The 72,089-nt window shown below is 48.3% G+C and overlaps 1 protein-coding gene and 1 pseudogene across 2 annotated transcripts; both read right to left on the reverse strand.

The window, feature by feature from the left end:
* Positions 1-8,692: 8,692 nt before the first annotated feature.
* Positions 8,693-17,924, reverse strand: LOC308152246 (annotated as a pseudogene). Its single transcript has 14 exons — positions 17,915-17,924; positions 17,762-17,861; positions 17,257-17,324; positions 17,064-17,134; positions 16,851-16,933; positions 16,644-16,755; positions 16,337-16,477; positions 16,082-16,182; positions 15,817-15,973; positions 14,788-15,456; positions 12,370-12,452; positions 11,638-12,097; positions 9,869-9,951; positions 8,693-9,596 (listed from the first exon to the last, which is right to left on the reverse strand). The product of its transcript is annotated as an uncharacterized misc_RNA (transcript).
* An 8,267-nt stretch (positions 17,925-26,191) lies between these two features.
* LOC308152256 (5'-3' exonuclease PLD3-like) lies at positions 26,192-37,462 on the reverse strand (the record flags this gene model as incomplete). The annotated part of the gene is made up of 7 exons (XM_080525184.1): positions 26,192-26,325; positions 26,886-26,985; positions 27,297-27,398; positions 29,924-29,975; positions 30,445-30,584; positions 36,984-37,187; positions 37,451-37,462. 7 exons carry the CDS (start codon positions 37,460-37,462, stop codon positions 26,192-26,194), a joined length of 744 nt encoding a protein of 247 aa, XP_080381310.1.
* Positions 37,463-72,089: the final 34,627 nt, after the last annotated feature.

Consider the following 72,089-nt stretch of genomic DNA (forward strand, 5'->3'; position numbering starts at 1 on the left):
GAACAGAGAAGCACTTGTTATTTTTAGACAGAGAGAAGCCTAAGAATGAAAAAAATTATTAAAAGTTTTAAGGGTAACGTAACGTATATATATATATTTTTTACCTTTATTTATACAGGTAAAAAACACATTGAGCCCCAAGGGCTCATTTTCAATTGTAACCTGTTCACAGGCATACAACATCCACCACAAACAAATACAATACAAAACCTGGCCTACATAGTCTAAAAACTAAACTAAAAACTACATAGTCTAAAACTAAAACTAGTCAAAAATAGTCTAAAATAATCTAAACTTTCCGTCAATATAGACTAAAACTAAACTAAAACTACATAGTCTAAAACTAAAACTAGTCTAAAACAGTCTAAGATCATCTAAAACTAAACTAAAACTACAAAAACCTAAAACTAGACAGCTAAAGATGAATGAATGAATGGTCTTTATTGTCATTGCTGTCAGGCCAAAACATGCCGCTTGCCAAAAGCTGCCGGGGTGCGGCCTAACACGTCACGACCAGCTGGCACGCGCACGCGTCACGACCTGGCGACTGTGACGTCATTCTAGTGCGCTGTGTTTAATCCTCCGCACTTTACTCGACGAAACACCTGCTACACGACACACCTGCTACTACAGAGAACTACTAGAGAACTACTACAGATAACCCTATCATTTCCTTTTATACGTTACTCTTATATACGCGCACACACACACACACACACACACACACACACACACACACACACACACACACACACACACACACACACACACACACACACACACACACAGGGCATTGATAGCTAGCTTTCCAACCATTTATTGATTGTTTTCTAGTGAAATTGTGTTTTATCTGTTTTAATAAATATATACACAATTAGTATACATATCAGATAATAGATATGGCATCCTATACTAGCCACAGTGACATTTTCTTATATCTGTCCAAAGCCCAGTTCCAGGAGGATATGTCTGCAGAGAAGAAGCGTGCTCTCCGGAGAGCAGCTGAGAAATACATGCTTCAGGGTAAGATTTGTTAAATTAACCCATAAAGCAAAAGTAGTGTACTACTGTAAAAAAACAACAACAACAAAAAAACATTATTTAACAAGTCCTGGTCTCTTTTCTCTAATCCTTTTGATGTTGTAGATGGTCGCATGTATTTGAGGCCCAAGAAGGGACAGCCACCAAGGAGGGTCATCATGTCAGACGAGGAAAGGGAGGCAGTGCTGACCGAGGTCCATGCCGGTCACTTCGGAGTGAAGCGCATGATTGGCAAGATTAATCAGCGCTTCTTCTGGTTTGGCATTGTGAAGGATTGTGAAGACTGGGCAAGCAAATCTATTATTTCTTTAGTTAGTTTTTATGTTTTACAAACAGTAGCAAGATTGTATTTTACACACAGATAATATTCATTCATTCATTCACATTTCATTTCAACTTGCACTTTACTGTTTGTTTCAAGGTCCGTACCTGCGTGGCTTGCCAGAGGTTTGAGAAGGTGAAGACTGAAGCCCCTGAGCTGAAGAGCATCAAGCCTGTTTCACCGTGGTACATGATTGGTGAGTTCTACACTTTTATATCCCAATTAATTTTTTGGGTTTTGACTTGTTTCCCACCATGCTTTCTTTCAGTATGCTCTTTTAGTGTGAATGTTTTACTTCCGCTTGTCCAATGTTAGAGTATGCCAACACATTTTTCTTGCTAGGTGTGGACCTCATCGGACCGTTCAAGGCCTCATCCAAGAATAGCAATCGCTACTGCCTCACAGCGACAGATTTTTCACCAAGTGGGTGGAGGCCATTCCTATCCAGGTGTGTTATATCTGTGTTTAGTGTTGTTTTCTCAAATATAATGATCATGACCATGCTTTTTAAAATACTTGAATGTATTGTACTTGAACAGTTCATCACCATGTATCCCAATTTTCATCTTAAAATTAACATTATAAGTATTAATATAATAGTACCATATCCTGTGTGTATACACTGCTAGGACAAGACGGCAGTGGCAACATCCCAGGCCCTGATAGACATCTTCCATACCCATGGTGCGCCGGAGGTCATCCTGACTGACCAGGGCAAAGAGTTCTGCAACAAGGTCATGTACTTGCTAAAACATATGATCTTGTAACAGTTATGGACATACTTGTATGGACAAAACTAATGACTTCTGTCTTACTTTCTTTTTTAGGTCAACCAGATTTTGTTTGAGAAGTGGGGGATGAAGCACCGGATTACCTCTGCCTACCATCCCCAGACCAACGGACTGGACGAGCGGACCAATCAAACACTCAAGAGGGCTATCGGGAAATCTCTGGATGGGCACCAGGAACGGTGGGAGGACAACCTTAAGTTAATCCTTTTCGCACATAACACCAGCGTCCAGGCCTCCACCAAGTACTCGCCCTACCACCTGATGTACGGTCGGGAGCCACGGCTGTCCTCTAAGGTATGTCAACTCTTGATATTATTGTTCTTATAATATATAATTTGTTTTGCAAATTGACTCTCAATATAAACAAAAAATAAAACACTAACTCTATGCAAATGTATGTATTGCGTATCTCTATTTGCCTCTCATTTCAGATCACAGGTGACCGTCCTTTTGTGGAGGTGGACGAGATTGATGAAGACACCGCTGCAGACTATCTCCACGCCAGGGCTGAGAAGGATGAGGAGGTCTTTGACGAGGTGAAAGATATTACACAACTATATACTGAACAACCACCTGAGTGATGCTAAGTAACTGCTAAAGCAATAACAATGCCTCAGCAATATACAGAGCTATACTGCACAACAGAGAATTACAATCTCTGCTGCTTCGCTTTTTCTTCAACGATCAAGGTGCGACTCAACGTGGAGAAGGCCCAGGAGAAACAGCGGGAAAGCTACCGGAAGAGGATCAAGAAGGGAACCAAGCGGTTTGAGATCCTCCCGGGCATGGAGGTCCTGAAGAAGAATGAGAGGAAACGTGGGAGACCTGGTGGCACAATGGACCCAGACTGGCCAACTACGTACCGATAAATATTAGACTTTTAAGAATATTCAGAATGAGAGGGTGATGTGTGATGTCCAATTTTGCCATTATTAATACATATTTTCTTCAGGGTGACTGAGGTTGGGGACAACAATTTGGTGCAGTTGGAGACCTTGGATGGCCAACAACTGGGAACCAAAACCCCCTATGCCTCAGTGAAGCCTCTGCGGACGAGTAAGTGTAACATACAGTTCACATTTGAAAGTTAATGTAATGTGAAACTGTATTTTTTTTACCACAAGATGTCATTCTAAAATTGTTTTGTTGATTGACTTAAGGATTCCGAGCCTGCCCGCCCACTCAGAAAGCTGTGTCCCATCCACCGGAGCCAGTGTGTTCTGATGACCCTGAACCGCTAAACTCTGAGCCGGAGTGGGACTCACTTCAGGTACACTTAAAAATCCTAGCTTCATTCATTTTAAATACTCAAAATTCCAATGGCTGAGTACTGTAACATGACAGTCCCTTTAACCCAACATCATTATGTTTTTTAGGCACCATCTCAGCTGCTAGATGTCATCATCACAAATGCTCAGCTGGGGCGGGCCTGTCCAGCTTTACGTAGCGGGTTGGAGGTGCTTAGGCCTTTCGTTCTGACTCCCAATTGTTGGCTGAATGATCTCTCCATTGACAATGCTCAGGCTCTTTTACAGGCTCAACATCCCCATGTAGGAGGCCTCTACGCCACAACGTCCCTCTCCCTCCTCTCCTCCGTGCCTGCATCAACCCAGGGGTTTGTTCAGATTTTAAATGTTTGTTCAAATCACTGGGTTACGGTAAGTAACATCAACTGCGAGGTAGGTACTGTTAACGTTTATGACTCCTCTGGTCACGGGTCGACCGAGGAGTTCATTTCTCAAATAACACGTCTCCTCTCTTTTTCAGGTCCCAAGGTCCTTCTGCAGTGGCCTGATGTCCAGCAGCAGAGAGGCAGCTCAGACTGTGGGCTGTTTGCTATTGCGAACAGTCTCACATGCTGCAGAGGTGAGGACCCAGCAAGCAAGGAATTTGATCAGTCTGATATGCGTAAGCACCTCTTTTCCTGCTTTCAGGATGGGCACCTGAGACCATTCCCCAGCTCCATACGGTGTCCACGCACGGCCCAGTCAGTGTACACTATGGACGTTAGTGTGCACTGCATCTGAAGGAGGACCATCCGACCAGAGCTTCAGGTATCCTGCAGGAGGTGTTCCAAGTTTTTCCATTCGTCAATTAATATTATGTTTCCTAATGAATTTGTTTCTACTGCTTGTAAAGTTGTTTTTTAAGTATTTTCCAGATTGTACACAGATAGCCCTGCTACGTCCTCCGTGAGGGCCCGTTCCCCTGTACATAAGTCCCTGTCCAGCCCTGCTACATCCTCCGTGAGGACCACCTCTACCACATCCTCCGTGAGGACCACCTCTACCACATCCTCAGAGAGGACCACCTCTACCTCAGGCTACTGCAAGTATGAGCCACAATTACATCATTGTTATTTTTAAATGTTCATATTGATTGTTTCATTACTAATACATTAAATGTATGCTCATTCATTCACACAGCACCAAGATGTTTTGGACAAAATTACATCTGGACAGTTACCTTTCATCCCCATCCACCCAGTACACTGGTAAGTCACATTGAATAGGGATTATTTAGAAATGTGTTTACTCACAAAATGTTATTTTGACTGTACATATCTGTGCTTGTTTGTGTGTTTACACTAACAAGATGGTTATTGCTTACCTCAACAGGAGAGCTGATTGGTGTGATGTTACCTAACCCCCCAGATGTTACCCACCAACCCTCCAGATGTTACCCCCAACCGTCCAGATGTTATCCCCTAACCTCCCAGATGTTACCCCAACCCTCCACCACCACCTCAGACACACCACCACCACCTCAGACACACCACCACCACCTCAGACACACCACCACCACCACCTCAGACACACCACCACCACCACCACCTCAGACACACCACCACCACCTCAGACACACCACCAGGATGTGGTAGAGGTGGTCCTCACGGAGGATGTAGCAGGGCTGGACAGGGACTTATGTACAGGGGAACGGGCCCTCACGGAGGACGTAGCAGGGCTATCTGTGTATTTATCTGTTCTATTATTGTTGAATTTGTGAATGATATGTTACTCCCTAACTATTATTATATACCTGATTGTAACCTGTACAGTTCTTTTGCAAACGTTATCCCCCTGAAGTGTTGTGTATTTATATATAAAGTTTATTCTGTTTTCTGAATCAGTGTGGACTCGTGGTGTGTTTGTTGCGTTTGCAACTTTATGAGAAAATGATCTGCTGATCAGACCTCCGTTTCTTTCTTTTGAAACCAGGAGCACTTAACCAATAGAGAACGGAATAAACTGGGCTTAGAAGAGATGTTGTTACCTATGTCAGTGTATAGAGCCTCTCTATGTGTTACCTATGTCAGTGTATAGAGCCTCTCTATGTGTTACCTATGTCAGTGTATAGAGCCTCTCTATGTGTTACCTATGTCAGTGTATAGAGCCTCTCTATGTGTTACCTATGTCAGTGTATAGAGCCTCTCTATGTGTTACCGTTGTCAGTGTATAGAGCCTCTCTATGTGTTACCTATGTCAGTGTATAGAGCCTCTCTATGTGTTACCTATGTCAGTGTATAGAGCCTCTCTATGTGTTACCTTTGTCAGTGTATAGAGCCTCTCTATGTGTTACCTATGTCAGTGTATAGAGCCTCTCTATGTGTTACCTATGTCAGTGTATAGAGCCTCTCTATGTGTTACCTATGTCAGTGTATAGAGCCTCTCTATGTGTTACCTATGTCAGTGTATAGAGCCTCTCTATGTGTTACCTATGTCCAGTGTACTAGAACCACTCTAACAGGAGTGTTTGTCCGTGAATAACACCGGCTATGCCCGGGGTAGAAACACAAGACTATAGCTGGATAAGGTCTACAGGTCTACACGGTCATTTTAAGCCGTCGACCAGCCCTCTACGACCAACGGGAAGTCATGTTAAAAGTGAAGATACTTCTGTTAAACTAAGCTAAGCTAAACATTGCTAATCGCTAACTCCCTCCTGGGCCTTAAAGTGACTAGTAATAACGTTGTGAAAAAACCGTCAGATCAGATAGATATAAGGGTTATTTTGATAAACCGGATACATTTTGTGAATATATATGGTTACTTTCTCGCCTGAAAACATATTAAAACTTCATAAAATGACATATTAACACTTGTAGAGCCAAATTAAAGCTTTTCGCTAATGGCGGCCAAAACGGAGGTTTCAAAAACACTCGCCAGCTGGTCATGACGCGTGCGCGTGCCAGCTGGTCGTGACGCGTTAAGCTTCGTGCACACCGCGAACCGTGACCCACCGTTCTGACGCAACCTGGTGGGATGGGCTTGACGCATGTCGCATGCGATGCAGACGCAACAACACAGCGGTAATATATGTCCGGAGGAGATAGCAAAGATGGCGCCGTTAGCATCACAAACACTATGCCATACAAGTTAGCATCAGAGGTAGACTAATATCCTCAACTTATGTCCTAATCACACTACTGTCATACAAGTCGTACCTTCACAACAATAGCATAGCATTCGCGGACACAGTCAGTATGTTAACATCAGATATATAAACGGGTTATTTTGATAAACTGGACACATTTTGTGAATATATATGGTTACTTTCTCGCCTGAAAACATATAATAACTTCATAAAATGACATATTAACACTTGTAGAGCCAAATTAAAGATTTTCGCCAATGGCGGATTTTACATCTGAGGGAAAGCTCTGGTCAAGAAACTACTTCCGGTTTACTTCCGGTTGTTTTGACGGATCCAACGCAACGCAAAAGCTGAAATATTTTGACTGATTACCGCACCCTGCCGGACAAGAAACGCAATGCAGAGCAACGCAACGGATCAACGCAACTGCCCCATTGAGATGAATGACTTCCGGTGCAACGCAATGACCTGGTGTGCACGCAGCTTTAGGCCGCACCCCCGGCAGCTTTTGGCAAGCGGCAGGTTTTGGCCTGACAGCTCCCCTGGTGCTAGGAAAGAAAAAAAAAACTAAAAAAACAAGAAGGGAAAGGAGCTGGTTTACATAAATAAAGGCTATGTACACTATCCACTATACTATACTGTACAGATAAAACGACTAGGGTTGTCATATTGCACATAGTGTTATTGCACATTCATTTAAAGTGTCGCAGTTTGCAGGCTTGAAATGTACACATTTGTGCCTCAGCACTACACCTGATTTTTTCAATCCAGCAGCAATAGATAAATGAGAACTTTGAATAAAATGTGATGTTCAACCTTCCTGTGTGTACCGTATAAAGACTGACTAGACAACTAAAGGCCTAACTGGCTCCAAACTAGTCTTTGGCTTTATAATTTCAATACTGTGTCACGTGAATAAGAAATGAGTATTTAGCTCCCATGTTAAACCCATCCTGTCATTGTATGACTAGAAAAACCTACAAAAACGACCATGCCATTGCACTGTATACGTATGATAAGCCCTGAATCCAAGAAGTGGTACAACAAACAACCATTCTCTGACCTCCCCAAAAAAGTCTGTGACACTCAGTTCAGTATATCAATCACTCATACGAAAATTATTTAACCAAAAGGGGTAGCTTCCATATAATAACTCCATCTGGTAGAAAGGCGGACATTTTACCCATTGTGGTGTACATGCCCCATCATAAGCATTCACTCCAACAAACAATGCTTGTAAACAAAGTGAGGGTTACAATTTCTGACATTAACAAATGTATTTAAGGCTTTTTATATACCTTGTACAATGTATACATTTTACATGCTATTGTTGAACTAAAAGGTATAACATAACTGTTGTCATATTTTTTTTTACGTAGAAAAAACAGCAAACCATACCCATTTCACTGACTTATGTCCATAGAACATGGTCTAAATTAAGTTGTGGGAATTGTCTAAAACAAACCAGAAACATGAAGAAAAAAAAAATCTCTATTGGTATTCCTGATACAGGACTGTTTATGTATAAAAAATAACTGATAGTACAGTTCAAAATTAAATTCACAGTATTCTTTCTTATGAACGCTAGAAAAAACAAACTGGATTTTTAAAAAGCAAACACAAAAGGTCCACAGCCAAAAGTGATAACATAATTATTTTTTTAATGTTTTTTTGTATACTTGAATAATGAGTTTAAAAGAAAGGATAGAAAGAAAGGGTGTCTCAGTGAGTGTGAAAAGAGGGATGCAGAGAAAAAAAGTTGTCTTCTCCAGTGAAAGGGTTGAGAGAAAGAGAGGGGGAAAAAAGCAAAAACATAAAAGAGCTGGAAATGTCCTCAAGTCTGTCCAGGGTAGGTGTGGTGGTGTAAGTGCACACACAGTCACAACAGCCAGTCCCAGGCCAGCTCCTTCTCTTCCAGACAAAACGCCTCCATATACATTTCCTCCAGTTTTTTTTTCTTTTCTTACAAAGAGAAAACCGTTTTGCTGAGTACCACATACAGATATGCGGATATGGTGACATCATAAACTCGCAGCCAACTGACATCAAACAGTTCATCTCGTAGGCCCAAAAAAAAGTTGACTTTTTTCCCCCCATTCTTCTTATTCAATTTTACCAGGTGGACAGATCCTCAAGACAAGAATAAGTCAAAATGTACCAAAGTTCAAAGTCCTGAGTCTTCGACTGAGCAGCGGTTGAGATGTTTATGCTCCAGGCATGGTGAGAGGGCCCGACGGTGGGGTGAGTGTTTGGCCTTGGTGGAGGTCAGAGCGGGCAAGGAGGTCTCCTCCTTAGCGGGGAGGTCTCTTTCCTTGCCGTCGCCCCTCTCCCGGCCCTCCTCTCTCCCCCTTGAGCGGCCGTGGGGCTCCTCCCTGTGGGGGTAGTTGTGGGAGCCGTAATCCTTCCTCTCCCTCTCGTCTCTGGATCGGTGGTGATGGTGGTGGTAGTGGTGGTGGCACCTGTCCCTGTCTCTGGGGTGGTGGAAGTTCCTCTCCCAGCGGCGCTCCGTCTCCCAGTCCCGGTGGTGCTGGTCCCGGCTGGGCGAGCGGTCTCTGTAGGACCGGTGGTGGTCCCACTGGTCCGTGTCGCGATCCCGTTCTCGGCTACAGTCCCGGTGGTACCGTTGGTCTCTGTCTCGGTCCCTGTCAGAAGAGTACCGTCGGTGCCTCCCCTTTTCCCTTTCCCTTTCGCGGTCACGTGGGGGTTCCCGCTTCCTCTCCACGGAGGAGCGTCCGTCTTTGGAGCTGGGCTTGTCCAGATGGGGCTCTCTGCCCTCTTCTCGTCGCTCCGGCCCTGTGGCCAGGCTGTCGGTCTCAGAGACAGTTCTCTGGATCTCCCTGGTGTCGTACTTGTGTGGGGCTACCAGGCCCACAGAGGCCCCCGGGGCTGGGCCAGGCGGGGGCTTGGAGAAGGCAGAGGTGACCGGGGTGTCGAGGGAGGGTGTCGGCTGGGTGGATAAGGCCGTCTGGTTGTTGGGGTGCGTAGTGGAACTACTTGCCCTCTGGGCATCGGTTAGCGAATTAGCTCCTACATCCGATGTGTTCATGGTGGCAGTGGGCATTGGCGAACTAGCAGCAGAGGATGGTGCGTGGTGAGGGAGCGGATTAGCTCCGTTGTCATGGGTGGAGGCGCATATCTCTGGTGTAAGGGAGAGTCGACCCTCACTAACTGCACCATGCAGACTCTCACTCTGAGAAGGGGTGGCCTGGGTATTATATACCTCTTTGCTAGAAAAAAAGAAGAAGAAAAGCATACAGGCTTAATACAATTACATTCTTAATATCATAATTTAAAATCATTGAAATCTGCACAGTGCCTGGAGGTGTGAGGGTTGTCTCACCTTGGCCGACTGTGATGAGACTCCCTGCCGTTAGCTATGCTTGGACCCACACCAGACGACAGCCCATGACCACTGCTAGAAACCTGCAACAGAACACAAACACAAACATCAATGGGCGCACTGATGAAAATATTTACAGGACATGATTACATACTGCAGGATAATGACATGATTACATACTGCAGGATAATGACATGATTACATACTGCAGGATAATGACATGATTACATACTGCAGGATAATGACATGATTACATACTGACATACAAACATGATTACATACTGCAGGATATAGACATGATTGGATTCTTAATAGGACTAGATGTTAAAATCCCTAAATAATTAGCACAACAATTGACTGAGTGGAGTTGGAGATGTCCTCTTGGGTGGAGTGGAATTTGGCAATGATCACGTGGTGCCACCAGTACGACACATCTTCAGTTGTGGTCCCCGACCTCATTGGGTGTTGTGAGAGAAAATTATTATATGTAAAAGACATTCTTCTACATTTAAGATTCAAACTTTGGATGTCTTGGGGCAAAGCTATGTAAGCTGATTTCCTGTTTGTTATCACACAATAGAACCGGTTTCTCTGCTTGAAGCTTGACATCGGCTGGACGGCGGACACATTTAAATGATTACAAAGACCTGATTGCCCTCTTTTGTCCCGGAGTGGACCAAACCATCTAGAGCAGTTTCGGACCTTTGTGTCGCCCCAGACCCAGTGCTCTAAGACCAGACTGAACCAGTTGTGGCCATTGTGTTCCGTTTTCACCTTTTGTCTGTCTGGGAGAAAGTGGGGGCCGCTTCCCCCCTAGCCTTCATCATAATCATCTTCATCAAATGTACAGGTCCACACCCATTGCTCATGATTGGTCTAAACCTCACTTGAGGGCGGACCCCTTACCTGAAGGTACCTGTTTGTATAAATACTCAGATGAAATGAATGATCTTTACTTTTACGAGGAACTTTCACTGTTAAGACCTGTCTGACGTGCTTGTAAACTTCCTCCTTCTGCAGAAGATTATTAAATATCTTTTCTTATACATCTTGAAACGAAACAGGCTGCCATTATTGAATAATTTACTCTAACAGTGTTTCGGCCATTTATCACAAGACACCCTCTGCCGAGGTTGGCCCACCACAGGCTGATCAGGCCTGGGTGTGTGTCGCACGGTGGCACCACGTGGTCATTTGGGAGCCCATGTTGGGTCCCTACGTTTCAGCCACAGCCAGTGACTGCTCCGTTCTGCTGCAGTGGACAGTTCTTTAATTGCCTTCCGTTGGGCCTGTCCTCTGATCCCTACTGCCCCCAGGAGCCTTGTGGTGGAGCTGGCTACAAAGCCTCTGCAGCCCACCTCCACTGGCCACACCTTCACGTTCCAGCCCCGCCCCTCTGCTTCGACTGCTAAGTTGGCATACCGCAGCCTCTTCCGTTCGAATGCCTCATCGATGGCCTCCTCCCATGGGACCGTCAGTTCTACGATGAAGACACGCCGGCAGGACTTGGACCAGAGGACTAGGTCTGGGCGCAGGTTGGTCGCTGCAATTTCGGGTGGGAAGGTGAGCCTCTGGCTGAGGTCTACCCGCATTTCCCAATCCCGGGCTGCGTTCAGTGGGCCTGAGTCTGGAGGTGATGGCTTGGTCCGCTGTTTCTCCCCTTCCCGGATGAAGATTGTTTTCCGTGGAAAGGTAGTCTGGGCATTTAGAGGCATGGCGTTGGTGGTTACCCTCTTGTGCTCAAGTTCGGCAGCCAAGCACTTTAGCACTTGGTTGTGGCGCCGTTGGTCTCTGTCTCGGTCCCTGTCAGAAGAGTACCGTCGGTGCCTCCCCTTTTCCCTTTCCCTTTCGCGGTCACGTGGGGGTTCCCGCTTCCTCTCCACGGAGGAGCGTCCGTCTTTGGAGCTGGGCTTGTCCAGATGGGGCTCTCTGCCCTCTTCTCGTCGCTCCGGCCCTGTGGCCAGGCTGTCGGTCTCAGAGACAGTTCTCTGGATCTCCCTGGTGTCGTACTTGTGTGGGGCTACCAGGCCCACAGAGGCCCCCGGGGCTGGGCCAGGCGGGGGCTTGGAGAAGGCAGAGGTGACCGGGGTGTCGAGGGAGGGTGTCGGCTGGGTGGATAAGGCCGTCTGGTTGTTGGGGTGCGTAGTGGAACTACTTGCCCTCTGGGCATCGGTTAGCGAATTAGCTCCTACATCCGATGTGTTCATGGTGGCAGTGGGCATTGGCGAACTAGCAGCAGAGGATGGTGCGTGGTGAGGGAGCGGATTAGCTCCGTTGTCATGGGTGGAGGCGCATATCTCTGGTGTAAGGGAGAGTCGACCCTCACTAACTGCACCATGCAGACTCTCACTCTGAGAAGGGGTGGCCTGGGTATTATATACCTCTTTGCTAGAAAAAAAGAAGAAGAAAAGCATACAGGCTTAATACAATTACATTCTTAATATCATAATTTAAAATCATTGAAATCTGCACAGTGCCTGGAGGTGTGAGGGTTGTCTCACCTTGGCCGACTGTGATGAGACTCCCTGCCGTTAGCTATGCTTGGACCCACACCAGACGACAGCCCATGACCACTGCTAGAAACCTGCAACAGAACACAAACACAAACATCAATGGGCGCACTGATGAAAATATTTACAGGACATGATTACATACTGCAGGATAATGACATGATTACATACTGCAGGATAATGACATGATTACATACTGCAGGATAATGACATGATTACATACTGCAGGATAATGACATGATTACATACTGACATACAAACATGATTACATACTGCAGGATATAGACATGATTGGATTCTTAATAGGACTAGATGTTAAAATCCCTAAATAATTAGCACAACAATTGACTGAGTGGAGTTGGAGATGTCCTCTTGGGTGGAGTGGAATTTGGCAATGATCACGTGGTGCCACCAGTACGACACATCTTCAGTTGTGGTCCCCGACCTCATTGGGTGTTGTGAGAGAAAATTATTATATGTAAAAGACATTCTTCTACATTTAAGATTCAAACTTTGGATGTCTTGGGGCAAAGCTATGTAAGCTGATTTCCTGTTTGTTATCACACAATAGAACCGGTTTCTCTGCTTGAAGCTTGACATCGGCTGGACGGCGGACACATTTAAATGATTACAAAGACCTGATTGCCCTCTTTTGTCCCGGAGTGGACCAAACCATCTAGAGCAGTTTCGGACCTTTGTGTCGCCCCAGACCCAGTGCTCTAAGACCAGACTGAACCAGTTGTGGCCATTGTGTTCCGTTTTCACCTTTTGTCTGTCTGGGAGAAAGTGGGGGCCGCTTCCCCCCTAGCCTTCATCATAATCATCTTCATCAAATGTACAGGTCCACACCCATTGCTCATGATTGGTCTAAACCTCACTTGAGGGCGGACCCCTTACCTGAAGGTACCTGTTTGTATAAATACTCAGATGAAATGAATGATCTTTACTTTTACGAGGAACTTTCACTGTTAAGACCTGTCTGACGTGCTTGTAAACTTCCTCCTTCTGCAGAAGATTATTAAATATCTTTTCTTATACATCTTGAAACGAAACAGGCTGCCATTATTGAATAATTTACTCTAACAGTGTTTCGGCCATTTATCACAAGACACCCTCTGCCGAGGTTGGCCCACCACAGGCTGATCAGGCCTGGGTGTGTGTCGCACGGTGGCACCACGTGGTCATTTGGGAGCCCATGTTGGGTCCCTACGTTTCAGCCACAGCCAGTGACTGCTCCGTTCTGCTGCAGTGGACAGTTCTTTAATTGCCTTCCGTTGGGCCTGTCCTCTGATCCCTACTGCCCCCAGGAGCCTTGTGGTGGAGCTGGCTACAAAGCCTCTGCAGCCCACCTCCACTGGCCACACCTTCACGTTCCAGCCCCGCCCCTCTGCTTCGACTGCTAAGTTGGCATACCGCAGCCTCTTCCGTTCGAATGCCTCATCGATGGCCTCCTCCCATGGGACCGTCAGTTCTACGATGAAGACACGCCGGCAGGACTTGGACCAGAGGACTAGGTCTGGGCGCAGGTTGGTCGCTGCAATTTCGGGTGGGAAGGTGAGCCTCTGGCTGAGGTCTACCCGCATTTCCCAATCCCGGGCTGCGTTCAGTGGGCCTGAGTCTGGAGGTGATGGCTTGGTCCGCTGTTTCTCCCCTTCCCGGATGAAGATTGTTTTCCGTGGAAAGGTAGTCTGGGCATTTAGAGGCATGGCGTTGGTGGTTACCCTCTTGTGCTCAAGTTCGGCAGCCAAGCACTTTAGCACTTGGTTGTGGCGCCAGGTGTATCTTCCTTGAGTTAGACTGGTCTTGCAACCCACCAAGATGTGTTTGAGGCTTGCTGGGGCTGCACACTGGAGACAGGCTGGGTCCTCTCCATACCAGAGATGTAGGTTACATTACATACTGACATACAAACATGATTACATACTGCAGGATAATGACATGATTACATACTGACATACAAACATGATTACATACTGACAGGATAATGACATGATTACATACTGCAGGATAATGACATGATTACATACTGCAGGATAATGACATGATTACATACTGCAGGATAATGACATGATTACATACTGCAGGATAATGACATGATTACATACTGCAGGATAATGACATGATTACATACTGCAGGATAATGACATGATTACATACTGCAGGATAATGACATGATTACATACTGCAGGATAATGACATGATTACATACTGCAGGATAAGGACATGATGACATACTGCAGGATAATGCTTTGCAATAGTATTTCAACAACAATACCTTCTTCTCGTGTCCTTGCAAGCAGCCAAATACCATGACAACAATCCTATATGTGGCCCGATATCAGATAACCACACTTTATCAGATAGAAACTATTCTATGCTACCGTTTTGGCATGTTATTTGACTAAGTACCTTGTCAGTGTGTTTGAGGCCATTGACTTTGTGGTGTCCGTTCTGGTGACCGTTCTGGTTGGGTTTGGCGATGCCGTTACTGTTGTGGTGCGCCCCAGCCTCACTCCCACCAGCACCGTTGGTCTTAACGGCCGGCTGGGGTCGCGGGGCCGGTCCGTAGACGGCTCCTCCGTTCCTCCCGTTGAAATTAGGCTTGGCCAGGCCGTTTTCTAGAGCGCCGCCCTCCTGATCAGACTCCTCTGATGACTCGTGGCCGTACGGCACCAGGAAGGAGGAGCCGTGATTCCCATTACTGGCTGACGTGCCGTTCACACGAGGCGGGCGAGGGGCGGACATACAGGCTGAGGTAGACTGTGAGGAAGAGGAAGAGGAGGAGGCGGACGGCTGGACGTAAGAGGAGGAAGCTGAGGCTGAAGAAGAGGATGAGGAGGGGCGGATCTGCTTGCCCTGGCCAATGTAGAAGGAGAGCTTCTGTAGAAGGAGAGCAGGGTCGGGGATCCCAGTGGGACGGCAGAGTGGGTTTGAGGAGATGGAGGACGAGGAGGATGAAGAAGAGGAGGCGGAGGGCAGCACGTGGCTCGGTTTTCCGAGGCCGCCACTGCTGGTGCTAGGCTTGGAGCCAGATGGATTGTCTCTTAGAGAGCCGTTCCCGTTGACGTGAAGGGTGTTCTGTGAAACAACCAAAATAAGTTAGCTACAAGCCTCATTACACACTGCTGTTTCCCTTACCATTGAATAGGTGGGGCGGACCCCCCTGTCTGGAGTTTTGGCTTAGATAGAACTCAATCGAAAATGAGTAAATGGTAATGGCATCGCTGGATGTGTACTCATGTGCCCTGCCAAAAACAAATCTGTGCGAAACACTGGTACGCGAGCTTGCTGTGAATACAGTATTATCATTCATTGATCTTTAATCATCATCAGAATTATCATTAAGTATCATGCCAATGTGGTGTGAAGCTGCGTGTGGAGGCTCATATGACAATCAAAGAGTATGTGTGTGTATACAGTGCAGTATAGAGGCTGTACCTTAGCCATGTTTTGGGGCAGCTGGGGGCCGATGAAGCCGGTGGAGTTGTGGCGAGGCCCGAGGTTGACACGGGGCGTGAGGACAGGGCGCGGGGACGACTGGCCTGGGGTGCGGCTCACGAGGTTACAGTCCCCTCCGTTCTTCAGATCAGGTGACCTGGCGGCCGGAATACAACAAGATGTTTTCGTGATAAAAAAAAGGGGGGGGGGGGCATGCACAAGAAATGTAAGTTGTGAAATGTCTTTGCGCCTCTGTGGTACTCACCTGATGTAGAAGAGCACGTAAGCCTGTTGGTTGAGAACGGATCTGATGTCACTGACAGACACAGAGGAGTCGTTCATCTGATACCACTGCCCGTTACTGGCCTGAGAATTAAGAAGAGGACTGTTAACGTCACATCACATCAACATCTAATTCTGAGCAAAATGAGACTGGCTGATGCACTGGTGAACTGAATTTTTATGAGGGGGGTGTGTGTGTGTGTGTGTGTGTGTGTGTGTGTGTGTGTGTGTGTGATACCTTGATGTAGCAGTAGTAGTGTCCAGCATGGCAGCTACGGCCTGAGTGGACCAGCACTGCGTACAGAACATAGACCTGGGGCTCCCCGTGGGACTGGGACATGAAGGGCCTACGGTCCAGGTACTCGGGGTACCTCACGTCCTGAGTAAGGAGAGTAAGGACGTGGTCAGCACCACACAGGGAAACGAACAGGGGGTACATCTTCAAAATAACTAAGGCATTTCTGATTGTCTGAGAAGAGGAAAAAAATACCCTATTGCATTTAACATTCTAAACCTGAATCCAAATATTCCCAAAATGATCTTACCTTTCCAATCTTGCCCCCGTTGAAGTTGGCAAAGCGCTTCAGAGAGATGGTGAGCACGTTGGAGCTCCGGTGGATGGTGAATCTCTTTGAGGCTGGAACCATTTTCTTACACCTGCAGACAGGTTTTAGTCAGTTGCATTCCATTATGATGTGAGGAATCAAAACTCAATAGGCTGCACAAATAAATGAATACAGGTATATACTAACTTTGTGCATTTGTATGCATTCTCTCCATCCAGTTACTCTGGCTTGACAAACTGCTCCAGTGCCTTGGTTATGCTGGGAGCCGTCTGCAAGACGACAGACACAATTCTCAATTATTTACTTATTACCAATATCTCATATCACGATGAATAATTCTTGTAAAAGGTACTTGATTGATGTGAAACAGCAGAATGATTATGTATAATTGTGTGTTACCTTTATTTCCAATGTGACATCCAAGTAGGGGTCAAACGTGTCAGAGACTGCTTTGCAGTTTAAACATTTTACTGTGAAAGATTGAGCATTGAAGATTCAGTGCTTTTCTTTGCTAACTTTGTACGGGTAAGCAACATACATACAGTATAAGCAGCATACAAATGAGCAATGCAAGTTTGGACCAATAACTTACCTCTGGATCGTAGGTACCCTCCAAAGACTTGGTGGATAAAACTGGTTGCCTGCGTTTGCCTGTCCAATCTATTGAAAAAAGAAATGTCAGAAGAATTAAAAAGACAAACTACAAACTACTCAAAATGTGAATGAATTATTCCTAATAGTCAGCCAGTCTGTACTACAGTACATTCTCAAATCAAGATACTCGTTTATTAACCATTAGCAACACAAACTGTTACAGCCCTTTGAGAAGAAGAAATAAAGGGGAAGAGACAGCAGAGGAAATAGAGCAAAGATAATTACAGAAAGGTAACCTGTTGGCGCAGAAAGGAAATCCACTATCCACAAGAGCTTGCTACAGTCAGTTTTAAGGGTCGCTTCTATAAGCGAGGGTCATTGCAACATATCTATTAATCATGTCTCACTGTATTCTAAGCTAAATATGAATGTAGGTCAGATCCAAGTACACTACATCCTAGTGGCTGAACACTGATTTCCATAACTCCCTCAGTAACACCTACTTGGTTCCAGGCAGGCAGGACTTTTGCATAGCATCCACAGTGTATCGCAGGAACTCGTGGGCATCCTCCTGACTCCCTAAGCGGAAGTGCTTTGCAATCCCTACCGGGTGTAACAGGGCAGGTAGATGACGAAACCATACAGTTGACAAAAACTTGAGAGCATTAAACAATCACATTGACATGGTTATGGTTAGCTGTTACTTATCGTTTGGTATTTTGGTGGAAGCATAGGATGCTATTGCTAAGAAGCTGTCTGTCAAATAGTTCTCCCTCCAAAATAAATTGATAGCACCTTCTACTTTTTTGGAGGGAAAATAAATGTTCTGAAGATACTGTGTGTTCCCTGGATTTGGCACCTGTGATGCTATCCAACTCTCTTTGCATTTTTGGAGGGAAAACTATTTAGCTGACAGGCTGGTCATATTGTCCATATATCTATTATTTTGATACAGCAAATATGTTTTTTTGTTTTGTTCTGATGTGATTGCAGGCAGTTATTAATATTTTTTTTATTTTTTTACAACAACACATATTTCCATCAAGCATATATTAAAAAACATGTGTGAAACCTTAATTCTTGCTTTATTTTCATCAGACTTGTCTCAAGCGAATACGATTGGACATGCCGTTGACACATGACGATTTCATAGGCAAAGACGGTAAGATACAAATGTCACTATCCAGGGCATCTTTACAGTAATACACCAAACACTAGGTGGAAAACAATGGAAGTGTCTTTTTGAAGTAAATAATGTTATTACTACAGAAGAGCCTTGACTTGTCATGTTCCTAAACAAATGTAGTGATTCACAGGCTGAGTGACTTTCTCAATTCATCCAGGTGAGGAGGGGGAGGAAGCAGTACGGAGAGAAGACCCTATCCATGACGACCCAGACCCATTCGGAGATGGAGGTTTCGCTGACGAACCCCCAAGACTGATCCACTCCACCCCAGCCCCCGCCCCGGCTCCCACGGCCCTCCCCTCCCTGACAGAGGAGCAGCAGAGACGTATGGAGCTGAACAAACAGTTGGCCCTGGAGAGAAGACTGGCGCGTATGCAACAGCACACAGGTCAGTCACCCAACCACACCCAGAAGGACATTTTGACAGGGTAGAAAATGTATTTGTAGTTCGAAACAGTAAAAAAAAAAAAAAAAACACCAGTGGGTTATTTTCCTGAAAGCTGTTGTACCTTTAAAATCATCTTGGGTTCATGTGGGCAGCGGGCTACAGGGAACTCATCCAATATCTCAATTCCTCTGCTGACACTTGATTGACTTTGCCATACCCGATATAGAGATTGAATTGCAGACATTTAACCAAATGACCTCAGTTGGAAAGGGTATGTTGAGGAATACAGTTATGCATTGGTTAATCTTAATTAATTATTTATGAATTAATTAATTAATTGGGGCGGCGGTAGCCTAGAGGTTAGAGAGGCCGGCTAGCACTCGGAAGGCCGCTGGTTCGATGCCCACCTCAGGAGGGAGCTTGCATGTGCCGTTGAGCAAGGCACTTAACCCCTAATTGCTCCAAATATGGCTGACTCTGTGCCTAGAGCAATAATACCAAATTCCAACAATTGACTTACTAGTGTGCCCTTGAGTAAGGCACTTAGCCCTCAGTTACTCCAGGGGGAATGTCCCTGTAATTCGTAATTGTAAATCGCTTTGGATTAAAAGCGTCTGCTAAATGGCAAAATTATAAAATTATTTATTTGACTGACAAGTTGATTGCATGGCAATAAATCAGTAAAAAAATAAAATAAACAAGATCTCCCTCCCTCCTCAGAGGCATCCCAGACCGCGACTCTGAGTCAGTCAGCTGAGGAACCCTCCACCAGCTCCTCATCACACTTCTCCAGTCAGAGGAACCATCAAGAAGACAATGTTGATGATGATGATGATTTGGACCGCAGCCCTGAACTGAGCAACAGCCAGGAACACAGCGACTGACACACACACACACACACACACACACACACACACACACACACACACACCATCAAGGTACCTTGAGAGGACTACCAACCAAGCTACGGATGTTTTTGCCTGTTCAAGTTCTTACAAGTCACCAACGTGGTCATATTATTGACAGTTTTTTCCTGTTCTACAAAAATGCCATGATGAAAGCCAAACACCATGTTGGATTGAAGAGTTGATATACTGTTTGTTTTGACAATTCACTTGAAGGGGCCTTAATGATGTTTCCTCAAACCATGTTTGTCCTTATGTGTAAGGATGCTGTTGCGCAAAGAGCTAACTTTGATTATGCTTTTTCATGTGTGTTTTTTTTTTTTTTTTTTTCATCAAACATTTCTTGTTGTCAATAAAAGTATTTTAAAAATCCTTTAAAAAAAATCTGGGTCTATTGCTCTGTCACCTAGCATTTTGGAGTTTAGCTTGCAACGTCGCGAGCGTGTTAGCGGCTAAATTACAGTAACTTCCTCTTATACGTTTTGGTAACGGCCCTGGTAACAATCTATGCCACTTGCAAAGAAGATAAGGGTTAGTTCAACCTTATGTTGCGGTGTTTGCTCAATTTGATGTTTGACACTGGTCAGAGTAGATCCAGTTCACATTGGGAAGGATCAATGCTTTGGTAGGTAGCCTAGAGGTTAGAGAGGCTGGCTAGCAGTTGGCTGGCTAGTTTGATCCCTGCCTCAGGAAGGAGCTTGCATGTGGCCTTGAGCAAGGCACTTAACCCCTAATTGCTCTAGGGGTGCCGAATATGGGTGACTCTGTGCCTAGAGCAAAAATACCAAATTCCAACAATTGACTGACAAGTTGATTGCAGGGCAAATAAATCAGTAAAAAAAAATGCAAAGCTCTTCATAGCACATTTCAATGTAGTACACCTCCAACATACCTGTCTAAACTCAGAGAGCAAATGACACTATGGAAAGATAAAAGGTAAAACACACAAGTCCATCTGATTTAAGGAATGAATGAGAGAAGCGGTGGGAATGCTTTTTATTTTATTTGATATGCCGAGAAGTTTTGGGAATTGTTTTAGTTATTTTTTTTAGAATAATGGGTATCAGTGAAAAGGCTCCTTTGGGGATAATAGCCTGTGAAAGAAAGAAAAAAGTCATTTACACTGTTACTTCAGTCAAGCTGCATGTTACTGTAAAGAACACATTTTACATTCGTCATCATCACCATCATCACCACAGTCATTATAATCATTACAGACTGACTGGGTGTAAGGAGTTAAGCCACAGCAGTAATTACCTGCACTCCTAGAGTGTATGTGTCCTGGAGTGGTAGATGGAGGATCCCACAGACAGCAAGGCTTCATAAGGGGAACCATCTTAAGGGCAGCTGTCGTTGGTGGAGCCATCATTGGTGGAGGTGATGGAAAGGGCATGCTCTGTGAAAAATAATTATATAAATAAAATCTGCTCAATGAAACTAACCTGAATGAGTTGGATAAAAAGCAATGCTTGTACAGTTAGAATATGACTGCTGTAAGATGATAGTTAAATGTGGACCTTAAGGTGTAGCTGGATCTAAATCCTGCCCCTTGTCCTCTGATGAAGCGCATGTTTTACCCCTGTTTGTAGTAATCTGGGGTCTCACCTCAAGGCAGGTTTTCGGTCGAACTCCCAGCTGTTGTGGAGGCTCAACACCCAGAGCGCCAATCTCCAGCAGATCCCACTTTAATAGGGGGTTAGTTTCAGGGAGCTGGTGACACTGTTGGGGATTAAATGCCTTCAAGAAGGCAAACTGTGTCAGGGTCACAGTGTTTTTGGCCACTGCCTTATCCAGAAGGTCAACTTCCTCGAAGAGGTCACTAGGAGGCTCCACCTGAACCATCATGGGCGATGTCCTCACCATGGAGAGGGCCTCTGGAAGGAGCTCCACCTCATCCCTCTGTGGAGGGGTAGATTGGGGCTCCCAACCTTCCCTCTGTGGAGGTGGTACAACCTCAGGGGCTGTCATGATGTCCTGGGGCTCTGCCTTGGCCTCATCAACAGACTGGAGGGTCTGGTGGAGGGTTATTTCCTCCACACCTGTAGCCACACCCACAGCACCCATCTCCAGATCCCACTTTGATGGGGGGTCAGCGTCAGGGAGGATGTCCCCCTGGTCCCTCTGTTGGGGATTAAATGTTGTATAGAAGGCAAACTGTGTCGTGGTGTCTGCCTTGGCCTGAGAGTTGACACCTGTCATGGGAGGTGTGTTTACCACTGACAGGGCCTTTGGGAGGAGCTCCACCTCTTTCCTCTGGGGAGGGGTAACAACCTCCGGTGCTGTGTCTTCATCCCTGTGGGTAAAGAGGAGGACACTGGGAATCTCCACCTCTGGTAGGAGCTCCACCTCATCCCTCATCATCGTCCGATGGAGGGTCATTTTCTCAACAAGGACACTGGGAATCTCCTCCTCATCCCTCTGTGGAGGGGTACATGCCTCTTTGGCCTCATCAACAGACTGGAGGGTCTGGTGGAGGGTCATTTCCTCAATGAGGACGCTGGGCATCTTCACCTCAACCGTCATAGGAGGTGTCCTCACCATGGAGAGGGCCTCTGGAAGGAGCTCCACCTCATCCCTCTGTGGAGGGGTACATGCCTCTTTGGCCCTGGGGCCCTCTTCTCTCTGAGGAGGTGGTTCAACCTCAGGGGCTGTCATGATGTCTTGGGGCTCTGCCTTGGGCTCATCAACAGACTGGGGGGTCTGGTGAAGGGTCATTTCCTCCATGAGGACACTGGGGATCTTCACCTCACCTGTCATGGGAGGCGTCCTCACCATGGAGAGGGGCTCTGAGGAGAGCTCCACCTCATCCCTCTCTAGAGAGATTATCTGTGGGTGGTTCTCATTTGAGACAGACTTTGGTCAAAGTCAAAAATAAGAACAATTAGTCCAAAACAATGAAACATACAGTTGATATCATAGTAAGCAACACACTCATATTATGATAAAAACCTGCACACAATATTTGCATGCTGTATTGATTGAGAATGTTAATTTTGGTCCCTTTACAATTCATAATACAGATATTAAAAATGTACACAGTCACAACACCAGGACCAAAAAGGTGGAGGCTGAAGCCATGGCTTATTGCGCCTACCCTTTTTACATGTATGGTTTTTTCCCCATGAGTACATAATCAAAACATTGAAACTTTTATAAACAAAAATTCACTTACGCATCTTAACAGAAAACTCAAAAGTACCAAACCAAAAACTATATTAATCCGCCTAACCTTTTTACATTAGTGGTTTTCCCCTTATGAATGCATAATCAAGACATAGAAACATTTATAAACAACATTTTACTTACGCATGTTTTCAAAAATACCAAACAAAAACTATATTTATACCTGTTTTATACTTGTTAATCATCTTATTTTTTAGTAATTTCTTTAATCCTTTTAGTGTACTACACATTTTCATTTCCTTTTCAAAAGTATTCCATAAGTTAACTCCTTTAACTGTTATACATCTTTGTTTTGCATTTGTTCTAATCTTTGTTTTCATAAACATACATATTCCTCTGAGTTCGTAATTACTCGAAACAGTCTCAGGATACAGTCTGGAAGCATCTTATTTTTTACTTTATACATTACTTGTGCCATTTTGAAGTCCAAAATGTATCAATACATACAAATGTCACCATTATCAATATCACCACCACGATAATTACACTCAGAGTTATTGACATTGTTATTGACATGTCAGGCTATTAGGACATTACATTAAATTACATATTCTGTATGAGACTCATCTGACTACCTTTTGAAGGGCGTTTAGCCAGGTGAGCAAATTGAAGTACTGCAGCAGACTGTCCATCGACCCTAACCCTGATGTTCCATGTTCTGAGGCTTGTCCTCCAGACTCTTGGGGCGTGACTGAAGGACCAGTAGGCTGGCCAGACGGTACCTCATTCCCAGGGGCCACTGGGTAATAATAATGGTAATGATTGTTGATGATGGTATGATCACCATAGATATGGTTGATGCCACCAGTCTGGCTACATTGGTTCCTCCCTGTAAAGAGAAAGGGTTGATACTCAGTCTTCAGATAAGGGGGTATCAATCATTATACATTATAATAACAGTTAGTTCTGACTAAGTCATTTGATTGGACAAGAGGCATTCCACGAGTGCCGAAAAACAGTAGAACAGCACTGGGACTTTTAACTACTGTATATGTATCACTCCGCCATGTTTGTGTTCAGGTTACTAGGCAACAGTCCAGTTGAAGTTCAGTTGCGGAACAATTTTTTGTTGGCGGAGCCAAAATAAATGATTAAATAAACAAACAAATCATAATCTGTTGTCGCTTATTACTGTTAACTAATAAATTGCGCTGTAGAACTGTTAAAAATAAAACAAGCAATATCACACTTGTGGTCGTGCTGTTATACTGAATATCAGCACTCCCTCTCGTGTGATAATGCTTAATTAAGACTCATCAGGAGTAGTGTGTGTAAGGCTTACCTCCATCATCGTCTTGTCTCCTGTGGTTTTGAGCGTTACGTGCTCTGCTTTGCCCGTCAACAGGACACCGTCCTCCCCCACACTGCAAAAAGTAAATCTAAGTAAGATGACATATCTTAAATCAAGGCAATATATGCTTGTTTTCTGTCCGACTGCACTAGTTTTAAATTGTCCTGTTCTGTTGGCAGGTAATTTAGCTTATTTTAAGTAATATATCCCCCATTTTATTGCTTTTTTTCTTGTTTTTGAGAGTATTAAATCCAGGGGGTCATCTTCAGGCAAGTACAGTATAGTCAGTGTTTGAGGTTTGATTACTCACGGGAGTGGTATCCATGATAGGCCACCTCCTCTAAGGCATCTGTGTCTTCTTGGTTTGTAAAGTAGGGGGCATAGAAATTATGCTCTCTCTTGTAGTAGATATGTAATGACACAGTAGTAGTATATTTTCTATCTCTCTAACTGATCTTCGTCTGCAACAGAGTGATCTCAAAGAAGAACAACACAGCATGCTGTAGGCTACAATAGAACAGAAATATGATTCTAATTCTAATGTGTCATAATAAGCCAATTTCGCCAGTGGATTATGACGCGTCATTTTCTTTGGCAACCAATTTCTGACATAACCACGCCCCCCGCTCGGTTCATGGGTCTACAAATCAAATTCATTTGAATAGATTCTCCCTAATTAATTACAGTTCTTATATTTTAGACACACTCCACATGGTGGAAATTAAAGGGAATTTCTGGACTTTCTCAATTATTATTCAAGGATGTAAATTCAACCATGATGTATTCCTATGGGAAACATCCACTTGTTTTAAAAGGGAAGATTTAAAATGAATTAAAAGCCCATATTAGCCAGCCTGCATTGGAAAGCAAGAAACACAAATGAAGCATTAAAGGCACAACCTGGGTTTTGTTTTGTTTTTCATTTAAATGTTTAGGCAGAATATTACTTATAAATGTCTAATGAGCGTAGTACAACTGTCTTACCTTAATAGCATCCGAAATCAAAAGTTAACTAACCCTTCCCCTGCCAAACAGTGGGGTGCAAAGATTTGGGCACTCCTGGTTTAAATGTCTGTTACAATTAATCTCCAAGTGATTGAAAGCAAACCTGAACACTAAATGCTACAAAGTTAAACATGACACCTTTCTGCCAATTTTAAAGCAAGGTTTCTTTTTTATTATAATAAAAAACGTTTTACTCCAAGGTGATTTACTCGGCTTCAATGAGTCAGCTGAATATAATTCTAGGGTTGAACTATATATTCTGAAGTAACTCCATGCCTTCTAAAGTATCCGTATATATTATTGAAAATCTGTGGAGAAATCTCAAACATGCCGTGCATGCAAGAAGGCCGAAGATATTATTTCTGAGCAAGAGGTGTTCTGCCAGGAAGAATTCCAAAAACAAGAATTGAAAGACTCTTACTAGGCTACAGGAAGTGTTTGCAAGCTGTTATAGTTGCCCGAGGAGGAGTTACAAACTACTAGCTGACAGGGTTCCCAAACCTTTGCACAAGGCCTTTTTCCTTGTTTTATTATTTTGAAACTGTAAGATAAAAGATAAAAATGTATCTTACTTTAAAATGTGATGAAATGTGTCATGTTTAACTTTGTACCATTTAGAGGTTAGGTTTGCTTCTTTTCACTTAGATATTCATTGTAAAAGGCATTTTGACTAGGGGTGCCCACCCCACTGTATAATACCCAAACTAGAAGCTGCCAGAAATGTGGCTGAAAAACCAATTAAGAATTGCACCTTTAAAAAGAAGAAACCAGCATGCCAAGAAACATCAATCAAAAAACGCTACAGATACTATACATTTCTCCCTGAGATTGACTGGGATTTAGAGTTCCCAAAGCTACTGTGAAAATGTACCCTTAAACCATACATCTATCGTATTCTAGAAACTAGTTGATAGTTTTTGATCATTGATAAGTGATAAGTGATAGATGGCAAAAAATAAATAAAAAAACCAGCATTTATCCTAAGCATTTATCCTTAGCCTGCAGCTGTGACTGGAACGTGCCACCAAGCGATTGGGACACAGTTTGGTTCACCACCAGCCCCGACCCGGCAGTGGTCACAAAGTAGTCCCCAGACCAGTTAGAGGTACCTTGAGAACACAAGACCAGAACAGTTAGAGGTACCTTGAGAACACAAGGAAACAAGATGCCTTAGAGCTGATAGATGGGATCTGTTACACTGGATTTCAATAAAGAATCTGCGTAAAATGAAAAATGAAATGAAAATGTCCTATTTGTGTAAAGTCGACACATAAAATACCCTCAACAGCTATGCCTAGAGATACAATGGGTGATGCTTCAAATGATATCTGAGCAAACAGGTTTTTATTTCAGATAGGGTTGGGGACAGTTGAATTTCAATGCAGTTGATTCAGGAAGTACATTTATTTATTTGTTTTTTAAATCAATGATTGCTAAAAGGGCATTCATTTTCAGTGACCTCTCAATAAATTGGATTTTTTTCTTTTTTTTTTTCAAAATATTGGAATTGTGAACTCAAATCACTTCACAAATTCAAATTGACCTTAACCCTGTTTTTGAGAGAGTGAATCAGTGGTCAAACAATGATTCACAATGCTTCCTAAGGATGACTTAAGGACTAATGTTGATATATCTCACTACTGTTGAGTCTAGGAGAGAGGTGTATTACCTATGTAGGCAACCTTGTCTGTCACCATGTACTTGTTGTGGTTAACTCTGGCGAAGGGTATTTCCTTTTGCTTGGGATTGGCTGGCACAACGAAGATTTTCTGGAAAATAGAGAAGCAGAAATGGTACCATAAGCGCTTTTTAAATGTGACATCCTGTGCCCAATGACTTGCCCATATTGTGCCTAAACGTGTCATACTCTCAACCAAGTAACCAACACATACATATCTGCTTACAACCTAAAGAAGACACTGTTCAACACCCAAACACCTCCATCCTTTCTGGACGTAGCTTATTAACAACATAAACAAAACAATGTCGATGAATCATCAACATGAGGATTATGTCTAAAAACTAACGTACAGTAAAGTGACAAAATAAGAAAGCAACTCTTAAGTCTAGGCCTACTCACCACCTGGATGTCCAGCCTTCTCTTGGGTTCCTGGACCGAGGCCAGGGAGCGCAGGAAGGGCAGCATGATAGGCTGTGTGCTGGCCCAGCCAAGTATATCCAGCTGCAGACATCAAATCCATCACCCGGAAACGTGATGGACCATACGTCATCATACCGCGCCTGCATATTTGCATAGGCTACGTCATCGCCTTACTACGGTGGAAACTACGGTGGAAACCATGAATCGCCTTACTACGGTGGAAACTACGGTGGAAACCATGAACACATTTCCAGCAATGGATTTGGTCACAGACAGAATTTGTGTTATTTTAGCTGTTTACCAAAACATCTTAGTTACAGTCATACACAAGTTACAGTCATATAATGCATATGAATGAATGAATGAATCTTTATTTCGAACATGATTTAAAAATAAAAATAATAAATAACAAATAACTAATATGTAGAGTACAGTCCTATCAATTGTTCGAAAAGGAGTAGGAAGAAGCCTGTCCTACCCCTGTTTATACTTAACAATTATGCTTACATTATATAATCCAATTAATTAATACATATATTTCAGTATCATCCGTTCTAATACTTTTTCATTAAAAATAATTTAAACTTTTTTTTAAATAGAGCAATAGAGCAATATTTCTGAATGTCAATGACCCCAGGTGTGGGACTTTATTAGGTCAAACAGGTTTGAGGGGTCAGGCAAAGGACTTGGTGGAGTCAGGCAAGGGTCAGGCGATCATCGTTGTAATCCATGGAGCAGGGCAGGAACCGTGGTGCAAGGTGCTGGGCTGGAGGTGTCCATGGTGCTGAGTGCCCACTGATGAGCTAAATAAAACATTCTATTTCTGATGAGTCAACAACACTAGGGCTCCTTCACAAAACCTTTACTGGAATCTTCATACACTCTGTGAATTAGTCTTTACTTTCTGATGAGTCAACAGCACTAACCCCATCCAGTGCGACATGTAGATAGCATATATTTAGAATATGTAAAATGCAAACACCAGAAATGCAAGAAAGTTTGAGGTATACCAAATGGAATTAATAACAAGTGTTACGACCCTTCTGTCTAGAGTAAAATAAGGGCTTAGGGTAGAGTGCAGAATGTACAGGTGTGTTGCAACACAAATGCCCAAAAAAGTGTACAAGGGATCAAATCAATTCAAGTTTTATTTGTATAGCTCATTTCTTACAAGATGCGACTCAATGCGCTTCACGTAATGACAGATGTTCAGTGTCCAGTGTAGTGTAGTGTTCAGTGTTGTGTCCAGTGTCCAGTGTAGTGTTCAGTGTTGTGTCCAGTGTCCAGTGTAGTGTAGTGTTCAGTGTTGTGTCCAGTGTCCAGTGTAGTGTTCAGTGTTGTGTCCAGTGTAGTGTAGTGTTCAGTGTTGTGTCCAGTGTAGTGTAGTGTTCGGTGTTGTGTCCAGTGTCCAGTGTAGTGTTCAGTGTTGTGTCCAGTGTAGTGTAGTGTTCAGTGTTGTGTCCAGTGTCCAGTGTAGTGTTCAGTGTTTTGTCCAGTGTCCAGTGTAGTGTTCAGTGTTGTGTCCAGTGTCCAGTGTAGTGTAGTGTTCAGTGTTGTGTCCAGTGTCCAGTGTAGTGTTCAGTGTTGTATCCAGTGTCCAGTAGTGTTCAGTGTTGTGTCCAGTGTAGTGTAGTGTTCAGTGTTGTGTCCAGTGTAGTGTTCAGTGTTGTGTCCAGTGTCCAGTGTAGTGTAGTGTTCAGTGTTGTGTCCAGTGTAGTGTTCAGTGTTGTGTCCAGTGTCCAGTGTAGTGTAGTGTTCAGTGTTGTGTCCAGTGTCCAGTGTAGTGTAGTGTTCAGTGTTGTGTCCAGTGTCCAGTGTAGTGTAGTGTTCAGTGTTGTGTCCAGTGTCCAGTGTAGTGTAGTGTTCAGTGTTGTGTCCAACCCCCAGTGGTCAGACACGGACAGCTCCGTTGGTGGCCAGTCATCCCTCTGCTCGGGACCACAGCTCGGCGCCTGCAAAAAGTCAGCTCTCAAAAACAAGAAAACAAGCAATAAAAATAGGGGGATAAGTAATCGGTAGACATCTGAGAATGTAGCTATTGTGAACTTTTAAATTACATTAAGTGGTTGAAGACAACGCGGCGTTTTTTAGCCCTGCCAGCTGTACATCATTATCTTTGTTTTGTCACTATTTGCACTTCTGGTTATGCATAACTGCATTTTGTTGTTGGTACTTGTACTCAGCAATGACAATAAAGTTTAATCTAATCTCATATCTGATAACGCTAAACCACATAGGATCACCCAATTAGCCAAGCCAGATGAACAAAACTACGTGCGAAACAGCCGCGTAACACATGCAACAACCTAAATAATAAATACACATCTGAAAACTATAACATGTTCATTAATAATATTTCGAAATTCTCACCTGAGCTGCATTTGCCATTGTATTTGTAATTCTTCTTCTTCTTCTTCTTCTTCTTATCAATTGCGTGTTCAAATTATTGTTCGTTAAATGTCCTATAAAATGTCGTTCAAAATCTCGCGGTTTCTCGCGGTTACTTACCGACGCTTACGATGACGCGCTCCAACCAAATGGTACATCACGTTTCCGGGTGATGGATTTGATGTCTGCAGCTGGACCCTCAGCAGACGCACGCGCACACGCTTTTCATATGCCACTCGCCTCAGCTGAGTGTCAATGTCGGCCCAGTACCTGCAGAGGGCGCCAGACCCACAGGGTTAGGGCCCTGAGATGGGGCTTTATTCATTCCATAACAGACAAACGCTCTAGGAGCCTTTTTACAAGACATGCTGGTAGGTAGAGCCATCTGACCAATGAGCTAGAGTAAGACTAATGAGCTAGAATAATACTCTCCATCAGCTTTGCCTCTCCAAAACTTCAACTTTACCTCCAGGAACACTTATCATTGAACAATACTACTAGGCAATTGTTTGTCACACATTTTTATATTTATATCAATCTATTAATTTTGCCTTTATTAGACTAAACATTCCTGAGTCTGAGGCCTGCAAACTTACTTACTGCAAAAAGAAGCTGTTAATGAGTTCATGGGCATTGGGAGGAATGCCTCTCGGTGAGCAACAAGATCATTTTGGGGCATTATTTCCCTTTTTGAAATGAACTTAAAGTGGCAGTGAAGTTCCCTAGGAGGCTGACTGACTGTTTGGGGTGTGAGAACTCTGTGGTGGGGAGATAGTTCATGACAGCAATGTAGACAAACTGCTGTGCGTCCTCCATGACACTCAGGATGGACTGAAGGTCTTCGGTCCTCCCCGCGGCACAGAAGGATGGTGGGGAGCTCTGGGGAGGCAGGATATTGTTGTTAGCATGTGGGTAGTTTTAAAAGGATAGTTCACGACACTACACGACACAGACATTATCAGCAGCAACATTTCTTTGCAAGAACTATCCCCACACATAGCGTTGGGGAGACATTTACATTTACATTTACATTTACATTTTTGGCATTTAGCAGACGCCTTATTCCAAAGCGACTTACAATCAATACATTTGAATACTAAGCATGTGAATCAGCAGTCCACCATTCGTTGCAGGAAGAGTACTCTAGCTCGGGCCCGGGGCCACTGATAGAAGGAAAAACCTTCTCCCTATTATCGCCTTCTACTAATTATTATTTTATTTATTTTTTATATTACTGGAGAAACTGAGAAACAGTACAAGGGGGGCAATAGAAGTTCTTAGGGACACAGTAGAGGGGAAAGCGGGTGTCTTTAGGAGACGTAGTGGTGAGGGTCAGAAGATGTCTCAGGAGGAGCAGTTAAGATGTAACCTGAAGAGATGGGTCTTCAGTCTACGACGGAAGATGGGTAGTGACTCTGCCGTTCTGACAGCCGTGGGGAGCTCATTCCACCAGCGGGGAGCCAGTGTTGTGAAGAGACGTGATCGGGCAGCCCGACTGCTGTGTAGAGGAGGTGGGGCCAGTCGGCCAGCCGAGGTGGAGGAGCGGAGTGAGCGGGCAGGGGTTTGGGGGGTTACCATTTCCTTCAGGTAGGCAGGGGCTGTCCCTTTAGCTGCCTGGTATGCAAGCACCAGGGTCTTGAATCTGATGCGAGCTGCTATCGGGAGCCAGTGCAGGGTGCGAAGGAGAGGGGTGACATGCGAGTATTTGGGGAGGTTGAATACCAGCCGGGCAGCAGCATTCTGGATGAGCTGCAGAGGTCTAATGGCTGAAGCGGGGAGCCCAGCCAGGAGTACATTGCAGTAATCCAGGCGGGAGATGACCAGTGCCTGGGTCAAGAGTTGCGCTGCCTCTCTGGTAAGGAATGGTCGTATCCTTCTGATGTTGTAGAGGAAGAATCTGCAGGAGCGAGCCGTTGCTGCAATGTTCTCCGCACAGGATAGTCGGTTATCCAGGATCACTCCAAGGTTCTTGGCTGTCAGGGAGGGGGTTACAGTAGAGTTCTCCACTGTGATGGAGAAGTCTTGGAGAGGGCAGGCTTTCCCGGGGATGAAGAGGAGCTCGGTCTTGTTAAGATTGAGCTTGAGATGGTGGTCAGCCATCCAAGTTGAAATGTCAGCGAGACATGCTGAGATACGGGTTGCCACGTGTACATCAGACGGGGGGAAGGACAGGAAGAGTTGAGTGTCGTCTGCGTAGCTGTGGTAGGAGAGCCCATGTGAAGAGATTACCGAGCCAAGAGACTTGGTGTAGAGGGAGAAGAGGGGCCCTAGGACGGAACCCTGGGGAACTCCAGTGGAGAGGGTTCGTGGAGAAGATAGCGATTCTCTCCAGGTCACCTGGTAGGAGCGGCCCGCCAGGTAGGAAGAAAACCAGGAGTGTGCGGTGCCAGAGATGCCCAGGTCTGAGAGGATGGAGAGAAGGATCTGGTGATTGACTGTGTCGAAGGCAGCAGACAGGTCAAGGAGAATGAGAACAGAGGAGAGGGAGGAAGCTTGGGCAGAGTGGAGGGCTTCCGTGACAGCAAGGAGCGCAGTCTCAGTGGAATGCCCAGCCTTGAAGCCGGATTGGTGGGGGTCTAAGTGATCCATCTTCCGGAGATAGTCAGTCAGTTGTTTAGATGCCGCACGTTCAAGGGTTTTGGAAGGGAAGGAGAGAAGGGATACGGGTCTGTAATTGTGGACAGATGATGGGTCAAGGGTAGGTTTCTTGAGGAGAGGCTTGACTCTGGCTATTTTGAAGGCCGCTGGGACAGATCCAGTGGATAGGGAGGAGTTGATTAGGGTGGTAAGGTAAGGAAGGATATCGGCGGAAATGGATTGGAGAAGGGGGGAGGGGATGGGGTCAAGAGGGCATGTGGTTGCCCGCTTTGATGTGATAAGTGTGAGAATCTCATCGGGGGAGAGGGGGGAAAAAGATGACAATCCAGAGATCGAGTGTCGAGGGGAGAGTTTGGAAGGGGTGTTAGCATTGTTAGTGGGAACAGTGTTAGCATTGTTAGTGGGAGGAGGGAGCGGTGGGGGGAGAAAGGTGCTGCTGATGTCGTCCACCTTTTTTTCAAAGTAGGTGACAAAGTCATCGGCGGACAGGGAGGAAGGAGGAGGGGGAGGAGGTGGATTAAGGAGTGAAGAGAAAGTGGAGAACAGTTTTCTAGGATTAGAGGCAGAAGAATGTATTTTTGAATGATAGTAGGATGTTTTAGCAGCTGATGCCGAGGAGGCGTAGTTGGCAAGGAGAGAGTGATAGAGGTTAAGGTCATCAGAAAGGCCAGTTTTTCTCCATTTCCTCTCAGCTGCTCTGAGCTCTAGTCTACAAGCATGTAGCGTTTCAGAGAGCCAGGGAGCTCGAGGAGAGGATCGAGCTGGCTTCAAGGTTAGTGGACAGAGGGTGTTGAAGGATGAGGTGAGAGCGGACAGGAGGGTTGAGGATGCCGCATCAGTGGATAGAAGGGAGAAGGATTCGACAGAGGGTAGGGAGGATAGGACAGAAGAAGAGAGGGTGATGGGGGACAGGGTACGTAGGTTACGACGAGAGGGTCTTAAGTGGTTAGAGGCTGAGAGGGAAGAGGAAGTTTTGAGGGGAAGGGAGAAGGATATAAAGTGGTGATCAGAAACTGGAAGAGGGGTAACGGTAAGGTTGGAAGTGTGGGAAGATCTGGTGAAGACAAGGTCGAGCTGATTGCCTGCCTTATGAGTCGGAGGAGAGGGGGACAGGGTAAGGCCGAAGGAGAGGAGAAGGTCAAGTACTCCAGATGAGAGAAGCTTCTCAGATTGGAAATTGAAGTCACCTAATAGTACGAGCGGAGTGCCATCATCAGGGAAGGAGCTGAGAAGGCCATCCATCTCGCCTAGGAAGTCACCGAGCTGGCCTGGGGGGCGATAGATGACGACAATGTGGAGTTTGACCGGGGAGGAGACAAAAGCAGCATGAAATTCAAAGGAGGATGTAGACAAGTGTGCCAGGGGAAGGACAGTGTGTGACCACTTGGGCGAGATGAGGAGTCCTGTGCCTCCCCCTCGACCAGATGGTCTAGGGCAGGGGTCGGCAATTAAGTTTGGCCTCGGGCCCAAAAAAATGTTGCCACTAGATGGCGGGCCCGAGCATAATCAAAGGCTAATTTAAGTAATTGATTGTTAAAAATGTGACACGTTCTAATGCTTTGACTTCTTCTAACCCTAACCCTTCTTCTTTCGAAAAATGTACACATCGCTAGTCAACTAACACAGCTTGTTTTGTGAGTCTGCTAACAATGTAAAGTAGTGTTATAGTTAACTAGTTAGCAGTCCAATCCATTGCGTTGCAGTATTTTGGCGTGACTAGCGAGTTTGTGTTGTGATTCTCAACAACGTTGAAACGTAGTTTCACCCTTTTCCATATTTTTTATGTGTGGACTGACGATGTAGCGCAGCCTAACTTATTCTAATAATGATTTAACATTGTTTTATTCTGATAATTAATCCCCCCTCCTCCCAGACAAGGTCACATTATTATTGGATTGGTTGTTTGCGTGCCGGGTGAAGTTAGCTAAACATTTAACCTGCTAGCTAGCAAGAGAAACATAATGTCACTCTCCAAAGGTCTAAAGGCGAAAGTTGACGGTGAAAACAGGGAAACAGGAATGGACAGCGAACTATACGTTCATCCTACCTCGTTTCATCAATGCAAAGCCGTTATGAGGATCACATTTTACGTGCTCACAATGTTCCCTTTCTATACATTGCTCTGTCGTTTCAGGAGCATAGATATGCACCACCATGATCAAGCGGATTCTGCGGGGGGGGTTTTGCGACGATTTTGTTGTCAATGTTTTTCAGAAAATTAAACTGAATATGCTTTGTTACTGTTCATATGTGTGTTGCAGTCACATATACGTACACATTACATTAGAATGATTTACTGAGCTGGTGTTGTTTTTTTCAAACCACACACAGCATGTCGGCTATTTCAGTACCACGCGTTGTCCACCTACTTATGATTCACTATGAGGGGTTCAGCGTCAGTGCGCTTCGGTGCACCCCACTGCCTGATTGTCTGTCCCTCTGTCATTCACTCTCAACATGGATAAAAGTACAATAAGCATTATTCAGGTGGAGGTAGATTCTCTATTCGGACATTATAGGCGCTATATGTGGGACTGTCGGTCCGATATTGTAAAAGAAAAAAAAAGTGGATTCTCAAAATAATCTGCTGGGCCAAATATTATTGGTGATGGGCCAGCAATGGCCCACGGGCCGCCTATTGCCGACCCCTGGTCTAGGGGAATGAGAAAAGGAGTAGGCGGCAGAGAGGGCTGCCGGTGTAGCTGTGTTTTCTGGTGTGATCCAGGTTTCAGTGAGAGCAAGGAAATTGAGGGCCATAAGAGATGCATAAGCTGAGATAGCGTCAGCTTTCCGGACCGCCGACTGGCAATTCCAGAGACCGCCTGCGGCGATAAAGTCATGGTCAGTAGAAACTTTCAGTGGCGGGCGGTGCATTGCACACCTAGGCCTTCAGTGATGTCCGACACATTCCTACCTGAATTATTCTACCTCTTAATACCATCGTTATGACGCCATGGCTCTAGAAACTAGACAGAAACACAGTATAACCGGGCGTTGCATCACCTTAACATAGTCAGACAAGTACAACAGAGGTATATTAATATTTCCGAAGCATTTTTAATCAATAAATCCGCATTTACAATGAAGAGTGTTAAACTAACATATTTAAGATCGCTACATTACCCACGTCTGTCGTCTCGTCCACCATAATAGCGACAAAGGGTGCCTTTTTAATCTCCATTTTGATCTCTTCTCCCATCACTTCAGCAATAGCAAAAATCTGGTCGTTTTGTATTTTGCCTGACGTCCCAGTAAACACTTTGTTTGTGGACAGGTGGTAATGTAAATCTGGCTTTCATCGTGTCCCCTAAATGAAAGTTATTGTTTACCCAAAAACAGGACACAATCGATCAGTATTATCGATCAGTCAACGAAAGGGTGACACTTGTTCGTTGAGCTGTAAATCCACTCGCGTGTCCCCAAAGGTGTTCAAAAATCCCACATCTACCGGCATAGTTACGCATCTCAATAGTGAATATCAATAGTGCGTATCAATAGTGCGTATCCAATCAAAAGACGTGCTGGGTGCTGACATCATTGAGCCTTACAGCAGGCGCCGTTGTTGCTATTGCTCACCAACTCGAAATCTACGTAGGTTTCCACTAGGAACGCCACAGGTTTTCTCGATCAACGTTAAGTTACAGGTCGTATCCGCGGCACGGTTTATTGTGCAGGCGGGCAGATTTTGGAGCCCCCTGGCAACACATTTTGATTGGATAAAAGCTCTAACATAAAGGCCAGCCCTCCAAATCTCAATCGGAGACTGGAAGCAGCGCAACCAAGAGGAAAGCTATGAAATGAAGAGAATAGACTATGGGGAATCATTAATACATATTTGTGGAAAAAATATATTAAAATAAAATGTATATTCTGATGATGTTTAGGCCAGCAGAGAAGGCCTTGCTGGCCCTGACGGCACACCACTGGTAGAAAGAGGTGGGTAGATGAGATTGGAAGGTTTGCGAGGGGGGATGTAGCATCTAGGTGTCCTCCTGAGTGTCAGAAGAACAGGGATAGGGAGAAAGCACATTGTGGCAAAAGTCTGTAGAGGGGAAGAGGGCTAAGGAACCAACAGAACTAGGAGTAGCTAAGCGCACTCAGTAGACCGGAGTGACTAGAGAAGACAGCAGCAACACTACAAACAACTGGAAGAGAAGGTACTTAGTACCCTGGCTTCTGGCTTCCTCTCAGGCCTTCCTCGATGGACTCCCACAGATAGACTCCCGTCTTGTTGTCATGAGTCTTAGTGTCAGGAGGCTGTCGCAGAGGCTGTCGCTCTCAGACAGGCCAGATATTAACGACATACTATAGTAAATACACTTATATTAATAATATCATAATATTAAATCACAGAATGGACCTATCGCTAAGCCACGCCCCCTTTGAAAACTCGGACAAACAAACAACGCTTCACTGGCATTGACTGACTGACCGACCGTGACTGAATGACATTCAATGACTTACAATGGCGGGAGTTGGCAAATTTCTGATTTCTGATTTACCACAGCAAGTAATAGACATGTTTTTTGAAGATGACAAGAATATTTAGTCTCGAAGCTTTTCACCATCAGATATTAGCGAGTTGTTTGTCCGAGTTTTCTGCCTGTTGTGACTTTTGCTGTGATATGATTGGACAATTTCTATTCTGGTGCGTGGCTTCGTGATAGATCCATTCCCTCAGGATAGATAGACGCTGGAGGCCGTGCCGTTGAGTGGCAGCTGCATGGGCGTGTCCTTGTTGTAGGCGGTGGAGTAGCTGCTGGGCCAGGGGGAGGGGATACTGATGACGTCACTCTGGCCCAGATACCAGTAGGCCTCGAAGATCTTCCCCAGGTCTTCAGCCAAGCAGCTGCAGTTGTACACCACGGCTCCCAGCTCCTTCACCTGAGCAGGGACACAAGAGAAGACATACGTTTCCCAGTGTTTCAACCAACACTGATCTTTAGAGGTATTTTTTTCAGAATCAATGGCTATATAAAGTCCTAAAAATGTATGTACCAATCCTAGATAGCCCTAACCCTAACATAAAACAATGTCTTCCTCAAACGACCACAAGTATTATGTTTAGAATGGTGAGAGGAACAACTTCTTCTTCATTTTCATTTTCCCACACTTGAGCTGACAGATTTGTTTTCGAAAAATAAAACCGACTGTGTCATAGTATCATGTCAGAGTGGCTTTGGGACATTGGCTTTGGGACTTACTTTAGACACATAAGGGTTGTCAGGGTATATACAGGAATCTTGAGGTTAATTTCAATACCTTTCTAAGACTTTTTAAAGACCTTGTCAATATTTTTCCAGACCTCACCGCCACTTCGAGCTGTAACCGTTTACATCAGTGACACCTTTAACTTAACAGCTTTAGTTTGCAATAGACTAGACCACTATCATACAACAGAATTTCCCGTTCATCTTAGTTTTTTAATAAAACTAATACATTCACGAACTTTTACTAAAAGTTTTTAGGACTCAAACTCTTTGGACAGAGTCTAATTCAGAAAAATACAAAATTCAAGACCTCATAAAATCGTGATAATACTTTTTAATACTTATTAAGGGTCTTGATTTTCCCAAAATTGATTTATCAACTTTTAATACTTTTCAAGACACCGCGGATACCCTGGTTGTTACCCTGGTCTAAGTTTTTTTGTTGTTGTTGTTTTTTTTTCTCCAGATGTTATCCCCTTTTTCACCCAATTTGGTATCCAATTGAACCCAACCTAGCATCCAATTATCCCCTGCCTATTGCGTAGGATCCGCCGCACGACCCCGTGGCGGCAGCCCCAGAGGAGATCGCCAGGCAGACTAGCTGACTGGCTCCTCGAGCCCGACACCGTTATTCCGGCACCCCGGGGGCGGTGTTGCGCGACGGATCCTTGTCCGGAAATAGTCCTTTACCTCTTTGGGAGCGGCCGCTCAATATGCCGCTCCCTGTGGGCCCCGGCCATATCCGGGTCTGGCGAGACCGGGATTCGATCCCAGTCCCCGGTGGGCAGCTTGCACTAGTGGCTAGTGCTTAGACCGCTGCGCCACTGCGGGGCGTAAGTGTTTTTGATAAATCTAACATATCGGGTTGATCTCATGCAAGCACCACAGATGCTTGTGTGCACCACAAATACGTTGTCTACGGTATTGGTCTTTATGGTCAGACATATCTGATATGGGTATCAGGGTATCTGCATTGCCACTCCTGTAGGGATAGGCTGTTATTTATCATAAAGGAATCAAATTAATGATGACGTCTAAATGTTTTGTTATATTTATTTTGTTGTAAGCTCAAAAATCTCTGTGTGTGTGTGTGTGTGTGTGTGTTTGTGCTTGTGCGCGTGTCTGTCCATCCGTGTCCAGACTGAGAATCTGAAAGTGTTGATGCAGACTATGGAGAATTGGGCTCACAGACTGTACCCCAAACTGCAGTTTGATGACTTCATAGGCAAACTAGAGACATTAGGCGGCAAAAAAGAAGTGCAGGTGAAAAAAACAAAGGAAAACCTCCCCCATATGATCCTCAATGGCTTTAGTGTGTTTAAAAAACATGTGTGAAACCTTAATTCTTGCTTTATTTTCATCAGACTTGTCTCAAGCGAATACGATTGGACATGGCGTTGACACATGACGATTTCATAGGCAAAGACGGTAAGACACAAATGTCACTATCCAGGGCATATTTACAGTAATACACCAAACACTAGGTGGAAAACAATGGAAGTGTATTTTTGAAGTAACCATGGCTATAATAATGTTATTACTACAGAAGAGCCTTGACATGTCATGTTCCTAAACAAAGGTAGTGATTCACAGGCTGAGTGACTTTCTCAATTCATCCAGGTGAGGAGGGGGAGGAAGCAGTACGGAGAGAAGACCCTATCCATGATGACCCAGACCCGTTCGGAGATGGAGGTTTCGCTGACGAACCCCCAAGACTGATCCACTCCACCCCAGCCCCCGCCCCCGCTCCCACGGCCCTCCCCTCCCTGACCGAGGAGCAGCAGAGACGTATGGAGCTGAACAAACAGTTGGCCCTGGAGAGAAGACTGGCGCGTATGCAACAGCACACAGGTCAGTCACCCAACCACACCCAGAAGGACATTTTGACAGGGTAGAAAATGTATTTGTAGTTCGAAACAGTAAAAACAAAAACAAAACAAAAACACCAGTGGGTTATTTTCCTGAAAGCTGTTGTACCTTTAAAATCATCTTGGGTTCATGTGGGCAGCGGGCTACTGGGAACTCATCCAATATCTCAATTCCTCTGCCGACACTTGACTTTGCCATACCCGATATAGAGATTGAATTGCAGACATTTAACCAAATGACCTCAGTTGGTTAATCTTAATTAATTATTTATGAATTAATTAATTAATTGGGGCGGCGGTAGCCTAGAGGTTAGAGAGGCCGGCTAGCACTCGGAAGGCCGCTGGTTCGATGCCCACCTCAGGAGGGAGCTTGCATGTGCCGTTGAGCATGAAGTGCTTCGAGAAACTAGTTCGGGCCCACATACTCACCCCTCCTGCCCAACCTGGATCCATACCAGTTCGCCTACAGAGCCCACAGGTCCACAGAGGACGCCATCGCGACGACTCTCCACGCCACTCTATCCCACCTGGAGAGGGGAAACAGCTACGCGAGACTGCTCTTTGTGGACTTCAGCTCTGCCTTCAACACCATCCTTCCAGACAGGCTAGTGACCAAACTACTAGACCTGGGACTATCACACTCTATATGTGCATGGATCAAGGACTTCCTGTCCGACCGCCCCCAGAGGGTGCGGGTGGGCTCCCACACCTCCACAGCCCTCAGACTCAGCACTGGGTCCCCCCAGGGCTGCGTGCTAAGCCCCATCCTCTACAACCTCTACACCTACGACTTCACCCCCATCCACCCCAGCAACTCCATCGTAAAGTTTGCAGACGACACCACCGTGGTGGGCTGCATCTCGGGGGGGGACGAGGCGGTGTACAGGGATGAGGTAGAGCAGCTGAGCAAGCTGTGCAAGGTTAACAACCTGCTGCTGAACCAGTCAAAGACCCAGGAAATCATCGTGGACCAGCCCCTGCTCATCGCCGGAGAGAGCGTGGAGAGAGTCTCAACCCTCCGATTCCTGGGGGTGCACATACAGGATGACCTGTCCTGGAAGAACAACACAGCAGCCACCATCAAAAAGGCACAACAGCGGCTCTACTTCCTGAGAGTCCTCAGGAAGGAACACAACAAGCAGGAGATACTGGTGGCCTTCTACCGCGGCGCAGTGGAGAGCATCCTCACCTACTGCATCTGCAACTGGTTCTCCAGCTGCACAACCGCAGAGAGAAATGCGCTACAGAGAGTCGTGAGAACAGCCCAGAAGATCACCGGCGCCCCCCTCCCCTCTCTGGAAGAGCTGTACAACACACGCTGCCTCAGGAAGGCCTCCAAGATCTCCAGAGACCCAACCCACCCTGGGTACGAACACTTTGCCCGGCTGCCCTCGAAAAGGCGGTACAGGACCATGGCCGCAAGGACAAACAGACTGAAGCTCAGCTTCTACCCCAGGGCCATCCAGGCCCTGAACACAGCAAAGACCTAGGTTCTGGGCCCTGGACAGTCTGGACGGATTGATGGCAGCTGCTGGATTGAAAAAATCAGGTGTAGTGCTGAGGCACAAATGTGTACATTTCAAGCCTGCAAACTGCGACACTTTAAATGAATGTGCAATAACACTATGTGCAATATGACAACCCTAGTCGTCTTATCTGTACAGTATAGTATAGTGGATAGTGTACATAGCCTTTATTTATGTAAACCAGCTCCGTTCCCTTCTTGTTTTTGTAGTATTTTTTTCTTTTTTTTTTCTTCTTTCCTAGCACCAGGGGAGCCACCCCTCCCAAATTTCGTTGTTTGGTACCTGTACTATAGCAATGACAATAAAGACCATTCATTCATTCATTCATTAACCCCTAATTGCTCCAGGGGCGCCGAATATGGCTGACTCTGTGCCTAGAGCAATAATACCAAATTCCAACAATTGACTGACAAGTTGATTGCATGGCAATAAATCAGTAAAAAATAAAAATAAACAAGATCTCCCTCCCTCCTCAGAGGCCTACCAGACCGCGACTCTGAGTCAGTCAGCTGAGGAACCCTCCACCAGCTCCTCATCACACTTCTCCAGTCAGAGGAACCATCAAGAAGACAATGTTGATGATGATGATAATGATTTGGACCACAGCCCAAAGAACAGACCCCTAGACAAAGGCTCTCTGCTGGAGCCAGACTCCCCAGTGTGTGAGAGGAGAGACACCAGCAACAACCCTATTCCTGAACTGAGCAACAGCCAGGAACACAGCGACTGACACACACACACACACACACACACACACACACACACACCATCAAGGTACCTTGAGAGGACTACCAACCAAGCTAAGGATGTTTTTGCCTGTTCAAGTTCGAGTTTGACAATTCACTTGAAGGGGCCTTAATGATGTTTCCTCAAACCATGTTTGTCCTTATGTGTAAGGATGCTGTCGCGCAAAGAGCTAACTTTGATTATTATATATTTTTTTTCATCAAACATTTCTTGTTGTCAATAAAAGTATTTTAAAAATCCTTTAAAAAAAATTCTGGGTCTATTGCTCTGTCACCTAGCATTTTGGAGTTTAGCTTGCAACGTCGCGAGCGTGTTAGCGGCTACATTACAGTAACTTCCTCTTATACGTTTTGGTAACGGCCCTGGTAACAATCTATGCCACTTGCAAAGAAGATAAGGGTTAGTTCAACCTTATGTTGCGGTGTTTGCTCAATTTGATGTTTGACACTGGTCAGAGTAGATCCAGTTCACATTGGGAAGGATCAATGCTTTGGTATGTAGCCTAGAGGTTAGAGAGGCTGGCTAGCAGTTGGCTGGCTAGTTTGATCCCTGCCTCAGGAGGGAGCTTGCATGTGGCCTTGAGCAAGGCACTTAACAAGTCTCATGATACATTTACATTTTTGGGCATTTAACAGATGCCTTTATCCAAAGCGACTTTTCTTTTTTGCGATTGATGTGTGGTTTCATGTATGTGGGAATAAATGTTTTAAGTGACAAACCAAAAAAAACAAAACAAAACAAAACAAAATATGTTTACAAAATAAATACATCTTTCTTCTAATTCTAATAGATGCGTTTTCATTATTGTTACCGCTGCTTCATAGGTCTGAATAACACTGACAGGCTTTATATGTGTCCCTTGAACAGAGCTTGTATAGAAAAATTATAGCATGCATCATAGGAAGGTGCCCGGGCGCCGCGCAATGATAATTTCCGTCGTTTTCAGTGAAAATTATTTTGTCACCTTTTTGGGCCAGCACCCCTGCATTCCCAAAAAATGTGATAGAAATGAGCCATTGAATTGTTGCACTCTCTCCAGCAATTCCCAGTTCCCGGTGTACCATTCTGTAAGTATTTTCTTCTTGGGGTAATAAAAAACCTAATAATGTTCTTCCATGAAAATTCTCTCCATTGTCCAGAGCTAGAGGTGGTGGATTGTATTTTACATAATGTTCAACCATTCTTCCTCAGTTAGGACTATGTTTGCTTCCTTCTCGCACTTATCCCTAACATATAAGGTGGAGTAATTCTTGGTGGACTGTATACTCTTCTGTATAATTCTTGACACCAGTTTCTTGTGGGTGTTGCCCTTATACGCATCAATAAAAATGTTGACGAGACTCATTTCAGAAACCTCATTATTCTTTATATTCTTATAGAAGTAATGCCTCAGTTGTAAATACCTGTAGAAATCTTGTTTCTCTAGGTTGTGATTATCAATAAGATATTGAAAGGCCTGTATTGGATGAAATTAGGTAGGGATGTCCCGATCCCATTTTTTCACTACCGATACCTGGGCTTCAGGTATCTGCCATACCGATATCAATCCGATATTAGTATTTATTGTTTTACTCCTGAATAATAACAAATACTTCCCCAGTATATAGTCCACAACAACAGTTGGCTATTAAAGACTGCCAGCCTTTATTCAAGCAACAAAAACAGTACTCACTGTTACTCACTACTCAGTGACCAACTGGTTTCAAGTTAAAACAATTTAAACAGCAGCATTCAGCATTGTAGAAAAAAAATGAGTTACTGTCTGACTATCTCACTATCTCACTATGGGAACGCCCCCTGCGTGACCTCATCAGAAACTGAATTACACTGCGCCAGCCCATTGGCTGGCCAAGGCAACGCTGGTGTCACGAGGGACGGGACCCTCTGCCTATATAAGACGTACACACGGCATTGTCGTCATTCAAAAACCTTTGGTCGCTACTCGCTGGTGCTGACAACAACTGTGTGGGTGGGGTGGGGTGGCTAAACAGAGAGCTAAACAGTCCACAGATACGAGCGACCACAACACACACACACTGTATGGAAAGTTTGAGCGGCAGTGACGGCCGCGCGCTTCACTTAGTATTTATTCTTGATTATTTTGAACGTCTCGCTCAGCCCGTCAGTGACGGTGCAGTGTGTGTGTGTTAGCCCGTCAGTGACGGTGCAGTGTGTGTGTGTTAGCCCGTCAGTGACGGTGCTGAGCCGTGCTGTACGTTAACAAACACGTTTGTACAGCTGTTCCTTTGTGTCGACCTCCCTCTGTGCCTAGAGACTCTTACACTAACGTTACCACCAGGTGCTAGCTAGCTACGGTAGCTAATGTTACCACCAGGTGCTAGCTAACTACGGTAGCTAACGTTACCACCAGGTGCTAGCTAGCTAAGGTAGCTAATGTTACCACCAGGTGCTAGCTAGCTAAGGTAGCTAACGTTACCACCAGGTGCTAGCTACGGTAGCTAACGTTACCACCAGGTGCTAGGTAGCTAAGGTAGCTAACGTTACCACCAGGTGCTAGCTAGCTACGGTAGCTAACGTTACCACCAGGTGCTAGCTAACTAAGGTAGCTAACGTTACCACCAGGTGCTAGCTAACTAAGGTAGCTAACGTTACCACCAGGTGCTAGCTAACTAAGGTAGCTAACGTTACCACCAGGTGCTAGCTAACTAAGGTAGCTAACGTTACCACCAGGTGCTAGCTAGCTACGGTAGCTAACGTTACCACCAGGTGCTAGCCAGCTACGGTAGCTAACGTTACCACCAGGTGCTAACTAGCTAAGGTAGCTAACGTTACCGATGCATCATCAGACAGAAATGAGCAACTGCGACTCCGCAATTGGCTACTATACAATGGTGCCAAAATCAACTATCCAAATATGAATCTGCGTATATCTATGTACAACCGTGTTGTAGCCTATTATTATCATTGCCGACACAGGTCGACATGAGAATTGTTGGCTACTTCATATCACAACTGAACATTCATATATATAGCCTATAGCATTATTTGAAAATTGACAGCGCTGTACATAGTGTCATTCAATGCACAAGCACGTAATTTCAAACGATTTTGGTCGACAGCGAAATACATTATCAATATCTTATTATCAATTGTCAATACTCTCTCCCTTCTTCTCCTTACTTTCCTGTCTGTCTTCACTATATCTGGGACTGCCCCACTCAGAAATATCCGTTCGTTATATCGTTGATGATTACAGGCATAATCATCGCCGACATCATTTTATTTGATGTACACATTTCACGGCAAGAGACAGTTTATTCACCCAACAATTGTTTGTTCACTGCACAACATGAACACAGTGAGGATTCAAACAAACAAAATAATTAATACACTCTGCAATTGGCTACTACTACAACGTGGTCTACAGTGATTTACAAAAAAGACATTATATACAATATTATAAATATCCGTTTGTTATATAATATTAGTTGATGAACTACTTTGCTGCGGTACCTATGTAATACCACACAGCTTGATAGGTACATACTGTGCAGTGCAGTGGCGCCGGCAGGATTCGATTTCATAGTAAGCACAGAAACGTAAAAAACTTCGCAGAAATAGCGCAGACTAGCCTACAATATACATAGGTTGGATGATTGTATCACCTATTCATAGTTTTCAGTCACGTGACTGGCGCAGAGCCCTGGCGGCCAAAACATAGTGGAAACTCCGTAGAACTGCAGCACTGACCTGTCATTAACCACCTGTTTCAAGCAACAATGATTTAGATCACCTCTCAAAAGAAGAAAAACAAATATGTGAACAAACTACAAATTTTGGGCACTTGCGATCCATATAGAGCACCCGCCGCAGTATTTCAATCAGTAAAAACAGCGAAGTCGCTGCCAGAGCTGCAGTTCGGTGATGTCTACATACAGTATATCTTGTGGAGAATCCTTCCCCTCACACTGCCGCCAGGATGAAAGCGTCCAAAAGTACAGACAGTTATCTGTTAGATCTGGATGGGTCAATAATGCTAATGTTAGCTAGCTAGCTAAAGGACCTACACAACCAACTCCAAGCTGGTAGCGTCCACAACAACAAACCATGTCAGAACGATTATGCAAAGATAATGACTAAAAATTGAATAACTAGGCTAGTCAAAGTCAACTTTATTGTCAATCCAATATATGTACAGACATGGATTATATGTACAGTCAATCCAATATATGTACAGACACAAGATTAGAAAATAACTATATATACAAAAAATACTAGATAAAAGATTTGAAATGTGCGGTACAATGTACAGGGGTGGAATACAATATGAACAATGACAATAGTGCAATAGTGATAATTGGCTCAGTATAATCGAGTAAAGTGGCTAAGTAAATAATTAAAATCATCAGTGTTCACTTGAGCTTAATCTTCTCCTCTGAGTTTTTCTTTTTCTGACGGAATTCTGTAGAAGCCCAACCCAGGGTCGTCTCCTCGTCGGTTAGTGCACCCGATTGCACAGCAACTATCCAGCATTTTGTCAAACAACTAATTACTTGGTAAAAACCTGATAAAATAACTGGCAGGCAGCGGAAGAAAGATTTGTTTTCAGTCACAGTATCCTGGGTGGAAGTGATAGAATCAATCACACTGTCACACAGCTACTACCTTCTTTGAAAGAAAACCATTTATTGCTTTAAGTGAAAAGTACATAGTTACAAGTGCAGAAGGTTACAACTATATTCAGACAACAACATTCATAGAACATTGAACAATGAACACCTAGTCTCTTTGTAGGGATTTGTCTGAACTCAACTATCTATCTTGATACTACTGTAGTAACACAGTAGTAGCACAACTAGCAGACTAGGATTAGCACATTAATACCCCAATCCCTCTACCTCCTCCTCCTCTTAGATGGTTGAGGGGTGAATTCTTGTGTTTTATGTACGTAGGATTATTCATTTGAATCACAAAGGGGGCGGCCGATGAATCACTGTGATGTTCTTCTAACAGATATAATAATACATACCCCTATAATACATTATGGAACATACATTATACTATTATTACTAGTGGTGGGGGCCCAGAAAGACTGACACGTAAGGCACAATTCTCTGATGGAAGTAAATAATAGATAGAGCACATAGGCGCTCTGGTGGTGGTGTGTGTGTGCAGTGGTGGACTCAGGCTGTTGTTATCAGTTACAGGTGGGCGTTCCCATTATGCCGTGACGACCTCGAAACACAGATGAAAACAGCCCAGGTGACAGCGCATGCGCACCTAACACATGGGGGAAACAAAGGGCCTATTTGGTGACACTGTGACAGCGCACCAATACATAGGCTAGCACCGAAACGAGAGTTTTGCACTCACTTTAGGCCTACAACACACACAGCAGCATACACGTTTCAACGACCAGATATGTGACAATATAGGCTAGCCCAGACAGAAGCCGCTGCACCACTTAACAATAAAAGCAAGACCAAACCAAACCGACTGGCAATAAAATCATAAAATGTTCCTACCTATTTGAAGTGAAGTCTGCGCCTCCCCGTTGCATCAAACTCCAGCAGAATGGCCTCTGCATCAATAGGAATGTCATGATGTATATTCATAAGGGCAAGTCCACTCAGTCTCTTGTCTGTCATGCTGTTCCGGAGATATGTCTTCAAGCGACGTAAACAGCTGAATGAACGCTCCGCACTGGCAGTGGACACGGGCATTGTTAGGAGAACCTTCATGACAGTATGCAGGTTGGGGTAGAAGTCTGCGGTTAGTCTCAGAACTTGGAGGATGTCACTGGTGACAGGTGTATCATGCGGCCTGTTGCGCTCCCTCCACAGATTAAGCTCCATATCTGCAGTGTCAACACTGGGCATCAGCGCACCATACTCCTCCTTGATCTCCCTCCATAAACTGTCCGTCAACAGTGGCAATTTGTCGGGTAGAAGGTACTGGGCTTTAAGACGTGGCAGTGCAAGGCATACTCTGTCTCTCACCTCTGTGGTCAGGTGGTCGATGAACGGAAAGAAAATGGTTCTTTTCCAGTACTCTTGTGGGTTTTCTAAAGGTGTGTTAGACCTGTGGGCTTGTCTTTTGGCGATGCGAGGCAGTGAAGGGACAACATCAACAATCGCAGCCAGAGAGCATGTTTTTTCCCATATATCGCTGTATGTGGAGTCATTTCTTTTGTGCTCAAGCACACTCACAAGATCCGTGGCCATTTGAGCGGCCATAGGTAGCTCGCATTTTGGATTCTGTAAGCCATTACTCAGCGGTGTCAGGCAGTGAAGAAGCTCCTGAGTAATGATTAGACAGACAATGAATTCAAAGGTCTCCATGGCCCGAGTGAGGGAGGATGCTGTGGAGCTGCATTTGGCGTCAGTGTCTGTTTTCAGCTCAGCCAGTGTGGTTAACACGTCCTCGTAGTTTTCGATTATAGTAGACAGACACATATCATGCTGAGACCAGCGGGTATCAGAGAACTTTTGGAGGCGTTTTTTGCTGCTACTGTTGCCCAGTAAGCACTGTAAGCGCTTTGGGGAGGCTGTGATGAAGGTTACTATCTCTCGACTTGTTTGCAGAGTATTGCGGACCACAGGGATTTTCGTTGAGTGCACAATCGCTAGGTTTAGCGCATGATTTCTACAGTGCACATAGACGGCAGCAGGGTACTGTACTCTGATGCGCGCCTGAACGCCTCGCACCTTCCCACTGACATTCCCAGCGCCGTCATACCCCTGTCCAACCATACGAGCAGGATCCAGATCCAGTTCTCTTAATCGGTTTAACAGAAGTTGGGTCAAGGTCTCGCCTGTTGTGTCAGCAGTAGAAAAAAATCCCAAAAAATCCTACTAAAAGAGCTACTTGTTCAACGTTGCTTATATCAGCAGTCTCATCAGCCAATAAGGTGAACCACTTGGCATCCCTGCATTTGTTGAGAATTTTGTCTTGAATCTGTTTCCCACATAGTTCAACCAACTCGTTCTGGATATGATGACTAAAGTACTTTGCGTTACTTGGTGCATTTTCGAAATATTCTTTCAGATTCTCATCTCCTTCAGCACGGTATTTCAGAAGCGCCTGGAAATTACTTCGCTCATCAGTGTGGCCTCGAATGGGTATATTTTGCTGTTCGCAAACAGCAATTAGATCGATGACTAGACTGCTGCTTTCTCTGAGATCTTCCAAGTTCTTCATGAAAACATTCCTGGTCCTGAACAGACAAGAGAACACAAATTCAATACTATTAAGTATTTGTGTTGTGGGAAAATACTGTAGCGGTCCTTAACTAGGGATTGAGACAACATTAGAATACTCACATAAACCAGAAATTTCAATTTGCGTTTAAGGTTTTTGTATTTCCTCTTGTAATCCACCTCCATATCGGCTTGACCGTTCATTTCTGACACGGGGATGATGAACACACGTTTATGGGAATTCTGACTTCACTTCGGTCCTCTTCTCAGCCGCAGTCTGATCGATGAATCTTTCGGTCCATGTTTATTGCGCTCTACTGCTTGTTGGTGTGAGCGATCTAATTTGGAATAGATAGACTGGCTCTTTCCCGAAGCAACATCAACAAATTCACCTGCTCGCAGTTGGGCACTAATGTGAGCTGGAGTTGACAAGTGTCTTGAAACTATTTTCTTTGCATTACTCCAGTCAGTAAGTGGCTTCGTTCTCAGAATCATGTCTCCTGATGAGAAAAGCATGCAAGCTACACAAAAAACGCCATCAACGCTTTTACTGTAACGCAGAGTGGGGTAAATGCTCTCATCAAAAAACTCCTCCGGTATTTTCCGTTGCTTCCCACATATTACCCTAATTGGGGGTATCCAATGACTGCTGCTGGCGCCTTCGCTGGTGTTCTCTTCGCATATTTTTATTTTCTTCCCTCTCCCAAATGCCTGAAGAAGGCTCAACTGTCTTTTGGACATTTTCACATCAAATCAGACACTAGACAGCTAATTAGGAAGCTAGTTGAGCTAGTTGAAAATAATTTTTGCGCAAGAAATGAGTGACAAGTCAAATCAAATGACAGTGACGTAAGCACCAATCATTGGCCTTTATGTTTACAAACAACAAACTAATGAGTGATTGGCTGAACGCAACGTGAAAGAGTTTATTAGGGGGTGTTCACACTTGACCTTTCTGACAGCTGACCAATCAGGACGAGGAGAATAGGTAGTCGTGTACCTTCCCTAGTAACCAACTTCCGAGCTACCGGTGCTCCAAGACGTCAGACCCATAAAGATGGACAAAAACAATGCTGCACTACCAGTTGAACAACTCGTGATTGCTACTGGTGTTTCATAACGTGGTTCCAGTGTTAGCAGCATTCGGCAGAAATCTTCATTTTCCGCAACACTGTTGCAAATATACCCAGTTCAACACAACACAAAATACATATAATTATTAAGCACGTTTATTACAGAAGAAAAAAAAATCCTTTAAAAAAAATTGTACGCACAGTGCGTACAGGATTCCGGCTGTATGAGAAAAGCATGCAAGCTACACAAAAAACGCCATCAACGCTTTTACTGTAACGGCCTGGAGAGTAGAGAGTGCGTCAGGGGGTGGTTAGAGGGGAGTGAGGGCCTGGAGAGTAGAGAGTGCGTCAGGGGGTGGTTAGAGGGGAGTGAGGGCCTGGAGTTACCATGGAAACGGACGAAAACATTAGTAGTCAGGTCAATCACTGGGGACTGGGCCTTATAGGGCTTCCTTCTTGTAGGGCTGCCTCTTCCTCTTCCTCTTTCTGCTGTGGAAGGTCCAGCTTCATCAACGAGCGCGGCCTCTCTGCTAAAGGCCAGGGCCAGCTGCAGCTGTAGCTCCTCCTCCCTGCTGGTCTGGGGGCGGGCCTGCTCCAACTCTGAGCCCTGAGGGGACGTGGAGTCAGAAACGTCAGTCAGGTCAATCACTGGGGACTGGGCCTTATAGGGCTTCCTTCTTGTAGGGCTGCCTCTTCCTCTTCCTCTTTCTGCTGTGGAAGGTCCAGCTTCATCAACGAGCGCGGCCTCTCTGCTAAAGGCCAGGGCCAGCTGCAGCTGTAGCTCCTCCTCCCTGCTGGTCTGGGGGCGGGCCTGCTCCAACTCTGAGCCCTGAGGGGACGTGGAGTCAGGAACGTCAGTCAGGTCAATCACTGGGGACTGGGCCTTATAGGGCTTCCTTCTTGTAGGGCTGCCTCTTCCTCTTCCTCTTTCTGCTGTGGAAGGTCCAGCTTCATCAACGAGCGCGGCCTCTGCTAAAGGCCAGGGCCAGCTGCAGCTGTAGCTCCTCCTCCCTGCTGGTCTGGGGGCGGGCCTGCTCCAACTCTGAGCCCTGAGGGGACGTGGAGTCAGGAACGTCAGTCAGGTCAATCACTGGGGACTGGGCCTTATAGGGCTTCCTTCTTGTAGGGCTGCCTCTTCCTCTTCCTCTTTCTGCTGTGGAAGGTCCAGCTTCATCAACGAGCGCGGCCTCTCTGCTAAAGGCCAGGGCCAGCTGCAGCTGTAGCTCCTCCTCCCAGCTGGTCTGGGGGCGGGCCTGCTCCAACTCTGAGCCCTGAGGGGACGTGGAGTCAGGAACATCAGTCAGGTCAATCACTGGTGACTGGGCCTATCACTGGGGACTGGGCCTTATAGGGCTTCCTTCTTGTAGGGCTGCCTCTTCCTCTTCCTCTTCCTGCTGTGGAAGGTCCAGCTTCATCAACGAGCGCGGCCTCTCTGCTAAAGGCCAGGGCCAGCTGCAGCTGTAGCTCCTCCTCCCTGCTGGTCTGGGGGCGGGCTTGCTCCAACTCTGAGCCCTGAGGGGACGTGGAGTCAGGAACGTCAGTCAGGTCAATCACTGGGGACTGGGCCTTATAGGGCTTCCTTCTTGTAGGGCTGCCTCTTCCTCTTCCTCTTTCTGCTGTGGAAGGTCCAGCTTCATCAACGAGCGCGGCCTCTCTGCTAAAGGCCAGGGCCAGCTGCAGCTGTAGCTCCTCCTCCCTGCTGGTCTGGGGGCGGGCCTGCTCCAACTCTGAGTAGAGAGTGCGTCAGGGGGTGGTTAGAGGGGAGTGAGGGCCTGGAGTTACCATGGAAACGGACGAAAACGTTAGTAGTAACTCTTAAGCTAATAAATAAAGATAGCTGAGAATACAATACATCATGCAAGTTAGCCATATCTCATCCATTTCTCATCTATGTTCACCTCCTTGAGGTAAAGCGTCAGCTCCGAGCCGACGTCAATGTCCCAGTTGTCCTTGAGATCGCGGATCGGCCGCAACAAATGAGGGAATCTGGTCTCAACTGCCTTGTCCATGACATCCAGAAACACAATGACCCAATGTGAACACGAGTGCGTCAGGGGGGGGTTAGAGGGGAGTGAGGGCGTGGAGAGTAGAGAGTGCGTCAGGGGGTGGTTAGAGGGGAGTGAGGGCGTGGAGAGTAGAGAGTGCGTCAGGGGGTGGTTAGAGGGGGATATACATGATTACATATGTCTTGCTGCCACGGTATGTAGTCTTGACCGTTTTAACCAAGAAAGCGTGACATTTCTTTGGCTGGATTCTCAATCCCCCCGCAAAAGACACTCCCCGTTCTTCTCCCCGCGGCCCCGGCACATGGCGCTAGCCGCCGGCTACGTTGGGCTGCACAACAAAGTATATCTAACGCGTTCTGCGTTTCTCCTTCCGTCTCCCTGGGCCATGTCCATCCGTTGGGGACAAACGGACTGTGACTGTGCCTCTTCCTCTGATCATCAGCAAACTTACAGAGCAGGGGCTCAGGGGGCGCTGGTGAGGAACGGAACACATCATCATCATCATAAACCTTTGGCATCTTCTTACCCAAAGTTCCTGGCACCATCTTGATAAACTTCCCATTGAAGTGTACCTGCGGCCATGTCCAAACTGCAGCTGTCGCTGCTTTCACTGGAAAAATGTATTGGTGATAAGAGCTGGCGGATGGAACGAAAGCGACCGGAATGGCGGAGATGAGGGGAGACGCCGAAGTCGTTCTGCTGGACAGCGAGGGGCGGCAAGTGAAGACGAGGCTCAACTTGAAACAGAACGACGCACCGGTGTCATCCTCCGTCTCTCCGTCCGCTTTCTTCCCCTGGTCGCGGCCTCGTCCTCCTCGGTGTGGTGTGTCCCACTGTCGCTCCTCTCGCCTCGCTTGGGACTCGTTGGGGCAGCACGTCCTAGCCATAGGCCCCTTCTGTCCGCACACGTCACATTCAACATCGGCTTAGGTCCATTTTCTTCCCCCGTCCTCGAGTCCTCGCCGTTGCCCCGCTGGTCCTCATGACGTTGTCTTCGTCCACGTCCACCTCACCCGTCTTGTCACCCGTCAAGTGTCAAGTGTCTTGTCAAGTCAAGTCTTGTCAAGTCTTGTCAAGTGTCTTGTCACCCGTCAGGTGAGCTACAATCCAGGTGCGTCACAACTGATAGGAAACTACATACACGTTTCTTACAAAGAAAATGGCCAGTCCACAAGCGGCGTACTTACCCAGCACGTAACCCCATTAGAACACAGGTGAGCACAATCCCTCGAGCTTGGCGTCTTGCTCGCCATCACACAGCTCTTCAATGGGTCCCTCAACCTCTATCACATGAGAACTCTGACTGTAGTTTGAGACATGGAACCACACCGATGGGAGATGAGCTGTATTAAAAGACAAGGTGTGCCGTGTTGGATTACAATCAAAGCCGTGGATCTGTGTAAAATGGCCGGACGAGCAGCCTAGCCAAATGTATGACAACTGAAAGAGCAAAAGGAACATAACATTTTCATATGACAGAATGTCAGGAACGTCAGTCAGGTCAATCACTGGGGACTGGGCCTTATAGGGCTTCCTTCTTGTAGGGCTGCCTCTTCCTCTTCCTCTTTCTGCTGTGGAAGGTCCAGCTTCATCAACGAGCGCGGCCTCTCTGCTAAAGGCCAGGGCCAGCTGCAGCTGTAGCTCCTCCTCCCTGCTGGTCTGGGGGCGGGCCTGCTCCAACTCTGAGCCCTGAGGGGACGTGGAGTCAGGAACGTCAGTCAGGTCAATCACTGGGGACTGGGCCTTATAGGGCTTCCTTCTTGTAGGGCTGCCTCTTCCTCTTCCTCTTCCTCTTTCTGCTGTGGAAGGTCCAGCTTCATCAACGAGCGCGGCCTCTCTGCTAAAGGCCAGGGCCAGCTGCAGCTGTAGCTCCTCCTCCCTGCTGGTCTGGGGGCGGGCCTGCTCCAACTCTGAGCCCTGAGGGGACGTGGAGTCAGGAACGTCAGTCAGGTCAATCACTGGGGACTGGGCCTTATAGGGCTTCCTTCTTGTAGGGCTGCCTCTTCCTCTTCCTCTTCCTCTTTCTGCTGTGGAAGGTCCAGCTTCATCAACGAGCGCGGCCTCTGCTAAAGGCCAGGGCCAGCTGCAGCTGTAGCTCCTCCTCCCTGCTGGTCTGGGGGCGGGCCTGCTCCAACTCTGAGCCCTGAGGGGACGTGGAGTCAGGAACGTCAGTCAGGTCAATCACTGGGGACTGGGCCTTATAGGGCTTCCTTCTTGTAGGGCTGCCTCTTCCTCTTCCTCTTTCTGCTGTGGAAGGTCCAGCTTCATCAACGAGCGCGGCCTCTCTGCTAAAGGCCAGGGCCAGCTGCAGCTCTAGCTCCTCCTCCCTGCTGGTCTGGGGGCGGGCCTGCTCCAACTCTGAGCCCTGAGGGGACGTGGAGTCAGGAACGTCAGTCAGGTCAATCACTGGGGACTGGGCCTTATAGGGCTTCCTTCTTGTAGGGCTGCCTCTTCCTCTTCCTCTTTCTGCTGTGGAAGGTCCAGCTTCATCAACGAGCGCGGCCTCTCTGCTAAAGGCCAGGGCCAGCTGCAGCTGTAGCTCCTCCTCCCTGCTGGTCTGGGGGCGGGCCTGCTCCAACTCTGAGCCCTGAGGGGACGTGGAGTCAGGAACGTCAGTCAGGTCAATCACTGGGGACTGGGCCTTATAGGGCTTCCTTCTTGTAGGGCTGCCTCTTCCTCTTTCTGCTGTGGAAGGTCCAGCTTCATCAACGAGCGCGGCCTCTCTGCTAAAGGCCAGGGCCAGCTGCAGCTGTAGCTCCTCCTCCCTGCTGGTCTGGGGGCGGGCCTGCTCCAACTCTGAGTAGAGAGTGCGTCAGGGGGTGTTTAGAGGGGAGTGAGGGCCTGGAGTTACCATGGAAACGGACGAAAACATTAGTAGTAACTCTTAAGCTAATAAATAAAGATAGCTGAGAATACAATACATCATGCAAGTTAGCCATATCTCATCCATTTCTCATCTATGTTCACCTCCTTGAGGTAAAGCGTCAGCTCCGAGCCGACGTCAATGTCCCAGTTGTCCTTGAGATCGCGGATCGGCCGCAACAAATGAGGGAATCTGGTCTCAACTGCCTTGTCCATGACATCCAGAAACACAATGACCCAATGTGAACACGAGTGCGTCAGGGGGGGGTTAGAGGGGAGTGAGGGCGTGGAGAGTAGAGAGTGCGTCAGGGGGTGGTTAGAGGGGAGTGAGGGCGTGGAGAGTAGAGAGTGCGTCAGGGGGTGGTTAGAGGGGGATATACATGATTACATATGTCTTGCTGCCACGGTATGTAGTCTTGACCGTTTTAACCAAGAAAGCGTGACATTTCTTTGGCTGGATTCTCAATCCCCCCGCAAAAGACACTCCCCGTTCTTCTCCCCGCGGCCCCGGCACATGGCGCTAGCCGCCGGCTACGTTGGGCTGCACAACAAAGTATATCTAACGCGTTCTGCGTTTCTCCTTCCGTCTCCCTGGGCCATGTCCATCCGTTGGGGACAAACGGACTGTGACTGTGCCTCTTCCTCTGATCATCAGCAAACTTACAGAGCAGGGGCTCAGGGGGCGCTGGTGAGGAACGGAACACATCATCATCATCATAAACCTTTAGCATCTTCTTACCCAAAGTTCCTGGCACCATCTTGATAAACTTCCCATTGAAGTGTACCTGCGGCCATGTCCAAACTGCAGCTGTCGCTGCTTTCACTGGAAAAATGTCTTGGTGATAAGAGCTGGCGGATTGAACGAAAGCGACCGGAATGGCGGAGATGAGGGGAGACGCCGAAGTCGTTCTGCTGGACAGCGAGGGCCGGCAAGTGAAGACGAGGCTCAACTTGAAACAGAACGACGCACCGGTGTCATCCTCCGTCTCTCCGTCCGCTTTCTTCCCCTGGTCGCGGCCTCGTCCTCCTCGGTGTGGTGTGTCCCACTGTCGCTCCTCTCGCCTCGCTTGGGACTCGTTGGGGCAGCACGTCCTAGCCATAGGCCCCTTCTGTCCGCACACGTCACATTCAACATCGGCTTAGGTCCATTTTCTTCCCCCGTCCTCGAGTCCTCGCCGTTGCCCCGCTGGTCCTCATGACGTTGTCTTCGTCCACGTCCACCTCACCCGTCTTGTCACCCGTCAAGTATCAAGTGTCAAGTGTCTTGTCAAGTCAAGTCTTGTCAAGTCTTGTCAAGTGTCTTGTCACCCGTCAGGTGAGCTACAATCCAGGTGCGTCACAACTGATAGGAAACTACATACACGTTTCTTACAAAGAAAATGGCCAGTCCACAAGCGGCGTACTTACCCAGCACGTAACCCCATTAGAACACAGGTGAGCACAATCCCTCGAGCTTGGCGTCTTGCTCGCCATCACACAGCTCTTCAATGGGTCCCTCAACCTCTATCACATGAGAACTCTGACTGTAGTTTGAGACATGGAACCACACCGATGGGAGATGAGCTGTATTAAAAGACAAGGTGTGCCGTGTTGGATTACAATCAAAGCCGTGGATCTGTGTAAAATGGCCGGACGAGCAGCCTAGCCAAATGTATGACAACTGAAAGAGCAAAAGGAACATAACATTTTCATATGACAGAATGTCAGGAACGTCAGTCAGGTCAATCACTGGGGACTGGGCCTTATAGGGCTTCCTTCTTGTAGGGCTGCCTCTTCCTCTTCCTCTTTCTGCTGTGGAAGGTCCAGCTTCATCAACGAGCGCGGCCTCTCTGCTAAAGGCCAGGGCCAGCTGCAGCTGTAGCTCCTCCTCCCTGCTGGTCTGGGGGCGGGCCTGCTCCAACTCTGAGCCCTGAGGGGACGTGGAGTCAGGAACGTCAGTCAGGTCAATCACTGGGGACTGGGCCTTATAGGGCTTCCTTCTTGTAGGGCTGCCTCTTTCCTCTTCCTCTTCCTCTTTCTGCTGTGGAAGGTCCAGCTTCATCAACGAGCGCGGCCTCTCTGCTAAAGGCCAGGGCCAGCTGCAGCTGTAGCTCCTCCTCCCTGCTGGTCTGGGGGCGGGCCTGCTCCAACTCTGAGCCCTGAGGGGACGTGGAGTCAGGAACGTCAGTCAGGTCAATCACTGGGGACTGGGCCTTATAGGGCTTCCTTCTTGTAGGGCTGCCTCTTCCTCTTCCTCTTCCTCTTTCTGCTGTGGAAGGTCCAGCTTCATCAACGAGCGCGGCCTCTCTGCTAAAGGCCAGGGCCAGCTGCAGCTGTAGCTCCTCCTCCCTGCTGGTCTGGGGGCGGGCCTGCTCCAACTCTGAGCCCTGAGGGGACGTGGAGTCAGGAACGTCAGTCAGGTCAATCACTGGGGACTGGGCCTTATAGGGCTTCCTTCTTGTAGGGCTGCCTCTTCCTCTTCCTCTTCCTCTTTCTGCTGTGGAAGGTCCAGCTTCATCAACGAGCGCGGCCTCTCTGCTAAAGGCCAGGGCCAGCTGCAGCTCTAGCTCCTCCTCCCTGCTGGTCTGGGGGCGGGCCTGCTCCAACTCTGAGCCCTGAGGGGACGTGGAGTCAGGAACGTCAGTCAGGTCAATCACTGGGGACTGGGCCTTATAGGGCTTCCTTCTTGTAGGGCTGCCTCTTCCTCTTCCTCTTCCTCTTTCTGCTGTGGAAGGTCCAGCTTCATCAACGAGCGCGGCCTCTGCTAAAGGCCAGGGCCAGCTGCAGCTGTAGCTCCTCCTCCCTGCTGGTCTGGGGGCGGGCCTGCTCCAACTCTGAGCCCTGAGGGGACGTGGAGTCAGGAACGTCAGTCAGGTCAATCACTGGGGACTGGGCCTTATAGGGCTTCCTTCTTGTAGGGCTGCCTCTTCCTCTTCCTCTTTCTGCTGTGGAAGGTCCAGCTTCATCAACGAGCGCGGCCTCTCTGCTAAAGGCCAGGGCCAGCTGCAGCTCTAGCTCCTCCTCCCTGCTGGTCTGGGGGCGGGCCTGCTCCAACTCTGAGCCCTGAGGGGACGTGGAGTCAGGAACGTCAGTCAGGTCAATCACTGGGGACTGGGCCTTATAGGGCTTCCTTCTTGTAGGGCTGCCTCTTCCTCTTCCTCTTTCTGCTGTGGAAGGTCCAGCTTCATCAACGAGCGCGGCCTCTCTGCTAAAGGCCAGGGCCAGCTGCAGCTGTAGCTCCTCCTCCCTGCTGGTCTGGGGGCGGGCCTGCTCCAACTCTGAGTAGAGAGTGCGTCAGGGGGTGGTTAGAGGGGAGTGAGGGCCTGGAGTTACCATGGAAACGGACGAAAACATTAGTAGTAACTCTTAAGCTAATAAATAAAGATAGCTGAGAATACAATACATCATGCAAGTTAGCCATATCTCATCCATTTCTCATCTATGTTCACCTCCTTGAGGTAAAGCGTCAGCTCCGAGCCGACGTCAATGTCCCAGTTGTCCTTGAGATCGCGGATCGGCCGCAACAAATGAGGGAATCTGGTCTCAACTGCCTTGTCCATGACATCCAGAAACACAATGACCCAATGTGAACACGAGTGCGTCAGGGGGGGGTTAGAGGGGAGTGAGGGCGTGGAGAGTAGAGAGTGCGTCAGGGGGTGGTTAGAGGGGAGTGAGGGCGTGGAGAGTAGAGAGTGCATCAGGGGGTGGTTAGAGGGGGATATACATGATTACATATGTCTTGCTGCCACGGTATGTAGTCTTGACCGTTTTAACCAAGAAAGCGTGACATTTCTTTGGCTGGATTCTCAATCCCCCCGCAAAAGACACTCCCCGTTCTTCTCCCCGCGGCCCCGGCACATGGCGCTAGCCGCCGGCTACGTTGGGCTGCACAACAAAGTATATCTAACGCGTTCTGCGTTTCTCCTTCCGTCTCCCTGGGCCATGTCCATCCGTTGGGGACAAACGGACTGTGACTGTGCCTCTTCCTCTGATCATCAGCAAACTTACAGAGCAGGGGCTCAGGGGGCGCTGGTGAGGAACGGAACACATCATCATCATCATAAACCTTTAGCATCTTCTTACCCAAAGTTCCTGGCACCATCTTGATAAACTTCCCATTGAAGTGTACCTGCGGCCATGTCCAAACTGCAGCTGTCGCTGCTTTCACTGGAAAAATGTCTTGGTGATAAGAGCTGGCGGATTGAACGAAAGCGACCGGAATGGCGGAGATGAGGGGAGACGCCGAAGTCGTTCTGCTGGACAGCGAGGGGCGGCAAGTGAAGACGAGGCTCAACTTGAAACAGAACGACGCACCGGTGTCATCCTCCGTCTCTCCGTCCGCTTTCTTCCCCTGGTCGCGGCCTCGTCCTCCTCGGTGTGGTGTGTCCCACTGTCGCTCCTCTCGCCTCGCTTGGGACTCGTTGGGGCAGCACGTCCTAGCCATAGGCCCCTTCTGTCCGCACACGTCACATTCAACATCGGCTTAGGTCCATTTTCTTCCCCCGTCCTCGAGTCCTCGCCGTTGCCCCGCTGGTCCTCATGACGTTGTCTTCGTCCACGTCCACCTCACCCGTCTTGTCACCCGTCAAGTGTCAAGTGTCTTGTCAAGTCAAGTCTTGTCAAGTCTTGTCAAGTGTCTTGTCACCCGTCAGGTGAGCTACAATCCAGGTGCGTCACAACTGATAGGAAACTACATACACGTTTCTTACAAAGAAAATGGCCAGTCCACAAGCGGCGTACTTACCCAGCACGTAACCCCATTAGAACACAGGTGAGCACAATCCCTCGAGCTTGGCGTCTTGCTCGCCATCACACAGCTCTTCAATGGGTCCCTCAACCTCTATCACATGAGAACTCTGACTGTAGTTTGAGACATGGAACCACACCGATGGGAGATGAGCTGTATTAAAAGACAAGGTGTGCCGTGTTGGATTACAATCAAAGCCGTGGATCTGTGTAAAATGGCCGGACGAGCAGCCTAGCCAAATGTATGACAACTGAAAGAGCAAAAGGAACATAACATTTTCATATGACAGAATGTCAGGAACGTCAGTCAGGTCAATCACTGGGGACTGGGCCTTATAGGGCTTCCTTCTTGTAGGGCTGCCTCTTCCTCTTCCTCTTTCTGCTGTGGAAGGTCCAGCTTCATCAACGAGCGCGGCCTCTCTGCTAAAGGCCAGGGCCAGCTGCAGCTGTAGCTCCTCCTCCCTGCTGGTCTGGGGGCGGGCCTGCTCCAACTCTGAGCCCTGAGGGGACGTGGAGTCAGGAACGTCAGTCAGGTCAATCACTGGGGACTGGGCCTTATAGGGCTTCCTTCTTGTAGGGCTGCCTCTTCCTCTTCCTCTTTCTGCTGTGGAAGGTCCAGCTTCATCAACGAGCGCGGCCTCTCTGCTAAAGGCCAGGGCCAGCTGCAGCTGTAGCTCCTGCTCCAACTCTGAGCCCTGAGGGGACGTGGAGTCAGGAACGTCAGTCAGGTCAATCACTGGGGACTGGGCCTTATAGGGCTTCCTTCTTGTAGGGCTGCCTCTTCCTCTTCCTCTTTCTGCTGTGGAAGGTCCAGCTTCATCAACGAGCGCGGCCTCTCTGCTAAAGGCCTAGCTCCTCCTCCCTGCTGGTCTGGGGGCGGGCCTGCTCCAACTCTGAGCCCTGAGGGGACGTGGAGTCAGGAACGTCAGTCAGGTCAATCACTGGGCACTGGGCCTTATAGGGCTTCCTTCTTGTAGGGCTGCCTCTTCCTCTTCCTCTTCCTCTTTCTGCTGTGGAAGGTCCAGCTTCATCAACGAGCGCGGCCTCTGCTAAAGGCCAGGGCCAGCTGCAGCTGTAGCTCCTCCTCCCTGCTGGTCTGGGGGCGGGCCTGCTCCAACTCTGAGCCCTGAGGGGACGTGGAGTCAGGAACGTCAGTCAGGTCAATCACTGGGGACTGGGCCTTATAGGGCTTCCTTCTTGTAGGGCTGCCTCTTCCTCTTCCTCTTTCTGCTGTGGAAGGTCCAGCTTCATCAACGAGCGCGGCCTCTCTGCTAAAGGCCAGGGCCAGCTGCAGCTCTAGCTCCTCCTCCCTGCTGGTCTGGGGGCGGGCCTGCTCCAACTCTGAGCCCTGAGGGGACGTGGAGTCAGGAACGTCAGTCAGGTCAATCACTGGGGACTGGGCCTTATAGGGCTTCCTTCTTGTAGGGCTGCCTCTTCCTCTTCCTCTTTCTGCTGTGGAAGGTCCAGCTTCATCAACGAGCGCGGCCTCTCTGCTAAAGGCCAGGGCCAGCTGCAGCTGTAGCTCCTCCTCCCTGCTGGTCTGGGGGCGGGCCTGCTCCAACTCTGAGCCCTGAGGGGACGTGGAGTCAGGAACGTCAGTCAGGTCAATCACTGGGGACTGGGCCTTATAGGGCTTCCTTCTTGTAGGGCTGCCTCTTCCTCTTTCTGCTGTGGAAGGTCCAGCTTCATCAACGAGCGCGGCCTCTCTGCTAAAGGCCAGGGCCAGCTGCAGCTGTAGCTCCTCCTCCCTGCTGGTCTGGGGGCGGGCCTGCTCCAACTCTGAGCCCTGAGGGGACGTGGAGTCAGGAACGTCAGTCAGGTCAATCACTGGGGACTGGGCCTTATAGGGCTTCCTTCTTGTAGGGCTGCCTCTTCCTCTTCCTCTTCCTGCTGTGGAAGGTCCAGCTTCATCAACGAGCGCGGCCTCTCTGCTAAAGGCCAGGGCCAGCTGCAGCTGTAGCTCCTCCTCCCTGCTGGTCTGGGGGCGGGCCTGCTCCAACTCTGAGCCCTGAGGGGACGTGGAGTCAGGAACGTCAGTCAGGTCAATCACTGGGGACTGGGCCTTATAGGGCTTCCTTCTTGTAGGGCTGCCTCTTCCTCTTTCTGCTGTGGAAGGTCCAGCTTCATCAACGAGCGCGGCCTCTCTGCTAAAGGCCAGGGCCAGCTGCAGCTGTAGCTCCTCCTCCCTGCTGGTCTGGGGGCGGGCCTGCTCCAACTCTGAGTAGAGAGTGCGTCAGGGGGTGGTTAGAGGGGAGTGAGGGCCTGGAGTTACCATGGAAACGGACGAAAACATTAGTAGTAACTCTTAAGCTAATAAATAAAGATAGCTGAGAATACAATACATCATGCAAGTTAGCCATATCTCATCCATTTCTCATCTATGTTCACCTCCTTGAGGTAAAGCGTCAGCTCCGAGCCGACGTCAATGTCCCAGTTGTCCTTGAGATCGCGGATCGGCCGCAACAAATGAGGGAATCTGGTCTCAACTGCCTTGTCCATGACATCCAGAAACACAATGACCCAATGTGAACACGAGTGCGTCAGGGGGGGGTTAGAGGGGAGTGAGGGCGTGGAGAGTAGAGAGTGCGTCAGGGGGTGGTTAGAGGGGAGTGAGGGCGTGGAGAGTAGAGAGTGCGTCAGGGGGTGGTTAGAGGGGGATATACATGATTACATATGTCTTGCTGCCACGGTATGTAGTCTTGACCGTTTTAACCAAGAAAGCGTGACATTTCTTTGGCTGGATTCTCAATCCCCCCGCAAAAGACACTCCCCGTTCTTCTCCCCGCGGCCCCGGCACATGGCGCTAGCCGCCGGCTACGTTGGGCTGCACAACAAAGTATATCTAACGCGTTCTGCGTTTCTCCTTCCGTCTCCCTGGGCCATGTCCATCCGTTGGGGACAAACGGACTGTGACTGTGCCTCTTCCTCTGATCATCAGCAAACTTACAGAGCAGGGGCTCAGGGGGCGCTGGTGAGGAACGGAACACATCATCATCATCATAAACCTTTAGCATCTTCTTACCCAAAGTTCCTGGCACCATCTTGATAAACTTCCCATTGAAGTGTACCTGCGGCCATGTCCAAACTGCAGCTGTCGCTGCTTTCACTGGAAAAATGTCTTGGTGATAAGAGCTGGCGGATTGAACGAAAGCGACCGAAATGGCGGAGATGAGGGGAGACGCCGAAGTCGTTCTGCTGGACAGCGAGGGGCGGCAAGTGAAGACGAGGCTCAACTTGAAACAGAACGACGCACCGGTGTCATCCTCCGTCTCTCCGTCCGCTTTCTTCCCCTGGTCGCGGCCTCGTCCTCCTCGGTGTGGTGTGTCCCACTGTCGCTCCTCTCGCCTCGCTTGGGACTCGTTGGGGCAGCACGTCCTAGCCATAGGCCCCTTCTGTCCGCACACGTCACATTCAACATCGGCTTAGGTCCATTTTCTTCCCCCGTCCTCGAGTCCTCGCCGTTGCCCCGCTGGTCCTCATGACGTTGTCTTCGTCCACGTCCACCTCACCCGTCTTGTCACCCGTCAAGTGTCAAGTGTCTTGTCAAGTCAAGTCTTGTCAAGTCTTGTCAAGTGTCTTGTCACCCGTCAGGTGAGCTACAATCCAGGTGCGTCACAACTGATAGGAAACTACATACACGTTTCTTACAAAGAAAATGGCCAGTCCACAAGCGGCGTACTTACCCAGCACGTAACCCCATTAGAACACAGGTGAGCACAATCCCTCGAGCTTGGCGTCTTGCTCGCCATCACACAGCTCTTCAATGGGTCCCTCAACCTCTATCACATGAGAACTCTGACTGTAGTTTGAGACATGGAACCACACCGATGGGAGATGAGCTGTATTAAAAGACAAGGTGTGCCGTGTTGGATTACAATCAAAGCCGTGGATCTGTGTAAAATGGCCGGACGAGCAGCCTAGCCAAATGTATGACAACTGAAAGAGCAAAAGGAACATAACATTTTCATATGACAGAATGTCAGGAACGTCAGTCAGGTCAATCACTGGGGACTGGGCCTTATAGGGCTTCCTTCTTGTAGGGCTGCCTCTTCCTCTTCCTCTTTCTGCTGTGGAAGGTCCAGCTTCATCAACGAGCGCGGCCTCTCTGCTAAAGGCCAGGGCCAGCTGCAGCTGTAGCTCCTCCTCCCTGCTGGTCTGGGGGCGGGCCTGCTCCAACTCTGAGCCCTGAGGGGACGTGGAGTCAGGAACGTCAGTCAGGTCAATCACTGGGGACTGGGCCTTATAGGGCTTCCTTCTTGTAGGGCTGCCTCTTCCTCTTCCTCTTTCTGCTGTGGAAGGTCCAGCTTCATCAACGAGCGCGGCCTCTCTGCTAAAGGCCAGGGCCAGCTGCAGCTGTAGCTCCTGCTCCAACTCTGAGCCCTGAGGGGACGTGGAGTCAGGAACGTCAGTCAGGTCAATCACTGGGGACTGGGCCTTATAGGGCTTCCTTCTTGTAGGGCTGCCTCTTCCTCTTCCTCTTTCTGCTGTGGAAGGTCCAGCTTCATCAACGAGCGCGGCCTCTCTGCTAAAGGCCTAGCTCCTCCTCCCTGCTGGTCTGGGGGCGGGCCTGCTCCAACTCTGAGCCCTGAGGGGACGTGGAGTCAGGAACGTCAGTCAGGTCAATCACTGGGCACTGGGCCTTATAGGGCTTCCTTCTTGTAGGGCTGCCTCTTCCTCTTCCTCTTCCTCTTTCTGCTGTGGAAGGTCCAGCTTCATCAACGAGCGCGGCCTCTGCTAAAGGCCAGGGCCAGCTGCAGCTGTAGCTCCTCCTCCCTGCTGGTCTGGGGGCGGGCCTGCTCCAACTCTGAGCCCTGAGGGGACGTGGAGTCAGGAACGTCAGTCAGGTCAATCACTGGGGACTGGGCCTTATAGGGCTTCCTTCTTGTAGGGCTGCCTCTTCCTCTTCCTCTTTCTGCTGTGGAAGGTCCAGCTTCATCAACGAGCGCGGCCTCTCTGCTAAAGGCCAGGGCCAGCTGCAGCTCTAGCTCCTCCTCCCTGCTGGTCTGGGGGCGGGCCTGCTCCAACTCTGAGCCCTGAGGGGACGTGGAGTCAGGAACGTCAGTCAGGTCAATCACTGGGGACTGGGCCTTATAGGGCTTCCTTCTTGTAGGGCTGCCTCTTCCTCTTCCTCTTTCTGCTGTGGAAGGTCCAGCTTCATCAACGAGCGCGGCCTCTCTGCTAAAGGCCAGGGCCAGCTGCAGCTGTAGCTCCTCCTCCCTGCTGGTCTGGGGGCGGGCCTGCTCCAACTCTGAGCCCTGAGGGGACGTGGAGTCAGGAACGTCAGTCAGGTCAATCACTGGGGACTGGGCCTTATAGGGCTTCCTTCTTGTAGGGCTGCCTCTTCCTCTTTCTGCTGTGGAAGGTCCAGCTTCATCAACGAGCGCGGCCTCTCTGCTAAAGGCCAGGGCCAGCTGCAGCTGTAGCTCCTCCTCCCTGCTGGTCTGGGGGCGGGCCTGCTCCAACTCTGAGCCCTGAGGGGACGTGGAGTCAGGAACGTCAGTCAGGTCAATCACTGGGGACTGGGCCTTATAGGGCTTCCTTCTTGTAGGGCTGCCTCTTCCTCTTCCTCTTTCTGCTGTGGAAGGTCCAGCTTCATCAACGAGCGCGGCCTCTCTGCTAAAGGCCAGGGCCAGCTGCAGCTGTAGCTCCTCCTCCCTGCTGGTCTGGGGGCGGGCCTGCTCCAACTCTGAGCCCTGAGGGGACGTGGAGTCAGGAACGTCAGTCAGGTCAATCACTGGGGACTGGGCCTTATAGGGCTTCCTTCTTGTAGGGCTGCCTCTTCCTCTTCCTCTTTCTGCTGTGGAAGGTCCAGCTTCATCAACGAGCGCGGCCTCTCTGCTAAAGGCCAGGGCCAGCTGCAGCTGTAGCTCCTCCTCCCTGCTGGTCTGGGGGCGGGCCTGCTCCAACTCTGAGCCCTGAGGGGACGTGGAGTCAGGAACGTCAGTCAGGTCAATCACTGGGGACTGGGCCTTATAGGGCTTCCTTCTTGTAGGGCTGCCTCTTCCTCTTCCTCTTCCTGCTGTGGAAGGTCCAGCTTCATCAACGAGCGCGGCCTCTCTGCTAAAGGCCAGGGCCAGCTGCAGCTGTAGCTCCTCCTCCCTGCTGGTCTGGGGGCGGGCCTGCTCCAACTCTGAGCCCTGAGGGGACGTGGAGTCAGGAACGTCAGTCAGGTCAATCACTGGGGACTGGGCCTTATAGGGCTTCCTTCTTGTAGGGCTGCCTCTTCCTCTTTCTGCTGTGGAAGGTCCAGCTTCATCAACGAGCGCGGCCTCTCTGCTAAAGGCCAGGGCCAGCTGCAGCTGTAGCTCCTCCTCCCTGCTGGTCTGGGGGCGGGCCTGCTCCAACTCTGAGTAGAGAGTGCGTCAGGGGGTGGTTAGAGGGGAGTGAGGGCCTGGAGTTACCATGGAAACGGACGAAAACATTAGTAGTAACTCTTAAGCTAATAAATAAAGATAGCTGAGAATACAATACATCATGCAAGTTAGCCATATCTCATCCATTTCTCATCTATGTTCACCTCCTTGAGGTAAAGCGTCAGCTCCGAGCCGACGTCAATGTCCCAGTTGTCCTTGAGATCGCGGATCGGCCGCAACAAATGAGGGAATCTGGTCTCAACTGCCTTGTCCATGACATCCAGAAACACAATGACCCAATGTGAACACGAGTGCGTCAGGGGGGGGTTAGAGGGGAGTGAGGGCGTGGAGAGTAGAGAGTGCGTCAGGGGGTGGTTAGAGGGGAGTGAGGGCGTGGAGAGTAGAGAGTGCGTCAGGGGGTGGTTAGAGGGGGATATACATGATTACATATGTCTTGCTGCCACGGTATGTAGTCTTGACCGTTTTAACCAAGAAAGCGTGACATTTCTTTGGCTGGATTCTCAATCCCCCCGCAAAAGACACTCCCCGTTCTTCTCCCCGCGGCCCCGGCACATGGCGCTAGCCGCCGGCTACGTTGGGCTGCACAACAAAGTATATCTAACGCGTTCTGCGTTTCTCCTTCCGTCTCCCTGGGCCATGTCCATCCGTTGGGGACAAACGGACTGTGACTGTGCCTCTTCCTCTGATCATCAGCAAACTTACAGAGCAGGGGCTCAGGGGGCGCTGGTGAGGAACGGAACACATCATCATCATCATCATAAACCTTTAGCATCTTCTTACCCAAAGTTCCTGGCACCATCTTGATAAACTTCCCATTGAAGTGTACCTGCGGCCATGTCCAAACTGCAGCTGTCGCTGCTTTCACTGGAAAAATGTCTTGGTGATAAGAGCTGGCGGATTGAACGAAAGCGACCGGAATGGCGGAGATGAGGGGAGACGCCGAAGTCGTTCTGCTGGACAGCGAGGGGCGGCAAGTGAAGACGAGGCTCAACTTGAAACAGAACGACGCACCGGTGTCATCCTCCGTCTCTCCGTCCGCTTTCTTCCCCTGGTCGCGGCCTCGTCCTCCTCGGTGTGGTGTGTCCCACTGTCGCTCCTCTCGCCTCGCTTGGGACTCGTTGGGGCAGCACGTCCTAGCCATAGGCCCCTTCTGTCCGCACACGTCACATTCAACATCGGCTTAGGTCCATTTTCTTCCCCCGTCCTCGAGTCCTCGCCGTTGCCCCGCTGGTCCTCATGACGTTGTCTTCGTCCACGTCCACCTCACCCGTCTTGTCACCCGTCAAGTATCAAGTGTCAAGTGTCTTGTCAAGTCAAGTCTTGTCAAGTCTTGTCAAGTGTCTTGTCACCCGTCAGGTGAGCTACAATCCAGGTGCGTCACAACTGATAGGAAACTACATACACGTTTCTTACAAAGAAAATGGCCAGTCCACAAGCGGCGTACTTACCCAGCACGTAACCCCATTAGAACACAGGTGAGCACAATCCCTCGAGCTTGGCGTCTTGCTCGCCATCACACAGCTCTTCAATGGGTCCCTCAACCTCTATCACATGAGAACTCTGACTGTAGTTTGAGACATGGAACCACACCGATGGGAGATGAGCTGTATTAAAAGACAAGGTGTGCCGTGTTGGATTACAATCAAAGCCGTGGATCTGTGTAAAATGGCCGGACGAGCAGCCTAGCCAAATGTATGACAACTGAAAGAGCAAAAGGAACATAACATTTTCATATGACAGAATGTCAGGAACGTCAGTCAGGTCAATCACTGGGGACTGGGCCTTATAGGGCTTCCTTCTTGTAGGGCTGCCTCTTCCTCTTCCTCTTTCTGCTGTGGAAGGTCCAGCTTCATCAACGAGCGCGGCCTCTCTGCTAAAGGCCAGGGCCAGCTGCAGCTGTAGCTCCTCCTCCCTGCTGGTCTGGGGGCGGGCCTGCTCCAACTCTGAGCCCTGAGGGGACGTGGAGTCAGGAACGTCAGTCAGGTCAATCACTGGGGACTGGGCCTTATAGGGCTTCCTTCTTGTAGGGCTGCCTCTTCCTCTTCCTCTTCCTCTTTCTGCTGTGGAAGGTCCAGCTTCATCAACGAGCGCGGCCTCTCTGCTAAAGGCCAGGGCCAGCTGCAGCTGTAGCTCCTCCTGCCTGCTGGTCTGGGGGCGGGCCTGCTCCAACTCTGAGCCCTGAGGGGACGTGGAGTCAGGAACGTCAGTCAGGTCAATCACTGGGGACTGGGCCTTATAGGGCTTCCTTCTTGTAGGGCTGCCTCTTCCTCTTCCTCTTCCTCTTTCTGCTGTGGAAGGTCCAGCTTCATCAACGAGCGCGGCCTCTCTGCTAAAGGCCAGGGCCAGCTGCAGCTGTAGCTCCTCCTCCCTGCTGGTCTGGGGGCGGGCCTGCTCCAACTCTGAGCCCTGAGGGGACGTGGAGTCAGGAACGTCAGTCAGGTCAATCACTGGGGACTGGGCCTTATAGGGCTTCCTTCTTGTAGGGCTGCCTCTTCCTCTTCCTCTTTCTGCTGTGGAAGGTCCAGCTTCATCAACGAGCGCGGCCTCTCTGCTAAAGGCCAGGGCCAGCTGCAGCTCTAGCTCCTCCTCCCTGCTGGTCTGGGGGCGGGCCTGCTCCAACTCTGAGCCCTGAGGGGACGTGGAGTCAGGAACGTCAGTCAGGTCAATCACTGGGGACTGGGCCTTATAGGGCTTCCTTCTTGTAGGGCTGCCTCTTCCTCTTCCTCTTTCTGCTGTGGAAGGTCCAGCTTCATCAACGAGCGCGGCCTCTCTGCTAAAGGCCAGGGCCAGCTGCAGCTGTAGCTCCTCCTCCCTGCTGGTCTGGGGGCGGGCCTGCTCCAACTCTGAGCCCTGAGGGGACGTGGAGTCAGGAACGTCAGTCAGGTCAATCACTGGGGACTGGGCCTTATAGGGCTTCCTTCTTGTAGGGCTGCCTCTTCCTCTTTCTGCTGTGGAAGGTCCAGCTTCATCAACGAGCGCGGCCTCTCTGCTAAAGGCCAGGGCCAGCTGCAGCTGTAGCTCCTCCTCCCTGCTGGTCTGGGGGCGGGCCTGCTCCAACTCTGAGTAGAGAGTGCGTCAGGGGGTGGTTAGAGGGGAGTGAGGGCCTGGAGTTACCATGGAAACGGACGAAAACATTAGTAGTAACTCTTAAGCTAATAAATAAAGATAGCTGAGAATACAATACATCATGCAAGTTAGCCATATCTCATCCATTTCTCATCTATGTTCACCTCCTTGAGGTAAAGCGTCAGCTCCGAGCCGACGTCAATGTCCCAGTTGTCCTTGAGATCGCGGATCGGCCGCAACAAATGAGGGAATCTGGTCTCAACTGCCTTGTCCATGACATCCAGAAACACAATGACCCAATGTGAACACGAGTGCGTCAGGGGGGGGTTAGAGGGGAGTGAGGGCGTGGAGAGTAGAGAGTGCGTCAGGGGGTGGTTAGAGGGGAGTGAGGGCGTGGAGAGTAGAGAGTGCGTCAGGGGGTGGTTAGAGGGGGATATACATGATTACATATGTCTTGCTGCCACGGTATGTAGTCTTGACCGTTTTAACCAAGAAAGCGTGACATTTCTTTGGCTGGATTCTCAATCCCCCCGCAAAAGACACTCCCCGTTCTTCTCCCCGCGGCCCCGGCACATGGCGCTAGCCGCCGGCTACGTTGGGCTGCACAACAAAGTATATCTAACGCGTTCTGCGTTTCTCCTTCCGTCTCCCTGGGCCATGTCCATCCGTTGGGGACAAACGGACTGTGACTGTGCCTCTTCCTCTGATCATCAGCAAACTTACAGAGCAGGGGCTCAGGGGGCGCTGGTGAGGAACGGAACACATCATCATCATCATAAACCTTTAGCATCTTCTTACCCAAAGTTCCTGGCACCATCTTGATAAACTTCCCATTGAAGTGTACCTGCGGCCATGTCCAAACTGCAGCTGTCGCTGCTTTCACTGGAAAAATGTCTTGGTGATAAGAGCTGGCGGATTGAACGAAAGCGACCGGAATGGCGGAGATGAGGGGAGACGCCGAAGTCGTTCTGCTGGACAGCGAGGGGCGGCAAGTGAAGACGAGGCTCAACTTGAAACAGAACGACGCACCGGTGTCATCCTCCGTCTCTCCGTCCGCTTTCTTCCCCTGGTCGCGGCCTCGTCCTCCTCGGTGTGGTGTGTCCCACTGTCGCTCCTCTCGCCTCGCTTGGGACTCGTTGGGGCAGCACGTCCTAGCCATAGGCCCCTTCTGTCCGCACACGTCACATTCAACATCGGCTTAGGTCCATTTTCTTCCCCCGTCCTCGAGTCCTCGCCGTTGCCCCGCTGGTCCTCATGACGTTGTCTTCGTCCACGTCCACCTCACCCGTCTTGTCACCCGTCAAGTGTCAAGTGTCTTGTCAAGTCAAGTCTTGTCAAGTCTTGTCAAGTGTCTTGTCACCCGTCAGGTGAGCTACAATCCAGGTGCGTCACAACTGATAGGAAACTACATACACGTTTCTTACAAAGAAAATGGCCAGTCCACAAGCGGCGTACTTACCCAGCACGTAACCCCATTAGAACACAGGTGAGCACAATCCCTCGAGCTTGGCGTCTTGCTCGCCATCACACAGCTCTTCAATGGGTCCCTCAACCTCTATCACATGAGAACTCTGACTGTAGTTTGAGACATGGAACCACACCGATGGGAGATGAGCTGTATTAAAAGACAAGGTGTGCCGTGTTGGATTACAATCAAAGCCGTGGATCTGTGTAAAATGGCCGGACGAGCAGCCTAGCCAAATGTATGACAACTGAAAGAGCAAAAGGAACATAACATTTTCATATGACAGAATGTCAGGAACGTCAGTCAGGTCAATCACTGGGGACTGGGCCTTATAGGGCTTCCTTCTTGTAGGGCTGCCTCTTCCTCTTCCTCTTTCTGCTGTGGAAGGTCCAGCTTCATCAACGAGCGCGGCCTCTCTGCTAAAGGCCAGGGCCAGCTGCAGCTGTAGCTCCTCCTCCCTGCTGGTCTGGGGGCGGGCCTGCTCCAACTCTGAGCCCTGAGGGGACGTGGAGTCAGGAACGTCAGTCAGGTCAATCACTGGGGACTGGGCCTTATAGGGCTTCCTTCTTGTAGGGCTGCCTCTTCCTCTTCCTCTTTCTGCTGTGGAAGGTCCAGCTTCATCAACGAGCGCGGCCTCTCTGCTAAAGGCCAGGGCCAGCTGCAGCTGTAGCTCCTGCTCCAACTCTGAGCCCTGAGGGGACGTGGAGTCAGGAACGTCAGTCAGGTCAATCACTGGGGACTGGGCCTTATAGGGCTTCCTTCTTGTAGGGCTGCCTCTTCCTCTTCCTCTTTCTGCTGTGGAAGGTCCAGCTTCATCAACGAGCGCGGCCTCTCTGCTAAAGGCCAGGGCCAGCTGCAGCTGTAGCTCCTCCTCCCTGCTGGTCTGGGGGCGGGCCTGCTCCAACTCTGAGCCCTGAGGGGACGTGGAGTCAGGAACGTCAGTCAGGTCAATCACTGGGCACTGGGCCTTATAGGGCTTCCTTCTTGTAGGGCTGCCTCTTCCTCTTCCTCTTCCTCTTTCTGCTGTGGAAGGTCCAGCTTCATCAACGAGCGCGGCCTCTGCTAAAGGCCAGGGCCAGCTGCAGCTGTAGCTCCTCCTCCCTGCTGGTCTGGGGGCGGGCCTGCTCCAACTCTGAGCCCTGAGGGGACGTGGAGTCAGGAACGTCAGTCAGGTCAATCACTGGGGACTGGGCCTTATAGGGCTTCCTTCTTGTAGGGCTGCCTCTTCCTCTTCCTCTTTCTGCTGTGGAAGGTCCAGCTTCATCAACGAGCGCGGCCTCTCTGCTAAAGGCCAGGGCCAGCTGCAGCTCTAGCTCCTCCTCCCTGCTGGTCTGGGGGCGGGCCTGCTCCAACTCTGAGCCCTGAGGGGACGTGGAGTCAGGAACGTCAGTCAGGTCAATCACTGGGGACTGGGCCTTATAGGGCTTCCTTCTTGTAGGGCTGCCTCTTCCTCTTCCTCTTTCTGCTGTGGAAGGTCCAGCTTCATCAACGAGCGCGGCCTCTCTGCTAAAGGCCAGGGCCAGCTGCAGCTGTAGCTCCTCCTCCCTGCTGGTCTGGGGGCGGGCCTGCTCCAACTCTGAGCCCTGAGGGGACGTGGAGTCAGGAACGTCAGTCAGGTCAATCACTGGGGACTGGGCCTTATAGGGCTTCCTTCTTGTAGGGCTGCCTCTTCCTCTTTCTGCTGTGGAAGGTCCAGCTTCATCA

This window comes from Nansenia antarctica, assembly GCF_963989245.1.
Source record: "Nansenia antarctica genome assembly, chromosome: 1".
Classification (NCBI taxonomy): Eukaryota; Metazoa; Chordata; class Actinopteri; order Argentiniformes; family Microstomatidae; genus Nansenia; species Nansenia antarctica.